Source organism: Sinohyriopsis cumingii, chromosome 13, assembly GCF_028554795.1.
Source record: "Sinohyriopsis cumingii isolate HCF-2022 chromosome 13, ASM2855479v2, whole genome shotgun sequence".
In the NCBI taxonomy this organism is placed as follows: Eukaryota; Metazoa; Mollusca; class Bivalvia; order Unionida; family Unionidae; genus Sinohyriopsis; species Sinohyriopsis cumingii.
The window spans coordinates 40,387,357-40,459,445 of record NC_142973.1 but is presented as its reverse complement, the minus strand read 5'-3'; the positions used below and the strand labels follow the sequence as shown (position 1 = coordinate 40,459,445).

Below are 72,089 nucleotides of genomic sequence, written 5' to 3'. Positions count from 1 at the left end.
GAAGGTAGTTGCCCTTTTAATGGGACTGCAGCAAGGATATACAAAATACATGTGTTTCTTATGCGAGTGGGATAGCCGAGCAAGGGAAATGCACTACATGAGGAAGGAGTGGACTCACAGGCAGAATGTAGCCATTGGAGAGAAGAATATCCAACACCCAGCTCTGGTTGAGGCTCAGAAAATCTTGCTACCACCCCTTCACATCAAACTAGGTTTGATGAAGAACTTCGTGAAAGCCATTGACCGGACTTTGCCAGCATTCCGATACCTGCATGAAAAATTCCCTCGACTCAGCGAAGCAAAGATTAAAGAGGGAGTTTTTGTGGGTCCTCAGATTCGAGAGCTTTTCAAAGATGACCGGTTCAACAACTTGCTGGAAGGTGACGCGAAACAAGCATGGAATGCTTTTCGCCTAGTTTCTACAAACTTCCTCGGAAATGTTAGGGCAGAAAACTATAAGGAACTAGTAGAAGACATGTTGATGAAGTATAAGAAACTTGGCTGCAATATGTCTCTAAAGATTCACTTCCTTCATTCCCATTTGGATTTCTTTCCTAGCAACTGTGGTATTGTTAGTGATGAACACGGCGAACGTTTTCATCAAGATATCGCAACAATGGAACAAAGATACCAGGGAAAATGGTCCACTACAATGCTGGCTGACTACTGCTGGACACTCCTCAGAGATGCTCCCGAACAGCTGTACAAGAGACAGGCGAAGAAATCTAAGATGTAGTCAATGACTTGATTTTTTATAGGTAGGCTATTACAGTTGACCTTTTACTATTGGAATGCATTTCGTTATGTAAACATTAATTTCTTGCAGATTACAAAAAACTAGAGCCAATTTTGCAATTTGACTGTCATATTCGTGTTCAGCACATAAAAATTGATAAGAATTGACTAATTTTATTTCAGTAACATGACTTTTGTAAAAATTTGTTGTCCAGTGCTATCAAATTTACTCATTATGTAACAATAGGGCAAATTATGTTTAATTAAAAAAACATCATATATATATGCCTAAAAACTATTGTGCGTGGAAGATCATGGGAACCAAACAGCAGTGCCAGCGAGCGTGCATAGGTGAGTACTGTTCCTCTCATAATCAAAATTTCAAGCGAGGATCCAACGGCGGAGTTAACTGTGCCGTATGCGACGTTACAGTGCGTGGCAAAACAAAATTGTGTTTAGGATGTGGCGGTAAACGATTTCGTGAGCTCGCCAGGTATTATCTGCGCAAACACAACCGCGTATACACCGAACGCGAGTACATCAATGATCACCCGATACACTATTTAGACAAACAAATGCCATCTAGTATAAGCAAATGGAGTTCAGAAGACACCCAATCTACGATTGCTACGAATCCTCCACAGACGGAACGGTTAGACACTACAGATTGAAAAACCCGGTTGGAAATATTAATAAAAATGGTTACAAACAAATTAGGGTCTATAAATTCAGCGAGGGAAAAAATTATCTTCTTCATAGGTTTGTTTTTGAGTGTCATTACGGTCCGATTCCTACGGGGCTAGTTATCGATCACATTAACCGAGATAAACTAGATAATCGCGTAACGAATCTAAGAGCTGTTACCCAAAGCGAAAACCTCCGTAACACAACAAGAGTTGCTCAAAAGCTTCCTCCGAGACCTGTCGTTGCCGTTATGGACTCGGATGAAATCGAGTTCCCCTCAATGAATTCTGCTGCTAAATATTTCGGAATGCACCGAGGATCAATCCATCGAAATATTAATCTTGTGACGAAGACCGTGTACTCAACCAAATACGACAAACTCATATCCTTTAATGAGCCTGATCAGCCTTAACATTATATTAAAGAAACAAATCCATATAAGGTATAATGGATGAGACAACAGTTGCAACACTTATCGATGAAATCAACGCAGTGAAAAAATATACCACATCAAGTGAGATCTTCAATGCTGACTGGTTGCAGAATCAGTACGATTCTATCTCGGAATCTCGCGCACAAGGCTACAAAACTCAGAAGCGTGAGTACAGAACAGCGAAGATGCTTGATAACGAACTCAGGTACAATATTATCTGCCAGCATCGAGATCAAATCAGCGTCTTCGTACCTGTAGCCCGTGCACTAAAATCGATCCTTGACAACATCGGAAAAATATGTGAGCAGGAAAAAATCTCAAAGGTGCTTTCCGATAAGCTCGATAAATTACTCATCGACGAATAATTATTATCGAAAACAATTACGGAAAATGATCACTGAAAATAATTTTTGATAACAATTATTTTACGCGTATTTGCAGGTTTTTTGACAAAAAAAATTTACAGCGACATTTTTTTTACGCTGTGAAAATCGCGTAATAATTATTACCGCGATAATTTTTATCGCCGTTACAATATGAGGGTTACGCTTGATCCCGAGCAAGTCAAACAAATACAGCTTCAACGCGGAGTGGTTCCGATCGCTGATATCGCCAAACAGTTTCACGTCGGTTATAACAGGATCTATGAGATATGGCGGCAACAAGACCCGACGACGATACGACCAAAGGTCGTAACGAAACCAAACCAAACCGAGATAACCACGTTGACACGGCAGCGAGATTCCGCCGTGGAGCGCTGCAAACAACTTGAAGAAAGCGCAGCCAAGTTAACTACGTCTAATAACCAGCTCGTGATCGACTTGATGAACACCCGAGAGGAATCAACTAGGTTATCGGCGACGATAGCCTCCATGGATGCGAAGTGTCTCGAACTAGGCGTGGCCATGCATCTCACAAAGACGATTCAACAGCTGAAAAAAAATAGGGCCCCAGCTGAACAGGAGTTCACGAAGCAGCAGCAGCGCAACAACGAGCTCAACGAAAAAATTAACAAACTGAAGCAGCGCAACGATGAATTGAAACAACAGCGCAACGAATTAGCTGCAGCGGTGCCTAGCAAAAAAAAGAAACCAAAGAAACCAAAATTCGCCATTGAAACACAGAGTGTTTCCACGCAGTGCGATTCCACGCAGTGCGATTCTCCGCAGCGCGACGACGATTGGGAGCAACAACTGCGTCAAATCGACGAAGTTTTCCGATGAGATATCAACAGCATATCAGCGTTGTCATGATTCGCTCGAGAAATTTGAGCGTGTCGACGATGCCCCGTGGACGCGATTTGGTTTCGCGGTAATCCGAAAACTCCCACGCGCTGCGGTAACTGTCACCGAGGATTATCGCAAACACACATTTTTTTTGTAGTTTTCGTACCCACATAACATCGTGACGTCATCGCGGAATATTTTTTCATGTTTAAATCGGTCAAAGATCGAGTTATATTTTTCTCCGGCGACGATAACAGACAAAAATTCTTCACCGCGGTATCCCCCGTCGAAGTAACAAATTTTCATATTATATTTAACCAAATATATTTGTTTATATGCTATATCAGGGTATATTTTCCCCCGCGAGAACGTCCGTCAACTGCTGCAACGACAAACACGAGTGTGCATAATTCAAAATTTCATCATCGCTGAAGAACACGACGACGTCGCCGTGGTCACGCAACCGCGCCACATCGTCACTGCATAGCAACATGCTATCGGTGCCACCATCAGATATTCGTATTCGAGTGTCTTCAAGCTTGTATGCGATTCCATCATAATTTCGTGCAAATGCAGTCCTGATTGCGTCGGCCAGTTCTCGTCGGTCAAGTATGGTCACGCGGACATGCTGATATGTCATCGCTATGTTAACGTAGTTTATTTAATATAGTTGACTGTCGTTGATTGTTATCCCGGCGTTTCCCACCGGGCTATCATCGGAATCGCTTTCGGAATCACTTTGCGATTCAGACTCAGATTCAGAGTCACTTTGTGTGAAATCGCTCTGCGATTCAAACTCAGATTCGTAACCGGATTCGTAAATAGTTTCCCAATCTGAGTCGCTGTCGCTGCACGAAGACATTATATGTTACGCGGGCGATATCGCTAATTGAAAATTTTTTTAGGATGAAAGTCCTTAAGATTTCACCAGCAGGTTTATGCTTATCGTTTCCCCGCGCAGGTCCAACAGTCGCTGTTGTTGGTCAGTGACTTTAAAATTTATTCTTGTCAGCGTCGGGTTATGGCACCGAAGAAATACTGGATTGATTGGCTCCTGCACAATCAAAAACCCAGGCGGTTGTGTAGGAGTAAACGAATAAAGTATAAACCTCTGCCGGGCTTGATTTGATTCTGCCACGGTTACGCTGTAACTGCCATCGATGACGTCACACACAAGATTGACCGCGACGACGTCGGTGATGTTCACAATTCCCGGAGAGATGTGTCTGCCATCACCCGCCGTGGAGTTGTCGTGTTTTAAGATGTTAGGTTCCGGAAATGATCGCGCGTGCGCGGCAAGAATATCTTCGAAGGATTGATCGATAAGATCAGTAAGGGATTTTTTCATCTCGGATACGTTATATCCGGGAAATTTAAGATCAGGAATATTTTTTACTTCTATCTTATAGTGGTCTGCAAAACGTGTTCTCACCGTTCCTTGAGGAGCGTTTAGTATCATCTGAACAAGCCGGAGGTTTATGTACTCGGCATCACCTACGAGTTGATTTGCTATCTCGATGCGTTTGATGATTTTATCACGTACACGCTGTAGATCAGAAACATGTTCCTGAAAGAGTTGTTGCAGAAGTTTAAGTTGTGTTTTAAATAGTTGGTTAATTTCACTGAAATACCCTTCAACATCCCGTGTGTCTATGCCAAGGGAGGTCTCGTCTTGGAAGGCCTCCCAAGACGATAGGCCCTTTTTACTCCACCACCACGCCCCTCCTAGACCACTACCAATAGCTTCTGGGGGAGCAACTACGCCCTCATAATTTGGATTCTTCATAGTGCTGATTAACTTGTGGTATGACGTTTGAAGGTCATGGTATGATTCCTTGTCGGAAAGATAATCTGATTTCACAGGCTCTGGTAGACGTGGTATCGGCCACCCTAGCACGGTTCTGATTGAGCTGTTATAGATATCAACGGCGTAACCTGGTGTTGAGATTTCGATGATCGTTGACAGCGTTGGCTCGTGTGCTGATATGCTAATCTTTGCTTCGCTGCCAGTGACACGTTTTATTTGACGCTGTATTTCCTTGTTGATTTCTTCTATCTGATAACTCCCAGTTGGTAACGTGATAACGCTCCAATCTGGTGTGCCGTCGTCGCGGTTTTTATGCGAGAACACAAGCGAATTATTCGACAACTGTCCGTGAAATGATGTCGACCTGATGTTGGGCCAACTGTGATATACTCGTAATTGTGCCAACGCGATTTCGGTAACTGGAATTGCAGTTGGAAAATTAATGTTGAACTCGGGTTGCGTCGACGATATTGATATCATTGATGTTCTTGTCGGAGTTGTATTTGCGGCTATGTCGAGCAGCGCTTGTCGTTCCATCGTTATTGTTGGTTTTCAAATGAAAACAATAGTCGTTGTAGCAGCTAGACATCAGTGCGAACTCGGAATCGGATATGTTGTTGTCGTCGACGCTGGATGATATCAACGAAGACAGCCTTGAGTAAGCGCTGCTGGCCGCGTTGGACAGTTGTTGGTTTTCGTGTAATTTTGTCGTCGCGCACGAGGATATTTTTTTTGCGATAATATTAGCGACTCCCGCAATTGTCGTTGAGGCAGAAATCGCGATCGGTATTGCTACGGCGGCGGTTACCGGAGTCAACGCAGATAGTATCACGCCCGCGGATGCAACCACGGCGGATACCGAGTACACTGTTATGTCCAGCACGGTAATACGGCGTCGATATTTTTTTATTTTTGTTGCGTATCTGTCTATGGTGACTTTCAGCGCTGACTGCCATTCGCGTACCTGATTGTATCGATATTGTTGAGCATCTGGTGTCGCTGACATTATTCAATTACGCGGTAACCAATTGAGGAGTTGTTGCGACAAATTCCAAACACCACCAGTAAGATGTTGCGGTTAAACTATCATCTTCGGCTTCAAGCATAAATATTTCCTCGGTTCCGTTGTTTAGTATTACAGTGCAAACCCCGGAATACTTATCATTGGAGTGTCTCCAGGGATATGTTGTGAAGATTTCAAACTTAGCAGCGGAAAACACAGACAGCCTGTACACGCCGGTGGCTGTTGCTGTGTACTTGATAGTGTTATTTTGTCGTGACCATGTTGCGAACCCGGATGATACCGTGAACACGATGTTGGTGATATGCCCGGGAGTAACTGTAACGGGGACTTTGATTAGATTGGTTTTGTTGACGATATCAGGAATACCCGATACGATATCCTGCTGTGTTTGTTTGATCGTGCTGATGTCGGTTTTGATTTCGGAAAGCTTCATATCGACGACTGGAGGATTCCCAAAGAACTTATTCATGGCATCTTGAGTGTTTCTTCGAAATCTTACAAACGCGGTTATGTGAACATCATACTCTGCCCGCAGCGTATTTAGTTTACCGTTGACGATGTCAACGTATTGTTTGTTTGCCGCATCCTGATCGGATTCGGGATTCGCTAACGCGGTTATTTTGTTGCCGCTCATGTGGAGTTCGCCGGTCATTACGTCGCCGGATTTTATTACTCTGTCTCTGACTAGGCCAACAACGAGTTTGTACTGCGCGTCGACGTATTGTTTATTTGCGGCATCTTCGGGACCTATTGGATCCGCTAACACAGTTATTTTGTTGTTGTTCATGCTGAGTTCGCCGGTCATTATATCACCGGATTTTGCTACACGCGTCGCTGCGACCTTTCTCATATCATCTCGGAGAGCTGCAATTGATATCAACGAATCCTTGATTTTGCCGCCGTCAGTGAACACAACAATGTTGTCCTGGGCAGCTCCCAAAACCCTGGTAACTATGTTGCCCAGCTTAACATTACTGGTTTTTAGTTTCCCGTGTGTGTCCTGAAAAATAACAACCTCATCTGGTTCAACTCCGGTCAACGTTAAGAGATTATCAACGTCATCTTTGGTCGCATACTTCGATAAATCGACGTCGCCGTGGCGCTGTTTGGTTCTGCTTGATCTTCCGTAAATGTCAACCATTATCTGTTACCGCCGTTTTCAAATGTGGTGTATTCGTGCACGACTTTGTGAGGAGGCATTGATGGGTTTTTTGATATCGCATCAAGGACGTTTAGCACCTGCTGCCCACAGATGGGCGGATCGGTTAATGTTTGTGTTGGCAGCGTTGACTGCCAGACGGGAATTGGAAATCCTTGGACGTACCTGAAAAACTCAACTGGCGGTGCTAACCCGTACGAATCAAAATAGATGATTCCACGTGGATCGATCGCGTAAGCAACCCAATGAGTCCCAGGACCTTCTCGGTTGTCAAGATTGATAATTCCTGTCTCGACGCGTTTTGGTCGTGCCGGTAACTCGTCTCGCATAAATACACCCCGAAATTTTTTTATACGTAATTGCTTGACAGCGTCAAGTAAATCAAAGTTGGACGCTGGAAGCGTTTTTAAAACTGCTTTGGGTACCATGACGTGGGAGTTCCCGGTAGTCTGAGACCGCGGCCTGTTTTTTTATAACCCGATCCTTGCGACATTGCCCTCGTCAGAGCTTGTAGCACCGTTGCCTTAGCTGGGCTAGTAGTAGCAGCTCTAGTTTGAAGCAGAGATTGTTGAAGCGCTCTAGAAGCAAGCAATGGTCCCATTGCCAACAATGGTGCTATTCGTGATATATTTCCACCTCGTTTGTTATATCCCTGTCCAAGTGCCTTTTTGAGACCGATTCCTGCTGCGGTTCCAACTGGTCCTAGCGCTGCGGCTTTTGCTGCGGCGGCTAACGCTGGCGCTGCTGCTGCGGCAATTATTGGAATGAGTGGAAATATTCCGCCCGATTTAATCATGTCACGGACAGCAGTGGCAGTAAAATCAAGTCTGATTCCGGTTCCTGATGCTCTTGCGCGATTGATTTGATTAAGCTGTGTTTGAGTGACCGATAACTTATTTTGACCACCACTAAGTTGTGCGTGTTTAAGTGTTATTGATGCTCCAGACGCTGATGCTTGCTTGGATTTCAGTTTGCTGATCTGACCAGGAGTCAACGCGACGTTGGCGTGATGATATGACATTTTATTTAACAGGGGTTGGTTTAATTGAAACTTACAAGTTTTCCACTGGCGCATCAATGGCTCTCATTCTGCCGCCAGTACCCTCAAGCAACATTGCTTTATCGGAAAGTATAACCGCGACGGCTCTGTAATTAGCTATAGCTCCTCTATCCACGGTAGCCTTGAAGTGAATATCAACGACAGACTGTCTGGCTAAATCAAGATGCTCCAGCGAGAAATAATAGATTGGATACCGAGATATAAAATCCAACTGTGATATTTGCAAACCAGTATCGATATTTAGATCACGCGCCAGATACTTTGTCAATCGATGATATGCACGTGCAACATGATTGTTAGCGAAATTTAATTGTATATTTTCAGCTGGTTCTTGATGACCGTTTATCCTCAGAGAAACGTCAGTGACACCAAGTTGATCAAATATCATGTGTGATCGTGTTTGTGAGTTTAATCGTGTAATATCCTGAAAAGCAATGAAAATATGCCGCGGCGCTGAAACCCCCTGCTGTGTTGCTATATTCCACGTAAACAAACCACTGACGCTACTTTGAATACTATCTGTGGTTGTTGTGAGCCACTGTATCAGCGTTTTACCGCCCTGATCCATGAAGGAAAGCAGTCGCTGTTCTTGGGCAAGTGCAGGGGACAGCACTGGCATCCACAGCGACAGTTTTGTTATTTCTACGCTACCATTATCACCAGCGTCAGCACCAGCTTGTCGCCATATCGCATCATTGTCGTCGCCTTTTCTAACAAGCACGACTGTATGCTTTGCTCCGAAAATTACCTTTCTGACTCCCCGGCAAAATCCAAAGATATGAGACAGCGGGATTGCACACGAAAAATTTCTGCTGTTACCTGTTAGCGCTAATCTACGCGTCGCAAACCCCAAGTTGTAATCCACGTTGGCGGTAATAATCATATCTTCGACTGCAGCATTACCAGGAGGAGCATCACGATTTTTTGGTTGTCTAACAAGAAACTGATCACTATTGGCACTATCAAAAGTGTCCTTGGCAAACATCATTGATGGGCCAGATGATCTTGTGTAATCGTCGGAATATCTTGCTAAACCAATTATTGTTGTGGCAACATCGACATCCTTCTGAATCGCTTCGATGTTTTTTCCATCAATCATGTAAATAGCGCTATCAAACAGCGCCATAATTCCGTTGTTGACAAAACCGACTTTAAAACCGTCTCCGTAGTCTGTGCCGTCGGCTTTTATAATTTTTCCTTCTACCTCGATAAATACTTCAGCGGGCAGGAAATATCTGCTGGTATCCTGAACCTGAAGTTCAATTCGCCCCCGCCTATTTGGTTCTCTTGCGTCATACGAATAATACTGATAATCACGTACCGACTCGTTCTTGGAGACTGGCGCATCTACGTCGAATGCGGTGTCAGACTCATATTTGTACATTTTATTGTAAAAGTTATCGTCTAAAACGAAGGCCGCTTCCCGCGACCAAACTCGTATTTAGTTGCTCAGGGATTTCGTTGACTAGCGCGGCCAGCCTTTGATTTGCGGCCTCGTTTATTACTTTACTGACACTCGCTGGCATATCTGCAGTGGCTGGTAATGCTACCTTTGGAGGTTTTTTTCTGCGTATCAGTCGTGCTAGTCTGTCCTTGACTGCCGTGAATGCTTTACCGGCGGCGCTACCAACAGCGCTAAGAGCACTATCTTTAACAGCATCAAAAGCTTTCATACCCAATTGTTTTACGAGCGGAATTGCTTTAGGTGCCACTCCAGCAAAGAATTTCGTGACAGTATCACCAAAACCGTCTCCGTAAGTCATCCTGTATACAGGCAGTCGTGAATTTACTACGTGGACCATGACTGGTCTGCGCTCGGAATCGTGTACTAACATTTTATTTATTTATTATTTCTCTAATGGTCGATTAACTCATCAATAAGTTCGCGATAGATGGGCGCGTCCATGACGCCACTACGAAATAGTCGCTGACAGATATCTGCGGCTTCATTAATTATTTCTGGCGAGTTATTTCCGGCACGTTTTCCTCCGATGAGAACTTCCAACCGTGACACATCGTTGATAACGATATCAGGACAAGTAATGTGACCACCAAGACCACTACCTGTAGCTTCAAGGAGGCCAAGATCTTCGAGAACATCAAAATCTTCTGGACGCTTCTCTGGTGGCGGCGAATAAGGAGGCGGAGGTCCTTGTCGTCTACTTTTGCTAAGTTTATTTATTGCATCTACAAGTTTTTGGTATCCCCGATCGACCTTTTTTTTGTCGTAGTATACACGATACGCCCATTTAGCAAAATTTTCATCAGTCGAGGTCTTATGCCCCTCGGCTAAAAAATTTTTTTTGTTGCGCAAACCTTCTAACATCACTTCAGGTAATTTTTCTTCTGGTGTGTTTTTAAGGATTTTAATAAAACCCGGATCAAATCTCGCAGTTAGTTCAACAATTTCCTTTTCTGCTTTGGGTGCAGCAGCTTCAGCGGCAGGCGGAGGTTGAGCTTTAACTATTTCAGCCGGAAGATCTTTTAAAGACTTTTTTGTTTGTTTGGCCCGCTTTGCAATCTTTTCAGTCCGCTCAGCAGTTTGTTTTAGCACTGGAAGAATACCCGGTTTTGTTATATCTGTTGGATCACCAAGTAAAGCTTCCTTGGTGACCGCCGCAGCCCTTTCAGTAGCTGCTGTAACGGGTTTAAATAATTCTTCTGCACCCGTTGCAAATTCAACCTGTGCTAGCTGCCGCGCTTGTAATTTTTCTGACACTATCTCGCACAGGAAGAAATTTTTTTATTGCTTCTAGTCGCTCTCGAGCTAGTTTAGCAGAATGTGATTCTCCGATGTTGGCCATTATTGTTAACCTGAATTTTTAATTCCTTAGTTAACAATTTGTGAGCAGCAACGAGGGCAAATCCACGATGGTTTTCATGGGCAACCGCAGCGCAATAACGTGTCAACCGCGCTGACTACACGGTTAAACCCGTTATTTTAACGCGCAGACATCTCTATTGTCGATGCTGAACGAGGAATGGTTTGTATCCGTAAATGCGGGATACTGTTGTAAACTGATTGGTGGAACTGGTTGTTTTGTCTGGAAACCTTGTCCGATTCGCCCTCCCTGCTGCTACATTTGACAGGTTGATCCTTAATATTTAACAGATTTCCTTAAATGGGTCATAGAAACTATAATATAAAAAAAAAAAAAAACAATAAATGTCTAACAAGCAATAAATTTTTTTCTATACTGATATGGGTTTGGGGCAAGTTTTAATGTCCTATGCATCTATCAGATATGATGTTTTTAATTTGACACGTTGTGACTATAGAATTTCTCATGTCGAAATTTTCAAGAGAAACTGATCTGTAATAAACAAGCATAGTCCGTGTACCCGTCTCAATTAAATATGGCAGATCTGAGCACATGTGTACTGAGCGAAGATGAACTTATTTTAGAACTGTTCAAAGTACAAGCTTTTAAATTCGGCAGTTTTAAATTGAAGAGTGGTATCTTTTCACCAGCCTATTTTGACCTCCGAGTTATTGTGTCCTATCCTGAACTTTTGGTGGGTATTTTAATGTTCTAGATACGGTAGACTAACTGAATGTTGATTCGGACCAAATTAAGCCTACAACATACCAACTACGAGGCAGATTTGGACCATGTGGAATATTATATACTAATTTTACAAAATATAAAATGTGCAACACACATGCATAATTTATTTTAGCAGGTATTCTTTTTTGGTAAACATAATAAGAGAACGTTAAACTTGAAGGTTGGTGAATTTTTCAGGTTTTACAATTACAACCGTGTTAGCCTATTATGCACGTCGGGTAATTCTGCGCAACGATGTTATTTCTGTAAACATTTGATGACGTGTTGTTTTTGGTCGAAAATCCAGTTTGTATCAAGAAAGAACGATCGTCCTTTGATTAAGGAAAGTGATATTCATAAAGTATGCAAAGTTATCCCACATTTCTATTCTAAATATATATGAAAATGTGATTTTTAAATGTCAACATGAAAACCCACTCTTTGACCTTCTTGAATTTGTAAACCAGAAAAACCTATTTAATATTTCTGTTTTAAAATCATAGATAAATTCATTATTTCAGAGATAGAAATCTTTACCTTTCCCTTTGAACAATCCTGCACATTAATCCAAGTTTCTGATTTTGCAAAAAGTTGTCTGACACCTACTTTATCGTCTGCTATCCAACATGTCAACTTGCTGTTTCTCAAGAAATTCCCGGGTTTATAGTTTGCTTCTAAATTATATAGTAAATTTTTTTTCATAAAAAAGATGTAAACATTACGTCCTATTTATTGTTGTTTCTCATCAAAATAATAGCTAATTTTTATCAAATGTTGAACTTTTACAAATATTTTTACTAGATTGGTTTGGTTTGCTTAACATCTGTTGCCATACAGTGGCATTGTTATGTTGAATTTTGTAAAACCAGCTATAAACAGACCTAGTTCCTTTGCTAAAATGCTGATAGAAAGAGTCCAAACTAATGTGTTTCATTTCCATAGCCCAATGCATTAACATTACATCGTTTCAAAGCCATGCACAGAATAGGCCAACAAATCTCGAGTCATGAAAATACAGGGTAGTATCATGTGTGTCCAAAATCAGTATTCTTTTGAACAGAATAGTCTGGTGACAATTGCCACTTTTCAAATGGTAAGCATTGCAGTATTTTATTTTCGTCAAGTGGTCAAATTTGGTATGTGTTTTGTGTCAGTATTGGTGACAGAAACCTTAGATGTGCAGAAAAGCCTGACAGCACTGTACTTTTACCTCAACTTTGAAGATCTATTCGCTCCACAGTATCAGTTTGAGCTGTTTTTCCTATATTCGTAGCCTAATTGAGAACAAATTTGATACGACTCGAGCTGTAGCATTTTTTATATATATATTTTTTTATATCTTTTAAGTGTTTACAGTAATAATAATAATAATAATACTTGATGTATATAGAAGGTAACTCAATTAGTACAATACTATTCACCATTGAGGCTAGTCCTACGGTGTAAGACATCGACCATGATATTTATGTTTTGGGGGTCGGACTACCTTGAGATCTTCTGCTTAAAATGTGGAAAAAGCATATACAATATTCACAGCATAATTTAAAGTGTATGTATAATGACAATATCATATGCTCTTAAACATATAAGAAAAATGCTTTTCTATAAGTAACTTTCTATTGTTGCTTATTTTGATGTTTTTTTTTAACAAATACAGTTCCATATGAAAACACTGTAATATTGCAGAGATGTTTTAAACATTTCTAACTTTGGTTTGGGAAGTTGAAGAAAAAGATTAAAATCCATATTCAGAGGTGTTTGTTACAAATAATTCCTGAAGATATTGCTGGGCAATTTCTTGAAGTGACTTGCACATTAAAATGCTTTTTGTATAATCAGTACAATTTAGATAAATCCATCCATTTCAGTTCATGAAAGAGAAGCTTACTTGGTGCACCAGTTGTTTTTCCAAGTATAATTTGTGTTGGTTGTTGTGGTTGTAAAAGTCTGTCAGTTTTGTGTTTGGACAATTTCTCCAACTATTGATGCAATAATTATAAAGTGGCAAATTATAGGTATTATGACAGAGAATCTTGTTTCCACAGGAAGATATTTCCTTATCTTAAATATGCTACATTCTCAATTTCATGTCATGTTATGGTTAAATTGAAATGTGTTTGGCCTAAAGTTGTTATCATCATACATTGTGTCTTATTTCCAGTTACATACATACCAGTTTTGTGACACCAATCTTTAATTTTGTTTAAGTTATTGCATAAAATTGATTAACATTTATGGAGAATCCAGATAAATAAAGTGTAGAATCATCAGCAAAAGGATCAACATTTGTAATGAAGGATAGGTCTTTTATGAAGACAGGAAATAACAGGTCCAGTGACTAATCCTTGAGAAACACTAGTTTTGATATTTCCTGGTTATGATATTTTATTTCTTATGCACAATTGCAGCATTATCTCTTGTAGATATAAATCTAACCACTTAAATGTGTTGTCATGAAACTGATAGCACTTCAAAAAGATGGAATGACAGTAAGATCAGATGCCTTTTTAAAATCTTTGTAAACAATTCCAGTTTGGTTTTCTTTGCCCATTTTGCTGAGCCGTTCATTTGTAATTTTAGTTAGAAATATTTGACAGGAGTGTGAATGTCAAAATCTTGACTGTGTCTTATCAATAAGTATATTTTAATTTAAAGAAGATGATATAGAATTTGCAACATGTTTTTCTATTACTTTAAAAAAGTGGTTAGCATAGAAATTGGTCTGTAGTTTTCTGGATTGTCCTTGGCACCTTAAAAACAGGCATCACTTTTGCAATTTTAAGCAGATAAATATATTTTTTTGAGACAATAATGATGTTGATAATAGGGTTCTCTTGGATGTGTAAATTGGTGTAAAAGTATGCATTTCAGTTTTGGCAACATGGAAAGGCATCCCAGTCCTCTTTAACCAAGTTTTTTGTTGGTAAAAATTCTCTATTATTTGACTCATTTCTTCAATGCTGCGATCAGTCACATAGTGTGCAAGGTATCAAACAAAGTTCTAGTAATTATGATGGGAGTTGGTGAAGATGTATTGGTTAGATCTTAGCAGACAAGGAGGTTAAGAGACCTGTTAATCAATTGTTTGTAATGCTCATTTTAATCAAAAGACAAATTACACGCATGCATTATTTGACACCACTTTGATAAATATTACTCATGACAGTTTTAATCCATCATATTGTAAATTCTTACAAGGATATATGGAACACTTGCATTTTATTCTGTACAGTGTATGAAAACACAGAGGGCCAAAATTTTTGGGATTGATTTTGTTTGTTGGAGAGTTGGTATGAATCATCATAGAAAAGCTGTTTTTCATTATCGTATTCAAACAGGACAAGGCTGCAGATCAGTGCTTTTCTCATGAGACTGACTGACAGAAATTAGTAGATACATCTAGTTTTGATAAAGAAAACAGAACACAAAAGAGTGTGAGAGATTCATGGAATGAATCATGTAAAAGGGCATTACCATGGTCTGAATAATGAGTAAAACAATGGAACATTGATAGCTTTACAGACATGGTGTCACAACTATGTTAGAAAGAATGCATTGGCAACCCAAGAAACACCAGGTACAGAACATGTTTTAATTTGTTGTTTTTTTTGTGTGTGGCTTTAACACTATTTCTCAGAGCAAGATGGGCTATACATGGTGGCAGGTCCTGAACTTAAAGATTTTGATTCCAAACCATGGAGAAAATTTTTAAACATGTTTAAGAAAAGTGAATGTAGTATGCAGTGTTGCTTAAAGATGTCATGAGAAAGAAATGGAATATGGTAATTTGCTTCTTTTTATAGTGTATTAGAAAATTTATTGACTTGATTTTAAGTTAATTAAATCAATTAACATTGAAAAGAAAGTCGAATCTCTTCATTGATTACTTCAAACTGCACAATAATAAAGAATGGCAAAATAAAGGCTTTGAGATTTGGTATAGTTCTTGCATCACAGACAATTATCATCAGTCACAATCTGCATGGTTATCAACTGCTGTAACTTTTGTTTTGTTATTATAATATTGAGTATTTCACATTGAATTAGGCTCTGATGACATATTGGTGACAATAATACACACATAATGTTCTGAATTATTGCATGGGGAAAAAAATGTATTGTTTTTGGGACTCGTTATAAGTTTTAGGGTTGCGACTTCTTCCTAGAAGGGCTTCCTGGACTGGAACTTTTAAAATCCTATTGAAAACCCAGGATTATATGAGTAATTGACTTGGTTACTACTGATGAGACATTTTAAGTATTCTTGGTCCAGTGGTTACTACAGGTTAAACAATCTATTCATGGTTTGGTCTAATCCTGAAGCCTGTTAGTTTCAATCCTATTTGTATACATTTGATAAATAAAGGTTTCAGAGTCTGTAGTGATACGTGTTGCCTAGGAGATAATTTGTTCTGAATTGTATAGTTCACAAAGATCTTTCCATTTTTGAGTTTGTTTATTTCAGAAAGTCTATGTTCATATCTCTGGAAAGAGTTATTTCAGTATTTTCTTGACCCTCACTACATCATTTTTAAATTATCAATCTGATCTTTTGTTTAGCTCTGCAGGTCATAGGCCAGGAGACCTTGCAGGTTAGTCTTTTTTCATCCGAACATAGTACAGTAATTTTAAATATAGGATCTGCATTTAAACACAAGAAACTTACTGAGGTTAGAAGTTAAAACTATCTTTAGAATGAATTAAAAATGTTTGGGTTTTAAGACAGTACTTGATACTGTGACCATAACACTTGACAAGATACCCTTCCCCCACTATTGCTAAAATACTGTCTTGACCATCAGTTTGCCCTTTTTTTTTCACATGCTGTGGATTCTGCATTCATTTGGCATAAGTAGACATGCTTTTTAAGAACCATTGTAATTTCGGACCAAAACAGGGTCTCAAGGCTGCAAATTCCTTTTCACAAAAGTAGATAAATCCATTGCCTAGCAGCCTGGGACAAGCAAAAGCTAATGTTGGGCAACCATCTTTCCCAGTGTGAAAGCCTGAAAAATATTATTAAAAACTGATTGTATAAAAAAATTATAATGGAATTTTATATATTTTCCAGCAAAACATTTGACTGTTCAGTTGTCCCTCGTGGTACCTACAGTACAGTGTCCTAATTGTCCCCATAAAGAAAATTGTCAGATGATTGTTGTAAGTGGCCACTAATTTACAATTAGTCTATGATTAAGTAATCACAAAAAAAGATTTAGTTACAGTCAGCATGATTTAAAACAAGAATTCAACATATTAAGCTCTTTGGAACATTGACTGACATACTACAAACCCTCAAGGAAAAAACCCTTAAAGAAACATTACTCAAGAATGTCTTTTGTTAACATACCAACAGATGGTAGTGGTTTCTTGCATGCTCAGCTTGGCACACAATGCCTATGATCTAGTACAAGGGTCTCAAACACATGGCTTGTTGGCTGCATGTGGCTTGCCAAATCATATCCTGTGGCCTGCAAAATTATTGGCATCACAAGGTGTCACGAGAGATAACAAAGGTGGTGCAGCCTTGGGCCATCAAAAATGCCCTCCCTCATGGTGGTTTCAGTTTGAGACTCTCACCTAATACATGTATTATGCTTTCTCATAGGTCTGTTGGAATGAGCACTTGCTGAACATCATGTGACAGTTGTATTAGTTGGCTGACTTGAGATATAGCAAGTTTAAATGATCAAACCAGTCACAAATACTGTTGTATACTACAGTGGCTTGGGAGGTTGGGTTGATTTGTTGATCATTTGATCTTTAAAAAAAAGATTAAATATGTGCATAAATTTGTGCAACACTTTCCATTAGTAGGACTGATTGTGAGTTACAAGTATTGCATGCTCTTATTATATATGACAATAGTTCGTGAAAAATGTTGTCAACTTCAAACTATGGACAACTCTGTAAATTACTGGGCTACCCGAAAAAACTGCTGCGTAACCAGACTTATAAAGCTGGTTGTCCAGGGAAACATGGAATTTCAAAAACTTTGTCCCTGCTCAAATGTTTGTACCATTTGATTTATCAAATAATTTCTTACCTTTCTCTGGCATTTTTTTTACACTATCCTTTAAGCTTCTCGCATGCAAGATGATGAGTTCTGTATTTAGTCTTAGTGAGAAACTGTCTCAACACTCCTGTTTGTCTCCAAAAATTAAGACAACTGATGTGAACAGTCGAAGTTTGAGTATTCATTGGACTCACCTGATAATGTTTAGCTGCTTTAATGACCTTTGACCAGTGCTTAGATACCTTAATATTATGACCACCTGCATCATCAGTATAGATGTTATAACTCGGAATGTCCTCCACAAGTTTAGCTATTGATTTAGCTTCCTTCGTACCTACTATAATTGCTTAGTGCGAACCCTTTGCCTTTCCCTGTACATTGAGATCTTGTATGATATATTTTATCCCATTTTACTCGAGGATGAGACTGTTCACTACAACAGTGGCTGTGACAAGAAAAGGTACAGTGAAGGTTGTGTTATCCTAGTCCAATACATCAGCCCTCAAACTGTACCGAAACTGATGGGCCAGCCATCATTATTGGGTACGTGTTTATGGGCTGATTTATTGTTCTAGAACCACTCTTGCCATCAGGATTCTCCCTCTCTCCAAACAGAACAGCTGCTTTAAACCAACCACCAAATGGTATAACTGCCCCATTTGCAGAGAAAACCTTGAGGTCTATTTCTTTGATAGATTTAGGAAACTGAGCAAATAACTTATGAATTAATAAAACCTATGTTCCATTATTCTAAGAACATCTGGATAACTGTTACTCTTAATGAAAATAAAGATGGTTGTTTTCCCCATTGCTGCCGTTTATCATGTACAAGAGTTTTATTATGGTAGACTTCTTTTTAACTTTGTGATCGGTACCACCAAATTGTTATCATGGATTGATTGAAAAAACAAGAGTGTCTGCATTTAAAATATGAAAACAACATCTGGTTGCATGATCATCACAAAAACATTGAGTCATGCACAACTCCAGGAAAGTTGTGGAAAAAATGTGTCATATAGGAGTAAAGGTTACTCTTGACTTGTCATTTTCAAACCCAGCATGTTTTAAACGTCACTAAAGCTTATGTTTGGATTTCTTAGACTTGCTACTTCAATCTTCTCATGCCTTCTCTCTCTCCCTGTTTTCTCTCACACACTCTCTCTCTCTCTCTCTCTCGTGCACACATACTCATGCAAACATTCATTCATGAACACAACACACACTGCTATGTTGAAAGACTTAATAGTTAGTACTGAGTGCCCTTGAACATGATGTGGTAAATTGGCAAAGTGTATCCATTCAGACTTAACAAAGTAAAATATGCTGTGTTAGTTCCCTCAGTTAATATATTGGTATGATTTACTAAGGGTTGTGTGCAAATTTAAATTTTCCATTTTATTGATTTCAGTTATGTACAACATAAGTGTATGTTTTCAGATCACAAACCACAATGACCACCATTTTCTTTTCTGTTCATTTTGATTAGTTGGTTGTATAGACCTCTTGCACAAATCTCTTTTTAGCAGTGAATTCAAACGTATTAACAGCTGATTGGTGTTTTTCATAGATGAAATATTCATGATACATGTAGAACAAGTAAACTTTGGCAGAAAGTATTAACAGCTGATTGGTGTTTTACATTCATGAAATATTCATAATACATGTAGAACAAGTAAACTTTGGCAGAAAGTATTAACAGCTGATTGGTGTTTTTCTTCCATGAAATATTCATAATACATGTAGAACAAGTAAACTTTTGGCAGAAAGTATTAACAGCTGATTGGTGTTTTACATCCATGAAATATTCATAATACATGTAGAACAAGTAAACTTTGAGAGAAAAACAGGCAGAAATTATAGCTCCACAAGGATATTACCAATTTTTTTGGTAAGTCTGTTTGATACATTATCTACAGTAAATTCATCTCTGTTTATTTGGTAAGTCCTTTCGATACATTATCTACAGTAAAGTCATCTCTGTTTATTTGGTAAGTCCATTTGATACATTATCTACAGTAAATTCATCTCTGTTTATTTGGTAAGTCTGTTTGATACATTATCTACAGTAAATTCATCTGTGTTTATTTGGTAAGTCCATTTGATATATTATTTACAGTAAATTCATCTCTGTTTATTTGGTAAGTCCTTTCGATACATTATCTACAGTAAAGTCATCTCTGTTTATTTGGTAAGTCCATTTGATACATTATCTACAGTAAATTCATCTCTGTTTATTTGGTAAGTCTGCTTGATACATTATCTACAGTAAATTCATCTGTGTTTATTTGGTAAGTCCATTTGATACATTATTTACAGTAAATTCATCTATGTTTATTTGGTAAGTCCATTTGATGCAGTATCTACAATAAATTCATCTATGTTTATTTGGTAAGTCCATTTGATACATTATCTACAGTAAATTCATCTGTGTTTATTTGGTAAGTCCATTTGATATATTATTTACAGTAAATTCATCTATGTTTATTTGGTAAGTCCATTTGATGCAGTATCTACAATAAATTCATCTCTGTTTATTTGGTAAGTCCTTTCGATACATTATCTACAGTAAAGTCATCTCTGTTTATTTGGTAAGTCCATTTGATACATTATCTACAGTAAATTCATCTCTGTTTATTTGGTAAGTCTGTTTGATACATTATCTACAGTAAATTCATCTGTGTTTATTTGGTAAGTCCATTTGATACATTATTTACAATAAATTCATCTCTGTTTATTTGGTAAGTCCATTTGATACATTATCTACAGTAAATTCATCTGTGTTTATTTGGTAAGTCCATTTGATACATTATTTACAGTAAATTCATCTATGTTTATTTGGTAAGTCCATTTGATGCAGTATCTACAATAAATTCATCTCTGTTTATTTGGTAAGTCCATTTGATACACTATCTACAGTAAATTCATCTCTGTTTATTTGGTAAGTCTGCTTGATACATTATCTACAGTAAATTCATCTCTGTTTATTTGGTAAGTCCATTTGATACATTATCTACAGTAAATTCATCTGTGTTTATTTGGTAAGTCCATTTGATACATTATTTACAGTAAATTCATCTATGTTTATTTGGTAAGTCCATTTGATGCAGTATCTACAATAAATTCATCTCTGTTTATTTGGTAAGTCCATTTGATACATTATCTACAGTAAATTCATCTCTGTTTATTTGGTAAGTCCATTTGATATATTATTTACAGTAAATTCATCTATGTTTATTTGGTAAGTCCATTTGATGCAGTATCTACAATAAATTCATCTCTGTTTATTTGGTAAGTCCTTTCGATACATTATCTACAGTAAAGTCATCTCTGTTTATTTGGTAAGTCCATTTGATACATTATCTACAGTAAATTCATCTCTGTTTATTTGGTAAGTCTGCTTGATACATTATCTACAGTAAATTCATCTGTGTTTATTTGGTAAGTCTGCTTGATACATTATCTACAGTAAATTCATCTGTGTTTATTTGGTAAGTCCATTTGATACATTATTTATAATAAATTCATCTCTGTTTATTTGGTAAGTCCATTTGATACATTATCTACAGTAAATTCATCTGTGTTTATTTGGTAAGTCCATTTGATACATTATTTACAATAAATTCATCTCTGTTTATTTGGTAAGTCCATTTGATACATTATCTACAGTAAATTCATCTGTGTTTATTTGGTAAGTCCATTTGATACATTATTTACAGTAAATTCATCTATGTTTATTTGGTAAGTCCATTTGATGCAGTATCTACAATAAATTCATCTCTGTTTATTTGGTAAGTCCATTTGATACACTATCTACAGTAAATTCATCTCTGTTTATTTGGTAAGTCTGCTTGATACATTATCTACAGTAAATTCATCTCTGTTTATTTGGTAAGTCCATTTGATACATTATCTACAGTAAATTCATCTGTGTTTATTTGGTAAGTCCATTTGATACATTATTTACAGTAAATTCATCTATGTTTATTTGGTAAGTCCATTTGATGCAGTATCTACAATAAATTCATCTCTGTTTATTTGGTAAGTCCATTTGATACATTATCTACAGTAAATTCATCTCTGTTTATTTGGTAAGTCCATTTGATATATTATTTACAGTAAATTCATCTATGTTTATTTGGTAAGTCCATTTGATGCAGTATCTACAATAAATTCATCTCTGTTTATTTGGTAAGTCCTTTCGATACATTATCTACAGTAAAGTCATCTCTGTTTATTTGGTAAGTCCATTTGATACATTATCTACAGTAAATTCATCTCTGTTTATTTGGTAAGTCTGCTTGATACATTATCTACAGTAAATTCATCTGTGTTTATTTGGTAAGTCCATTTGATACATTATTTACAATAAATTCATCTCTGTTTATTTGGTAAGTCCATTTGATACATTATCTACAGTAAATTCATCTGTGTTTATTTGGTAAGTCCATTTGATACATTATTTACAGTAAATTCATCTATGTTTATTTGGTAAGTCCATTTGATGCAGTATCTACAATAAATTCATCTCTGTTTATTTGGTAAGTCCATTTGATACACTATCTACAGTAAATTCATCTCTGTTTATTTGGTAAGTCTGCTTGATACATTATCTACAGTAAATTCATCTGTGTTTATTTGGTAAGTCCATTTGATACATTATTTACAATAAATTCATCTCTGTTTATTTGGTAAGTCCATTTGATACATTATCTACAGTAAATTCATCTGTGTTTATTTGGTAAGTCCATTTGATACATTATTTACAGTAAATTCATCTATGTTTATTTGGTAAGTCCATTTGATGCAGTATCTACAATAAATTCATCTCTGTTTATTTGGTAAGTCCATTTGATACATTATCTACAGTAAATTCATCTGTGTTTATTTGGTAAGTCCATTTGATATATTATTTACAGTAAATTCATCTATGTTTATTTGGTAAGTCCATTTGATGCATTATCTACAATAAATTCATCTCTGTTTATTTGGCCACTCAACATTGCATGCACATTTTATTCTCAAGTCATTGCATATATGAAGGTGCTGAATCTGAAGCTTGATAATTTTCTACTGAGTTGAATGTAAACGTGTATAAATCATGGTCCAGAATATGGTATGGCCATAGTCCAGTCTAATCAATGTCGCCTCTAGGACTGTTACTAAGCATGAATTTGATCACCATGCTCATGTGGTTCAATCTTTCATGGTTTGCGTTATGGACCAACCATTTAATTATTGTATCTGTATTATTAGTTGGAGAAAAAACAGTTATTTTTTTAGATGAAAGGAAACTTATTCCACAAGTCCTCTTATGTTTTTTAACCCAATTCTTTCTTCTGTTTTTTTTCTCCAGCACATTGTGGCTGGTTATCTGTGGAAGATAGTTGAGGATAAAAATGTCCAGTTTGACTCACTATGTGGAGTACCCTATACAGCCTTACCTCTGGCCACTGTAAGTATGATACAACTTGAAATGACATTTTGGTTTCACCTACAGAGACATAGGTCATTAGTGTTCAATTTTTAAAGTTTGTTTTTGTAATTGTTATCATTGTTGTTATTTGGTTCTCTTGTTAGAGATAGGTTTTTGCATTTAGATTTTTTTCGCAGACAAAATTACATGTACTGTCATGAAATTATTTTGAGGAGTCCGATACATGAATACACAGCTAAACCAACACTTCAATCATTAAGTTTTAAATACATGTTCTAAATCTGTTAAGCCAGAGATTTGAAACTCAAGAAAAATTTTGTTTGGTTATCTGATGCTTTTCATGAACTGGAATACTGCATTATTGAATCACAAAACTTAGATTGTCTGGTGGCTGTTATGAAGGTCACTACAATGAAACAATTTGGAGGATTGCCATGAAACTTTAAACACTTATTCATCTCATGGTCTAATGGGTCCTAAATGAAAATGGTGTTTCTGTCCTATCTAACATGGCCACAACAGCAGCTAACCATACAATCTTGTTATTAGTACTCATTAATGGATGGTTATATCAGAATGAGTATTACCCTAAGAGACTTCTGGTGTCTTGTTGGCCCTATATGATGATGGTGCCAATCAGATGTCAAGTATGATTGACACAGAGGTCATCTTTAAAATCTTGTTATTGCTACATAAAGCAAAATTTGCCATGGGGTTTTCAGTGGAATAGTTCTTATGATGCCTTGTTAAGTCCTGTGCAAAAATGGTGCTAATCTGATATGGTTTAATATGGCTGCTGTAGTGGCCATCTTTAAAATCTCATTATCACTACTCCTGAATGAATAGTCATATCAACATGGGATTTTCACAGAAAGACTTTTTTTTTTGTCTTGTTGGTCTTAAATGAAAATGGTGCTGATCTGACATCCAATATAGTTGCCATAAATAGAAAAGTAATATTGCCATGTGGTTTTCAGCAGAAAAGTTTCTATGGTACATGTATCTAGATGGTCCTAAATGAAAAGGGTGCCACTTTGACATTCAATATGGCCACTAGCATGCTGTCTTAAAAATCTTGTTATTGCCACTCCTTCTGAATTGATGGTTGTATCAGCATGGGATTTTAACTAAATGATTTCTTATGCTGTCTAGTTGGTCCTAAATATAAATTGTGCTGCTTGGTCATCCAATTTATCTACCACACTGGCCATCTTAAAAATCTTGTTATCACTATTCCAGAATGAATTGTCATATCAGCTTGGGGTTTTCACTGAAAGACTTCTTATGATGTCTGTTTGTTTATAAATGATACTGGTGCTGATATGACAAGGCCATCTTGAAGAGCTTGTTGCAGGTAGATCTTCTAAATGGCTTGTCATATCATTATTGTTACTTTCACCAAAAGATTTTATAATGTCTGGTTGCTCCCTAAAAGAAAAATGGTGCCAGTCAGAATTATTGCATGTAAAATATCCACATAAAATGTTAAATTATTTTGAACCTAGCAGAACCATGTTTTGACAATGTTTTACCAGTGTTGCCATAACTTTTTATCCTAACAGTGAATGATGAGAGATAGGCAGGGAATGAAAACAGCAGCAGTCCACTAGCCTGAGGCTAGTCAATTTGTAGTGTGACAAGTAGTTTTCATCATTTCATTAGTTTGATGGCTATTAAAATTTCAGTTATTGGCAGCCATTGTTTTATGGGAGTGACTAGTGAAGATCCAACAGGTCTAGAGCTTTCTGGCTGTCAAGAAATTTATGTTAAATTCTAGGCATGCCTAGGTGTCTTTATTTCCACCACTACTGGCATCAGCAAAGAGATTCTGTGTTAACAATTATTAAAAGTTAAGTATCTTTATACCATTTTATGTATTTTTTATGTCTTGTTGGTCCTTTATGTATTTGACTTAAACTTTTGCCAGAATAGTACTTGTGTACCGGTATTTCCAATACATGCAGAATTTAAATGCCATTCACAAGCAGGTGTGTAATTTCCCACAAAACCCATTTGTAATCCAGGTAAGACACCACATTTTGCAGTCTTGTTCAAATATGCTTTCATGTGGCTGAGTGGGGTCTTGATCATATGAGAGTCTAATAAAACGGTTATTAATCTTTGCTACCAGTAGAGGATGATTTAATCAAACTTGTACAAGCAAAACTACAAAGTAATATTTCAGAATTTATCTTGATCTGTCGCCTGCAATCATTCAAGCCGGAAAGCTATTAAAAGGAAACAATGGACCACTACTTTGCAGTCTGACAATGATTGCATCGTCTTATATCATCATCCAATCAGATCACTTTTCCAAATGTTTTTGAAAGCCTCATTCAGATGTTACAAGGAAAACTTTGTTTGTTTTATTAGATCCTTATTTGGCAGAGGTCTGGTTAACAAGACTGCCCATTTACTAGAACATGTATTTATAGTGTATGCCTTTAATAAGGTACATGGAACCACTACCTATTAATAATTTACAGTTGGTTATGTTGCACATAGCTTCACTAGTAACTTCTTGTAAGTGGAGCTGAAAATGTGCAACATCTACAGTATTGACAAGCTGAAATTTTTTATTTCTGGTTTTCATTTTCTGGTCTATAATGATACACTAAAGTTGTTTTTTTTTTCAAGATACACCACAATAAGAAAAATTAAATTTGAGATCTGATTGATGAGAAAACTAATTTGTGCAAATAAAATTAAACCAAAATTTTTACAGTATTCCTGATTTTTTTAAAAATAAAAAATGCACTGGTCCCCTGTTTGGGAAAAATGTCAGTTTGAATCAATGCATGACAATACATCACTGCCATAGTGAATTAAAGATGTGATGGTAATTTTGCTTTATGATGCATTTTACATTTTTTAATTTGATGTCGATTCTTTTTATATAGGTTTTGTCAGTGAGTCACAAGAAACCCATGCTGATCAGAAGGAAAGAGAGTAAGGATTATGGCACTAAGAAAATTATTGAGGGGACATTTAAACCAGGGGACACGTGTCTTGTTATAGAGGATGTAGTTACCAGTGGATCCAGTATCCTGGAAACAGTTGAGGTAGGATTCATTGTTGTTTAGTTGTGTTTCTTATCCTGCACTGTGAAAAAAGCGTGTAGATATTGTGTAATGTCCTTAAATGTGTCTAATGTCCTTAAACCATAAAGCTAGACAAGAAATTCGGGACAATAATGCATTGTGGGTGTAAATTATGTGAATAGTTTAGGAATTTTGATCATCTCAATTTTGGTACTGCTGGGTGGTGGGAATTTGAGATAAATTTCATATATAACTCATGATTTGTATGTCTCACATGTCTGTTAATTCTCAAATGTGATTAGTGACCTGGGTCATACCATAGATATAGATACATTATATATATATATATATATATATATATATATATATATATATATATATATATATATATATACGTACATGCATGCAACTGGAACTGACTGTAGGGGGTCTAGCCTTACTCCTCAGGGTCATGGCTTGAAAACTACTGAAATTCCTGCCCTATAACCATGTACATTTCTACAAGACAAATGTACATACCCAGATGACATTTGCCTCTGGGGTGGTCCGGTAAGGACTGAGAGTAACTCAGGGACCTATCCAAGAAGCTCAAATTTTAAGATGAAGATCTGCATAGAGATCTGTGTTTTACAAGCACAGTAGTCCTGTTTTGATGTTTGTCCCAAAATAGCTTTAAAACACAGTGTACTTGGTTATGATAAAATTCATGGTGGAGTCTGGAATTTTAAGCTGATGGTTATTTGCCAGTGATGTATTGATGCATCAGTTTTGCCTGTTTAAACAAAATTGCCTCCCACTTTGTGTTATAACATGCTGTTATAACTTATAACTACATAAATAAGTATATTACATATATATAGAATTCTCTTGCAGGAATTGAAGAAGGAGGGTTTGGTGGTGACACATGCAGTAGTTCTACTTGACAGAGGACAAGGAGGTCACAGGAGGCTGAGGGATCAGGGAATAACTCTTCATCAGTAAGTCAGAAAGAGTCAGTTGAGATTATGTTGCTCAAAATTTTTGTCAAGCAGATAATTATGCTGACTACAATTTCAGAATAGTGAGCTTAGGAATCACTTTTCATTTGGCATAAGCTTTGTCCACAATGTTGAGATTAGATGTTAAAGTTCTTTTTAAAATCATAAACCTCTCCTTTGATAACTTGAAAAAATTGGGGTCCAAAAACAGTGCAGCATGAATGAGGGCATGAGTTACTAAGGTACAGCTGAAAAATTAAGGGATTGACTGTTACATGGGGTGGTGTCTTAAATGGTTGAATACATGTTTTATAATAGTATTGGAAAAAATTGTCAATAAATAGCCATTTTCAGATGAAGTTGTTTACTTTTCTGCATAAATTACCATTATTTTCAAGATAACAACTTTTTGAAAGATGGTTGAAAATGATAATCCAGGAGGTTTCAGTGCACATCTCATGTGTAACAATGGAAGCATTGTGTATTATGTCACTATTTTTTGCATATACATGTGGATACATTCTAGGGTTATCCTTGATTCAAAACAAAACTAATCTTTTTGTTGCTTCAGATAGTTGGACATTTATTTTCAGAAAACATTGGTGACACTCAGCTTTTTTTTTGGGAGTAAAATATTAATGCTGTGATTTCTTCGCTTGTAATTAAAAAATTTCAGGTTATCCTCGAGGAAACCTCTCTACAGACTTTGGATATCATTCTGCATAATGAACCCTGTTATGTTTTTCATGCACCAAGTATGCTTGTCATTTTGGTTCCCTTGTTATTGTTCACGTTCGAAAAGATCTGAGTAAAGCACTGAAGATGTTAGATTCTTTGAAGATGTTGCGTACATAATGATATTTAAAGTAGTGTTTGATTGATCAACTGAAATGAGTTGACAAAAGACCATGACCAATACCTCTTATGCAGGTAGGATTGGCATGCCTTTTAACTTTTTTTTATCTTATCCCCCATTGCTAGATTAGTGGCACACAAAATGTAATAAGTATAATAGAGATCAGATCTACTTTAAGCTAATTGTAACAGTGCAACAAACACTTTTACAAGTCACAGTTGGCACTTAACTTTTGTTTTGAGACAAGTATTGCTCCTAGGTTATGCCTTACACTTTCAGGGGCCCATCCAATAGGTCATAAGTCTGAAACTTCTTAGATTCCCACCTTGTAACCAAATGTACATTTTCTTTGCATTTGTTGTAAAGGCCAGCTCATTTATGCAACCAGTACTGGACCGTGGTCTCTTCCTAGTTCATCCGGACTGGCACCAGTTAGGTTATAACTCGTTAATTGTTCATAATTCTAACTGTCAAGTGTGTGCACATGTGTGTGCATATATATAAATATATGAATGCACACACACTTACTGGGTATGACAAGAGGAAATTAATTTATGTGGTCAACAGTGGTTCCTGAGTGGCCTTTCCCATTCTCTCGGTGATAACCTGCAAACCATTGAGATCTCTACCTTCTAACTTAACCTATAAAAATGGATGCCATGGCTTGTGGCAGCTACTTCATATTTTTGTGCAGTTTTTCACGATGATTTTCTCCTTCATATCCTTTACCTCAAACAATAAGTATCAGCAATGCCAACATTAACGTTACACAAGCAGTACAAAATCTAGGTGTCACTCGCAACAGTATGCTTTTATTACATGAACATACAGAAGGCTACATATGTGGAGATGAAACACACGTCAGCTCCATTTGCAGTTTTCTTTTGGTTGATTCATCTAAAACACTTGTGTGTTCCTTAGTACTTTCAAGACTAGATTATTGTAATTCACTTCTGTCTGGTATGTACTATGGAAACGCAAAAAAGTTTAAAACACGGCTGCTTGGATTAACATTAGAGTATGATCACACTTCTCCAATGCTCAGCAACCTTCACTGGATACCCATTCAATCCAGAATCAAACACGAAATCTGTTCACTATGTTACATTTCATGGACTGGATTCATAGAAAAAATTGCCCATATACCTTGGACACAAGGACACTGATCTCATTAAGAGTGCTTTTAAAACTCACCTATTTCAACAGGCATAAAGACTTAACAATGTTTACTTCTTTAATTATTGTCAGCATGTTTTTGTTTTATAATTTCATGGTGTTTGTTTTTGTAATCTTGTTCTAATGCTTTTATGTGTTATCTAAGATTTTAAAGCACTTAATGGCTTCTAACGATTAGGCAATGGTACTAAGTCCACATTGGTATATTCATCATGTATGGTCCAGCATTGACTCAGTCTCTTCCATATCCATCTGAGAACTATCTTTTGGCTCATGACTTAACAACTATTCAGAACTCCACCATACAGTTAGATTTACACTTACTTGGCTTGAATAAAGGAATTCATTCCATAGTAATGAACATAAAGGTTGTAGAATGAGGCAAACAAAGGGAAGAAGTAGTGTTCCATAAACCCTTGTTAGGCTGGGTATCAAAACCAGAAATCTGGATATGCTAAATGAGTGTGATGGAAAATGAAACTTGAAAGACGTTAATTACACTTTTCCCTCTGTTATGGTACAGATTAGGAGGGAAGAATAAGATCTAAAGAAAGACATATGTTACATGTTAAATGAATTGTATAAAAATATAGTTAGAATTTTATGTGGCATTTTTGTAATCGTTATTTCAGTGTGTTCACCCTTCAGCAAGTTGTAGACGTTCTACATAAACATGATAAACTGGAAGCAGAAATGGTTGAGAGGTTACGTTTATTTATCCAGGAGAATCGCTTTGACGCTGAAGAGATATCTTCTTCTGATGGTGCTGGAAGTTTTGGTCTACCTCCACAAAAGAAGCCTAGAAAGGTTAGTTGACATGATGTATGTAAAACTCTTCCTCATTATAGCACAGTTGGGGATCATAACCACCAACAGTTATGTACCAAACTGTGATATATTGAGATTAGTGTAATATAAAATTAACCATGATATGTTGAGAATAGCATAATATAAAATGAACCATGATGTGTTGATAATAGCATAATATAAAATGAACCATGATATGTTGAAAATAGCATAATATAAAATGAACCGTGATATGTTGAAAATAGCATAATATAAAATGAACCGTGATATGTTGACAATAGCATAATATGAACCATGATAGTTTGAGAATAGCATAATATAAAATGAACCATGATATATTGAGAATAGTGTAATATAATAAATCGCAGTATTGCAGGACTGATAAAGATTTTGTTAAGTAACAGTGATTTTAAATGGAGATGAAAATAAAACACTAAGCTTCATGTTGTTATGATGCTGATGATGGCATCAGTAGTGGTACCATATTGTATGAGGTACATTTTAATGAGGGAAAGCTGTACCCAGAATGTTCCAGGCCCCTAAATTCCTTGTGAAGAGTTCATTTGGAATCTTAACTGTTGTTTCTTCCAGTTTTGGATGTGTTTAAATGGAGCAGATCTAACGTTAAGTTTGCTTTAATTGTGATGACCTTCTATTTATTTTATTCTGGCTCCATTGATTATGCTAGTCCTCAAAGCAAGATTTGTTTTAACAGGCAGGTTGCAAATTGGGATGGCATTGATTTTTTTGATCACTTGATAAAGATTGGTGCAGTACATATATTGTGATTATCATCTTTAATGTATTAGTCAAGTCTTGTTACCAGCCTGTATTTCAGCCACTTAAGTCTTGTTACCAGCCAGTATTTCACTTAGTCAAGTCTTGTTACCAGCATGTATTTCAGCCACTTAGTCAAGACTTGTTGCCAGCCTGTAGTACAGCCATTTAGTCAAATCCTGTTACCAGTCTATATTTCAGCCATTTAGTCAAATCCTGTTACCAGTCTATATTTCAGCCACTTCATCTAGTCTTTTTAACTGCCTGTATTTCAGCCACTTAGTTAAGACTTGTTATCAGCCTGTATTTCAGCCACTTAGTCAAGTCTTGTTACCAGACTGTCAGCCACTTAGTAAAGTCTTTTTACCAGCCTGTATTTCGGCCACATGGTCTAGTATTTTTAACTGCCTTTATTTCAGCCACTTAAACAAGTCATATTACCAGTCTGTATTTCAACCACTTATTCAATTCTTGTTATAATAATAATTATAATGAGGACTTTGTATAGCGCCTAATCTTTAGAAGCTCTTAGCGCTTTACAACATTAGACAACACCTATAAGATAAAATATAATGATATGATTACAAAAACAAACACCATGAAATTAGAAAACATAAAAAAACATGCTGAGAATAATTAAGGTAGGAAACATTATGTCTTTAAGTTTGTTCTTGGAGTCGAAATATTGAATGGTGTCACTGTGTCTTTGTGACTAAGTTCAGTGGGCAATTCATTCCACGTTGCTGGGCCCTGGTATGCAAAAAGAACGCTGTCCATATGACTTTGTTTTCATAGTGGAAATAATAAGTATACGATTGTCGGAAGAGGAGCCTAAGTATCATGCTGGTGTGTACGCATGGGTGAAGTCGGATAGGTATGTTGGACTAGAGTCCATCAATGAAACGTAGCACAGAGAACAAATTTTGTGTTTGATTCTGGATCGAATGGATAGCCAGTGTAGGGTACAGAGCAGCGGGGAGGTGTGCTCTGATCGTGGTACTCTAAGTATGATCTGAGCAGCTGTGTTTTGAAGTTCTGGAGTAGATATTGAGATGAACCAGACAGAATTGAGTTACAATAGTCCAGTCTTGAAAGTACTAATGAACACAAGTGTTTTAGTGGCATCAACTGAAAGATATTTTTAATGGAGCTGATGCGTCTCAGCTCAAGATATGCAGCCTTGCATATGTTCATGAATGTTGGTGCAGTGTGAGAATACTGTCCAGAGTAACACCTAGGTTTCGTACTGATTGTGTGAATTTAATGTTGGTGTTGCTGATAGTTATTGTTTGAGGTAAAGGATGTGAATGAGAAAGTCTTTATGTTGTGATCAGAATGGCCTCAGTTTTATCATCATTCATCTGCAGCTTATTACATGTCATCCATGATTTCACATCAGAAATGCACCTCTCTACACCTTGGATGGTAGCATCAACATCAGTTGGGTGGCTAGATTTGTATATTTGCGTGTCATCAGCGTACAATTGGTGAGACACTGGATGATGATCTGTGACACTTGCGAGCAGCGGAGCATATAGAATGAAGAGAACAGGTCCAAGAACAGATCCCTGTGGAACATCACAACATAGATCAACTGGGCTGGAGTGTATTCCATTTGCAGACACAATTTGTGTCCTGTTGACCAAGTAGGACTTGAACCACAGTAAGGCTCTGTCATGAATGCCAAATACATGCTGGAGATGGTGAAGTAATATATCATGGTCTATTGTATCAAATGTTGAGGACAAATCAAGGAGGGTGAGGACTGTAATCTTTCCACTATCCAAAGCAGAGAGAATGTCATTAACTACTTTTAGTAACTGTTATCAGCCTGTATTTCAGCCACTTAGAGTCAATTCTTGTTACCAGCCTGTATTTCAGCCACTTACTCAAGTCATGTTACTGGCCTGTATTTCAGCCACTTGTTAAACAAGGATATGTAGTGGTCACCTCTTTATAGCAGCGCTTTTATAACTGTTTAGTTTAGAACGTCCCTTTAATTTATGATATATACCTGCATATGAATTACATGTATATAAAGGCCAGTCTAAGCAGGTTGTAGTGTCTGGTCCAGGACATGTGATTATAGGATTCTCACTGATTTCTCAAAGATCATACTGAAAAATCAACTGAATGTAATACAGCCATGCATAATATTTTTGAACACTATCTTTATATCTTCAATAGATTTCTTCTTTATTTAGTAAATTCCCTCAACATTTTAGTTCTGTCATAGACCTTGGCCTTCAAATAAACAAGACACGAAGATGGATATTCCATGTATATGGCTTCAGGAAGGTTGGGGTGGGGTGGGATAAGTTCTACTTATACAATTTTATATACTTTAAATTTGTTAATACTTACACCATAGTTCTACTTTTTAAATATTAATATACCTGACCTTTTTTAAAACTTTAAATGTGACCTCCTTAAAGCTTTGTACTCAATATACATAATTCTTTTGCCATTTCAGATAATCAGTTACTCAGAGCGGGCTAGACTTTGTTCCCATCCTGTTACCAGAAAACTTTTTACTTTGATGGAAGAGAAGAGAACCAATCTAACAGTGTCAGTTGATTTGACCAAGGCTGCAGAAGTTATCAGTGTCAGTTATACCATAACATTCCTTGGTGTATTTTTTATACCTCTTAAATGCAGTTATTGAATTACCAATTTTCATCCATCAGCCATCAGCTGTGAAACAGTTATTACATACTGTGCAACCTCTTATGACCCAAAACCCCTTGGGACCAAACTAAAATTTGGGTTTTGAGAGGTTTTTAGTTTACTGAGTTCATTTTATTTTAAAGTCAGCACTATACTAATTGATTTCCTTCATTTTCTACACTTAATAATGAAATCCATATTTATTATTTATAAGTACTGACATACCATGATAATCTCACTTGTATGACACTAACTTGGACACAATATGTAAAAATAAAAATCAACAAAGGGTGTTACATTTTGGATATACGGTAGTCCTCCTCTTATAAGGCCACCCCTACTGCAGCAGGGAAGTGGCCTTTCTAGAGGGAGATGACACATGTGAATAGTAAATACATATGAAGAAAGTCACAAGTACATTTAATTTTAAAACATTTAATATTTTCATTAAAATATCACATGCATGTTGTGAAATAAATGAAAAACAAACTGTTTCATCATTTTCAAAAGAATGTTATGAATAGCCATTGGTATAGTTTTAAAACTGTCTGTTGGTAACAGTCTAAAAAAACGCCAGTCTCGTCACAATTAAAAATATCCTTGCGATCATATCACTTGCATATATCATTTAGTCTTTTGTTCCAATCTTTGACAACTTCATTATTAACATCAGCTGATTCTCCACTAAGGACAGAACACTTGAAATTGTGTCGCACTTGAAATCTGTGCAACCATCCGTTACTTGCGATAAAGTCGTCATATCCAATTCAACTGACAAAATTGTTACTTTTTCTTGTCATTCAAATCAGGATACAAACATCTCCTGGATCAAACAATCTTCCTTTCTCTGTCCATTTCACCTTCCCACTTCTACAGAATTGTTTCCTTATCTTTCACGATATTGTTTATCTGAGTCTTTCCGACATTAGTTTTCTGCAAGGATCCTCGACCCCACCCCCTCCGAATCTCTCGGTCAGTTAAATTGCTTTCACTTTCTCTTCTAAACTGATAATTTTTCTTTTCCGCGATGACATGTTGATCTTTTTGCAGTAAGTTATTCATGTTGCCAACTACAATACTGATAAAACAATTTTGTATGCATCTAAACAAATTGCCATGTGTTTTTAAAGGAAGTGATCTTGTCACGTGATTCGTTAGTCGCAGTCTGGTACCCTATTGTTTTTATACATTTCTTTACACTAAGTGAGTGAAGCCAAACGGCTTCGATATGTACCATTTAACATCACGCAGATTTGACATTGTGGCCGTTAGAATTTGTAATTTTGACAATTATTGTCAGTAGTATTAGCTACTAATTATCAAAGCGAACATCTTACTAAGGGAAGCCATAAAGACTCAAACCATTTTCCTGCTGATAGCAGTAATGCTAATTGGATTACATGTACTTACCCTTTTGTGTGGATTAAAATTTGAGTCTTTCTTGGCTTTATGGAATAAATGTGGCTTTTCGTGAGGTGTAAATTATATAATATTAACCTTATTGGTACATGTACTTTAGTCAACACTTATTTCATTAATGAAAACCTGACATCGGGAAACAGAAATTGGATTACTTAACACACGTTATGAATAAAATACTGGTTCTGGATACATATCAAAATATAATGCGGCCGCTTGTGAGGGGTACATTTTATATTATTGCACTAACATGCTGGTTGCATTAGCCGGGTGGCCTTTCGTGAGGGGTACTTTTGAACACAAACTCGTCGGTGCCAACGGATTCTGGCTGTAAGGAACAGGTGGCCGCCTTTCAGGGGGGGGCATTCAAGAGGGGGACTACTATACTTACTTTTTTTTTGTGCACTTGTCCTTTCTGGAATGAGTTAAATCACACGACTCAGTAAAAATTGTAGTTTCTGTTTAAGCTTTAATGCTGGATTGTATTGATTACAAGTAGAATTCTTCACTGCTCAGCAGGTTTCCAGGAAAAAAATCGGTGAAATAATATTTAAACGATTTTTGGGATGCAGTAACATCTTATTGGCTCCATTTTGTAGTGATACTTTTAAAAAGGCCAGAAACTACTTCACCTTCAGGGGGATTTCGGTTTTCTGGAGTTTCAATCTTGGGAAGTGAAGCTGTATTTATGGCTGAATCTTGATATAATCATACAAGGCCATCTTGTGATGAATGACAATGTATGCTTTAACTTAAAAATCTGCGACATCAAATTTAAATCATAAATCATTTAATTGAGAATTTTAATATGTTTAAAATATCCCACATCAATAAATTCTCATATCTTTAGTCTCCATTTGGGTGCCCATGCTATCTGAAACTCTGATGAAGGTTCCAATTTTGTGTAATTTTCCTCAAATTTTGTGTAATTTTCCTATTTTTCCCCGTACAAATTGCTACATTTTTTAAATATTGGCCAAAATTGCAAGAACTTAATGAAATATGAAATGTTACCTTCATGTGATTTACTGCATTTTACATTATATTAAAGAGAACTTGTAAAAAAGTGCTTATGAAGGGTCTCACCCATCCCACACCTCCACCCCACACCCCAATCCCTTTCAGCTAGCAGGTCTTTGTTCACTCCACCTTTTTACTTGCCAGCAATGGGACTGTCATGACAAGAGTGCAAGGACTCAGTTAATGAGACAGCACCTGTGAAGCAAGGGTAGACGTTTATATGTTTTCACTATTCATTTTAAGTACAGATTTAAATAATCATAACTTTACTCCTCTCATCAAATTTTCATGAAATGTTACCTGTAAACCATGTAGGCATAGTTACCTTAGTCCTGGTTATGCTGTTTTGGTTTATGGAGCTATCAGTATCTACCAGGGCAGGAGTAGTGTAATTACAAAACTTACAGCAGAGATATTTGACCCACCCACATCGCCACACTCATTGTGTTACACAGAATAGACTACCCTATCTACCCTGAGATGTATAATGAAACCTTTCTACCACAGATATATAGTTTTGCATAAAAAGTTGTGGATGATGACAGTTTAGCCGGCATGGACTGTAACTTGTATGCATGTTTAGTTTTGGACAATTTCATGTTGTAATAAATAAAAAAATTTTTTATAAATGTTTAGCTGTACTGTTCATAGACCAAAAATAGTCTTGGGGACAATCTGTTGATCACCATCCATTGTCGTTTGTCCATTTATTAGCACAAGTTAGAAGTGGCTACTTCTCCTAAACTGCTTGCCACTAAACTTTGCACACACATTCATTTCAATGTTTAGGTGGTTCTGAACGAAAATGGAGCTGTTCATACATCTGACATGCCTGCAACAGCAGCCATCTTGTTTTCTTTTCGCTAACTTTCTTGAATGGATGGTCATGTGAGCATGCAAAAGAAGACTTTATATATTTAGTTGGGTCAGAATGAAAGTTGTTCCATTTGGACCTTCAGAATGACCTCGACAGCATCCATCTGAAAATCTTGTTGCTACTCCTTATGATTGGATGGTTATATCAACACAGGATCATATCTAGTTGGTCCTTAACACATTAACCCCTGTAGCTTTTTGTCATTTTTGCCTGAAAATCGAGTAGGAAACACATTTTGAAAGCTATTGCTAAAGGGAGCCATTATTTTTGTATCGAGACCACTCTTTATTCCAAATGCCCATCTTATCCTACTTTTTGCGAAGGCTCATCTGTCTGTTTGCAGTTCATACCGGTTTGCCTTAGATCTGAGACCGAAAAGTCTAAAATCTGGACAAAAATCGGATTCCGACCACTAGCAAATTTTGGGTAAAAAAAAGTCGGGTCCAAAAAAATGAGGTTTTTCTGTATTTTGTAGTGCAACTAGATATTCCAGATTATTTGGTATCATTGTAGAACTACATCTGTCTACCTTTCTATAATACCACCCACTTTAGTGTATCGTGCATGACCATGACGCTACAGAGCTCGGCAGTAGGCTGCTACCTCCTGCCTCGTAAAGTCGTCGCTAGGGGTTAATGTGTTTAATGAAATGGGCCTGATCTGATGTTCAGTGTGGTTGCCAGCTTGCAAATCCTTATATCATTTCTCTTCCTGAATAGAAATTCATATTGACATTTTTTTCAATGGAAGACATTTTATGATGTCAAGTTGGTCCTAAATGAAAATGGTGCTACCTTAAAGTCAAGTCTAGCCACCACACTGACCATCTTGAAAGTCTTGTTATCCACACTCCACCTGAATGGATGGTAATATCAGCAGGTGGTTTTCACACAAAAACATCGTATGATGTCAAGTTGGTCCTAAATGAAAATGGTGCATTGACATTTAATATGGCCACCACGGTGACCATCTTGAAAATGTTGTTACCCATACTGCACCTGAATGGATGGTCATATTAGTAGGTGATTTTCACAAAAACTTGATATGATGTCAAGATTGTCTTTAATGAAAATGATGTTGATCTGATATCCAATATGGCCACAAGAGCAGCCGTTTTAAAAATCTTGTTAATTGCTACTCCTCCTAAACAGAAACTCATACCAGTGTGGGATTTTCACTATATGACTTCTTATTATTTCCAATTGGTGGTGATCTGATACCCAATGTAGCTGCCACACTAGCCATCTTGAAAATCTGGTCACTACTGGGCCTAGATGGAAAGTCATGTCAGCATTGGATTTTCACTAGATGACTTATTATGATGTCTAGTTTGTTCTAAATGAAAATGCTGCCATTTGAAGTTCGGTAGGGCCACTATTGCAGCCATCTTGAAAATCTTGTTTTTCCTTTTCCTTCTGACTGGAAGGTCACATTGACCTGGGGTTTTCACTTGAACACTACTTCTAAAATCTAGTTGGTCCTGAATGAAAATGGTGCTGATCTAATATCAGATAAGGCTGCCACAATGAACAGATTGAAAATCTTGTCACTAATTCTCCTGAATGGAAAGGTCATATCAACATGGATTTTCACCAGAAGTTATTTAATAGTGTCTGGTTTATCTTGAATGAAAATTGTGCAACTCTTGCATCAAATATGGCTGTCATAGTAACTTATTTAAAAATGTTGTCCACTCAATACTTAGCAGTTAAAAAGAAGAAATGGTCTTATCGTGAATTCCTGGAGATTCTTTTTGGAGAGTAGAGGATCAGTCCCTTCAAGGGACAGTTGTTAATTGTAGGGGCTACTTCCCCCAAACTCCTACTTGCATAGTTAAAATATCAAATGTGACAGAGGGGTACCCATTTAGGTATAGTCTAGCCAAAATTGTACTTGATATGGAGAAAAGAAATATTCTGTGTAGATGACAGTATTTTGAGAGGATTATCTCCAATTTTTCAGTGTAAATATTGCTAGCATGATTATGCAAAAACAGATTAACCAATTAAATGTATCCACAAATCACAAAAACAGATTAACCAATTAAATGTGTCCACAAATTACAAAAACAGATTAGCCAGTTAAATGTGTCCACAAATTACAAAAAGAGAAATTAATTTTCTGATTATTTACAGATGGTTGACAAAGTTGGACCATATGTTTGTATGATAAAGACACATGTAGACATTATAGAAGACTTCAGCCAGGACTTTATAAGCAAGCTAACAGATTTGGCTGTGAAACACAACTTTATTATATTTGAAGACCGGTAAGTTGCCCAGTTTTATTTGATATGCAGTATTTTTGGCTTTAGTGGATTTCAATCCTGCCCTGCTTATGGCATAGTTTCCATTGTTTTGTTTACCAAATATAGTTTGTATTAATACAGACTAATAATAGTAACAAACTGTATGGTGTTACTGAATATAGATTCACTGGCCTTTTTGGGTGAATTTTATTAGTCAAGGACCTTCTAGTAGTTATCTCCATTGGATTTTGTTCCACCGTTGGTAATACTTGAAACTATTGTTGAAAATGAAATCAGTGCAACAATTCCTCAAGTAATGTTTTCTAATCTTGTAATAGCCAGTAATAAAACATGCATATAAAATTTCAAGTAGTGATTGTGGTGGCAGGAGTGTTAAGTTTTAGTATTCCAGTTTTGGAAAGTTACATGTATCATAACTCTTAATACTGAATAAATTTTTTAAAATAAAAATTAGGTTGGATTGTTTTGGGATGTTTTTCAGCATAGCAATACAGCTAGTTATTTAAAGGAGACCAGAAACCAATGGAAATATAGAATAATAATAAAAGTACTATAGCAGAAAACCTTATTCTGAAGTATCATCTGCGACCGTAATGCCAATATTTAAATATTGGCCTATCTTCTAGGAGCTGAATTTCCGTGACCTCGTATGCAAAATTTCCGCGCCTATTCGGTTACTTTCGGGATGTGACGTCATAGTAGCGACTCCAGCAGCCCAAGTGGGTGTTGCCAGAGTAAAAGACAATACCGTTTTGCGTTACTTACGGGTGTAATAGAACATTAAGAAAAGCCTGTGGACATAAAAAAAATTTCTTTTCCGAAAGATAAAGGCATAATGAAAGAATGGGTACATTATTACAAACGAGTTAATTTCAAAGCAACACCATACAGCACTATGTGCTCGTTACATTTCTCAAAGGAATGTTACGAGAGGGATCATGAAAAAATGGCAGCTCAAAGATACGCAAATGCTAGGCCTAGACTAAAAGTTGGCGCTGTTCCAGAAATACCTTTGGGCATTTTAAATCCTGGGAAAAGTGTTAAACGTGTGAGTTACGAAAATAGGCAGAAGGACGAGTAAGTGACCACGAAATGCAACAATCAATCCACATATCTTTTATCTACACCAGCAGTGCTAAAAACAAATCTGATAGCCCGACACCCTGGGCCCCTTCTGGTTTTAGTTCCGGCCCATCCTGTATTCAAAGTGAGGTGCCCGTCAGGCTTGTCGAAACAAAAATTGTTTGCCTGAGAAAACTTTTGATCGCGCTGGTGAAATGAGTAAATGTATTTTCAAGATGTTGACATACATGCCTTAACACGGCACAATCTAAATCAAATCACCACTGTCCTAGGTGAAATTTAGATTTGATTTTAATCAAATGGAAGCTTTGCTAAAAATAAGATTCTAAACCTGTCGTGTTTCGAGAAAACACAATTTTCAGTAATCTTATAAAAATTAAAAATTTAATTAAAAAAATGCATTGTATACATGTAGTATGCATAAACGGTAATCTGTAATAACTGGAACTGATATAAGACTATATAAAGAGGTCAAAGTTTCACATTAACTGTCTGACAATAGAACGGGGGGGGGGACTATTGACTCCCCCCCCCCTTGCCCCAATGTGCGACCGCCCATTTGACGTGCCTTTTCTCCCCGTGATACGCCTTATTATTCCCCCACGACAAGCCCCTTTTGCATATTCTGGTCAGTTCTGGTTAAATTGCAAAATAGCTAAAGTTTTGATTTAAGGATGCAAACAATAAAGCCGGTGTGACTAATGAACATAATCCTTATCCTTGCATTGATCTTGTGAAAAGGACTGCCCTTCGGACATAATTCAAAGAAACCATGTTCGACAGTGTGTGTATGTGTAAGCACCAGCAATTGATTACCAAATAAACGATGCCTATTTTGTTGTTACTTACGATGTCATGGACTTCATTTTAACAGTTCAAATCTGCAGTCACAAGTTACCGTACATGTAGCAACTGTTTTTCTCAAGTTTTATGCCCCACCTTATTTCCTTAGGTTTAAGTCTTAATGCATGTAACACTGTTTGCTGAATAAAATATTTATTCAGAATTAGTTCTTTAGAGCCACATATACTGCATGGTATATTTTGTTTTATTCCTTGTAATTTAATCATGGTAATTAAACTTTTCATATACGGTAGAGGAATGTCAGGTGTTAACTGGCCGAGTTTCTTTGGCGGAAATGGAGATGCGATTTTCTTTGCAGAGAAAATTTCAAAGTGATCATTCATTTAAGCTAATTGGTGACAATTTTATTCATTTATATTTTTTTTTACGTTAGTACTGTTGTAGTTGTTTAAAAATATCTGAAATTTACTTGAATAATGTTTAATCTTCACGTTCTATTATCTGAAGAAGAAAAAAAGACGAAAAAAAGTGTTGTATATTAATTCTTTCGTCCAGTGCCGGATTTAGACGTGTGTGCGTGTGATTTGAATTTTTAACGTCGCTTTAACAATTTTTCAGTCATATCGCTAATATGTCTGCAGTCTGGCAGTTTAGACTGTGGATTGCATACGTTATATTTATAAATGGTTTGGGGTTGGGTTTTTTTCTTCTGACAAATGAAAATTGACAGACATAATGTAATAATCGGGACTTCGCTGCGCAAAATTGAGAGATATTACGAGATCGGGAGGTAGATGAGGAAATACCCTCAAAATCGGGAGGTTTTTCTCCCGGCTTGAGAGTTGACAGGTATGAACTGTCCCGGCTTGTGGGATTTCATTCAGGACTTTTAGTTTATTTAAGTCACCAGCCCGGGACCTGTGCCTAACAAATTTCTTTTAGCACTTACCAGTACAGTACATAAACTATTATATCAACTGCAGATTCAACTTTTGAATGTGCAACCCAAATGTGGTCTCCTCTCTGCCTTGCTCGCCAATGTTTATGTTTGTATTCGAGGACTGGCTAGTATAGCGTCACGGTACCACGTGATCTGTCGTCTCATCAAAACTCGGAAAAACTCGGCAATTTACGGAATCGTGTTATCTTCCACGCAATATAATCACTACCCGCTTACGATATTTAATTTATAAACATTGCAGTCGAATTAAAATCTGTAGATAATTACATATGTAAAAGGAAAATTTTGATTTCTAGTCTCCTTTAATACTGAGGCAAACTGAGCGAAATGCCTTGTCCAAGGACACACCATGATGGCAAACCCAGACTGATGTGATGGGTTTCAAACCCATACCATTTTGGTTACAAGTCCTGCATGCTAATCACTGAGTCACCTCCATTAGTTGCCTCCTATGGCATGCAGGAGAGTGTATTGGCTCTATCCTGTATCCCCAAGAACTCAGAGGGTTAATGAAGAATCACTATAGCTGTTACATAACACTTTATTTCCTGATTATCATGATTGTGTTAATAGTGACTTTTAAACAGAAATATTTTGTAATGAAGTTAAAAAATTAGAGCAAGAGGTTTTCAAGTCATTCACTGCAGGGACTTTCATGCTAGTTTCAGCAAACTGACATGTTGGGGTCAACTGGGTTTGAGTCATCACAGTTGCATGATTTTTCTGTATTCAGCTGCAAATAGATACTGTATTTCCTTGCATATGCATTGAGTCCAATTGCAAACAGCATAGACATGATCATATATAATATGCTAGCAGTTCCAGGTCTATGCTGTTTGTTCTACTGATTAACTCCCACAAATTGCATCAACCCAGATCTTCCAGTGCATTGTGTGATGGCAGATCTGGGTCTGTGCAGTTTACTTGTAAGCTGATATAAGTGGCAGTCACTGGGTTACCTTGAGATATTTATACCCCCACAGGCTGCTGCATTGTAGTTTGGTCATGACCATATACATTTCTGTATGCCATTCCATCCATTCTGAGATGTTTGTGAGTAAGATTACACTAAGTTGGTGTAATCAAGTGAGATTTAGTATGCATATTTTTATTCATATGTAGATGATCTGATTAAATTTTAAGACCATCCTTAAATATTTGTCATGGTCCAATTAAATTTGACAGACATGTTGGTAGGTATAGGATGATGGGCTTTTTTGACCACTAAAGCAATTGTTTACATTGTATGAATTTCAGAAGTTTTGTACTTCTTTGCTGAGGACCTTGTACTTTTTGGTTGAGAACCTTGTTAGCATGATTGCACAACAAGCACATGACATGAATATTATAATTAAGAATTTTTGTATGCATATTTAGATGGCATGTTATATTTTCATTTTGTCATGGTTTTGACTCTCACCAGTTTCGACATTTTTGGATAGAGTAGGGGTATATGTTTTTTAAAAATCAAATCTATTTCATTGTACTTTCACAAGGTTATAGAGTTTATCACTATAAAATATTTAAATATTTTGATCATATGAATCTTGAGAGTACTGGATATTCATGAATCTTGAGAGTATACTGGATATTAATGAATCTTGAGAGTACTGGATACTCATGGATCTTGAGAGTGTACTGGATATTAATGAATCTTGAGAATACTGGATATTCATGAATCTTGAGAGTATACTGGATATTAATGAATCTTGAGAGTACTGGATATTCATGAATCTTGAGAGTATACTGGATATTCATGAATCTTGAGAGTATACTGGATATTAATGAATCTTGAGAGTACTGGATATTCATGAATCTTGAGAGTATACTGGATATTCATGAATCTTGAGAGTATACTGTATATTCATGATTCTTGAGAGTATTCTTGATATTTATGAATCTTGAGAGTATACTTGATATTCATGAATCTTGAGCATATACTGGATATTCATGAATCTTAGGAGTATACTGGATATTCACAAATCTTGAGAGTATAGTATACAGGATATTCACGAATCTTGAGAGTATGCTTGATATTAATGAATCATGAGAGTGTACTGGATATTAATTAATCTTTAGAGTATACTGGATATTCATGAATCTTGAGAGTATACTGATATTAATGAATCTTGAGAGTGTACTTGATATTGATGAATCTTTAGAGTATACTGGATATTCATGAATCTTGAGAGTACTGGATATTCATGAATTGTGAGTGTACTGGATATTAATGAATTTTTAGAGTATACTGGATATTTATGAATCTTAGGAGTATATTGGATATTCATGAATCTTGAGAGTATACTGGATATTCGCAAATCTTTAGAGTATACTTGATATTAATGAATCATGAGAGTGTACTGGATATTAATGAATCTTTAGAATATACTGGATATTCTTGAATCTTGAGAGTATACTGGATATTCATGATCTTGAGAGTGTACTGGATATTAATGAATCATGAGAGTGTACTGAATATTAATGAATCTTTAGAGTATACTGGATATTCATGAATCTTGAGAATATACTGGATATTCACAAATCTTGAGAGTATAGTATACAGGATATTCACAAATCTTGAGAGTATAGTATACAGGATATTCACAAATCTTGAGAGTGTAGTATACAGGATATTCACAAATCTTGAGAATATACTAGATATTCATGAATTTTGAGAGTATATTGGATATTCATGAATCTTGAGAGTATGGGGGCCATCCATTTAGTATGTACACATGGAGGGGGAGTTTTTTAAAACCCAAATGCATATGCTTGCGTATGGGGGGGGGTCTACTGATAATGTACATATGCATAGGAAATTGGGGGGTTGAAGCCTCGATAATAATTTGTCTAATACATAACCTGTTTGACTGGGTTCAGTTGGCGTTTGAATTTTAGCGGACACTAGACAAACTTTTTAAAGTTACGTAGCTTATTTCTTTGATACAGCCAGACATTCAGCATCAGTGGACTGTTTGGTTTATTAAACACATTAATATTATTAATCCTTGATCGTTTCTGTGTGGATTAGATATAGACTATTCTGTAGAATTGGTTGGGGTTTTTTAAAGTATGCATGTGTACAGGGGAGGAGGGGTCAAGCTTAGCCGGATTTTTGCATACATACTAAATGGATGTCCCCATACTAGACATTCATTCGTTTGCAGGAAATTTGCAGACATAGGGCACACGGTCATGCAGCAGTATAGTGGCGGTATGTACAGGATAGCTGACTGGGCGAACATCACTAATGCCCATGCTCTACCAGGATCAGGGGTCATTCAGGGGCTTAAACAGGTAAAACTTCAACAATAATAATAACATGGTGAGTATTGTGGAGTGTAAATAAGATAGCACACTGTAAATAAGATAGCACAATGGAGATGCGCATTACCAGGTTCTGAGATCATTCTGAGTCAAGCGGTTAATAATACATCATCAACAGAAACAACGTTATTGTGGTGGGGAGACTTGGAGTAGATATCTAACAACTGTACTCTGCCAGAACCTGCAACCACAAATAAGTTTCACAGTTTGGATAAAATTATTTGTTGCACATAAGTTTCATAAATGTTCAAGGACTTCAAATGCTTTTCTGAAAATGGAGTCTCACGTCAGAGATCAACTGTTACAGGCCTGTCATAAGGCAGAATAAATTAGAGCTAATTATGTTATGTTGTTTATTTGACGATCTGCATCCAGCCAGCAGTATGTAACCAGTTTTTGTTTCTGTACAATAACTTCAGTTTTCATCCATCTACAGCTACCAAACCTTGTGGATTTATTTGCATTTGGGTTAGGGAAGAACCCTGTTGATGTTGGGTGTGAAAAGGTTGAAGTTCAGAGTTACTGACTGAAAGAGGAAAATGGATTCCACAAAATACTAGTTCTCTGCCATCTTCACTTACCAAACTTTGTGGATATCTATAACTTGGGGTAAGGATGAACCTTATTGATTTCAGGGTTTTAAGGTCATAAGTCAAGGTCACTGTGACTAAAGAAGAGGAAATGATTTCCCAAAAATAACTTGGCCTCTCCAGTATTTGCAGTTACCAAACTTATTGATGGCTTGCATTAGGAGCAAATAAGAAACCTATCAATTTTGGGGTCAGAGGCCAAAGTCATTGGCTGAAGACAGAAACATGGTTTATGCATAGTATCAATTTTTCTGCATCATATACCTGGACCAAACTTTGTGGATGGCTTGTGCCTGGGATTGGGATGAAATCTGTTGATTAGGGGTTTGAAAATGTCAAAGGTCAAGCTCACTGGCTAACAGAGAAATGCTTTCTCCACAAGAACATTAATTCTTACCCCCAGTCTTGGATAAAATTTTGTTGATTGCTTGCACTTTGGGAATGGAAGAAGCCTTTCACCTTTGGGGTCAGAAGGCAAAAGGTGAAGGTCACTGACTGAAAGAAGAAAAATGGTTTCTGCACACATATTTCATTTACTAATCATGTGCCTTCACCATAGTTTGTGGATGACTGAGTAAAAAAAGAAAAACCTGTTGATTTGGGGGTCCAAAGGTCAAGGTCATTGTGACTGAAAGAATCTTTTTTCTCTGTGGAGTAAATAGATTAAAGGTCATGGTTATTAAAGCTCAAAGAAAAATGAGTTTTGAAGAAGGACATTTGTCCTTGAGTAAGCTCATTTACCAGTCTTTGTAGATGGCTTGCGCTTATTGTAATAAAGATTATAGACTCTAGGGACTGAAGTTTGGAGTTCAAAGTCATTGCAAGTCGATAAAAAATATAAAGGTTTATATACATTAAATTTGGTTTGGGACAATTCACCTTGGCCAAAGGTTGGGCTGTTGAGCCTCAGCGATTAATGATTTCCAGAGTCAAACAACTAATGCAAATATGCTGAATACCATTAAACACAGATCAGGCATATAATTGTCATTCATGGTACTTTTGTTGTACTCATTTGTATGCAGTATCAGAAAAAATAGTGACAGAGGAGCTCAAACAACCAGAAGAACAACAACATTATTGTACAGTCCAACCTGTTAAGAGACTGTCAGTTGGAAGTTTGCAGATGTGATATTTGAAGACAGATGGTCTCTTAAAATAGACAGGGGATTTTCTTTTAATTATTTTGTTTTGATACCTTTACATATAATTGAGACATATATATATATATATATATATATATAGCTAAATTTATCAGCACTTTGGTAAAATTGTCATCATTATTTTGAAGTTCTATTCTTTATGATAAAATTTATATGGTTTATAAATCCCTAATAAAAATTTTAAAAATCATATGCATGATATGGAATATAAAGATAAAAGTAATATATTATTGCATCCAGACCTACAGCAATTATGATCACAGATCACACCTGTTTCTCAGTTCAGTAGTATAATTATTAGTCCTGTTACTGCAATAGCAAATACATCATTGACTATATTAACTAGGAGAAGTAACCTAGCTTTATTTTTGACCAACCTTGTACTTGATTCTTTTGATTTTTTTGGCTTTGAGGGTTGTCAGTCCCTCCATGCCAGTGGTAGCGTCCATTCTCTTTTGCCAAATATAGTTTGAATTGCTAATTATAGTAATATACTAAAATTAGTAAAGAAGTATAGATCCACTGGCCTTTCATGTCAATTTTAGACTGAGGTAAGCAACTCAAAATTAGGTAAATGATTATGTTCTGTTCCTCACTTTCAGTTTTTTGCAAAGGATTAAAAATTGAAAGAAAAAGTATCCCCTTGATTTTCTCCACTGGCAGTCAATGTTATGAAAAGAGAAATATGTATATACTAAGGTTGATTTAAAGAACCTACAGTTATCTTTATTTTGGCATTAAAGAGTTGACGTGCATTTTGAGATTACACAGCTTGACCTTACTTCTGATGTGCATCTCATAGTAAAATGCTAGGTTTTATGGCTGTTTTGATTTCATGAACATTGTGTTACGTATATCTGATTTAATTCATATTTATTTTAATTTAATTGTTTGTCAGCTTTAAATTTTTTATTCTATTATATGCTATTATAATGTAAATTTATTCACTGGAGATGATATTTTTCCAGAAAATCAATTGACCTGAATCATTCTTTCGTAAACACCAGGTGTTGACCTAGATCCTGACCTTGATTAAAAATTAGTAGCAACCACATAAATAAGTTCTATTTTTATTTTAAAATGATTGGTTGTTGTCTAGGTCATGATATAAGATGTAAACAATTTTTTAAAACTTTTATTCTCAGAGTAAAATCATTAGTATCAAGGCCCTATTCTGTGTACGTGATTTTTTTAAGGTAAACACGGTCACGTGGCCCTGCGTTTTGCAATTCCAGTTTTTCCATTACTGCGCATCTGTTAGTTTTAATAGAGATGAGTAGAGAGAGAGATTTCTCAGTTTTGGGCTTTTTACACTGAAAAGTTATTTTGTTGTAGCCAGATTTTGAGTTATAATTTTCTTCAGATCAGTTGGGTTTCAAAAGGATTAATTCTTTTCTCTCTGGAAATATTTTGAGGAGTGCTCACACAGAAATTTTGGAAAGACATTGCTTACAAATTTAATTGAAATTTCCAACACTGGAGTAGTGTCATTTTTTTATTTCTACAAGGAACTGTAGACTTCAACACTACAGATTATAGCATACGTCATCGTCTTCCATCTTGGATTCTTCATCAAGATTTGAACATGAAATCATTAGAACATTTTGTTATTAGGACTACTAAAATTTTATTCTCTATTTTTGGATCCTTTTTGGATTTGATTCTATAAAACCGTAAGTTCATGGGTTTTTTTCATTGTCACAGAATTTTTCCAGGGATATAAATTTTTGTATTCGTTAAATTTTTAAAAGCTTGTTGTTTTCAGTCTTTCCTGTGTTACTGTTTATTCTATAAATTTTGGCATTAGTGTACAAAAAAGTTCCCCTTTATATTTATTCAAATTTTTTTTAGAACATTCACACTAGGTTTTCATTACAAATATTGGATTCAGACAACAGTTTTGACTGCAATGGACTGTTATGAAAACCAGAAAAGGACAGTGAGCAGTCATTATGCTTATTTATATCAAGAGCGTCCATTTGCTTTAAAACACAGGTAGCTGATGCAAGCTTAAGGTTAAAAAAAAAAGCAGTAGCCTGAAGGGAAAAAAATCATTAAGTTACAGAATTATCTTGGATTACTCCTATGACCCATTCAGACACTGGACCCTGTCTCTGAACTGGTCAAAGGAGTAATCTGAGATAATTTTGTCACTCTGTATGATTTTTTTCCTTCTGGTTATTGCTTTGTTCAACATTAAGTTTGTGTTGGCTACTTGTGCTTTTAAATGCCAACAAGTTGTCAGTATTATTGGAACCCTGGCAACAAATTATAAATTGATGAATTAAATTACACACTGTATGCATTCTATATATCCTTGATGCTTTTCATTTTTAAAATCAATAGGGGAGTACAAACAAACAGAAAGGTGTTTGAATACTCTATGTGGTTTGTTATTGGCAAATGCAGATAGGTTTTACTTGTTGTAGCCATAATATTGTTTGTGTTATTAGTGTGTAAGTACCACTTGGTCTTACTCCCTCTTCCCCCATTATGCAAACTTCAATCCCCCTCCTTCAGTACATGCATACTAAATGTACGGCCCCTGAAAGTCAAATATCAGCCTTACCACCACTTGTTGGATTGGTTGTTGATCAGTTAAAAAGAAGAGGCCTGTAGGTGTTGACAGTTATTGGTTGCATCTTCTTGAAAACTCTTTTCTTTTGTCTTTTACTGCATTAGGAAATATTTCCAGAACACGGAATGAAGTTCAGTCTTGTATTGTTATCAGCACGATGTTGTTGTTTGGGTTTAATGCAATTTCTCAGCACAAGATAGGTTACACATGGATTTTTTTTATTTCTTTACCCAGTGAACTCCACCCAACCCCCCGTCACTCTTACTCTCTCCACACATGCACATGAATAATGTGTACAGATTTTCAGGAAAGAATTATCTCTTGGTTGGTGTGGTAAATTTGAAAGATTTAAGCATCTGCACTTAGTGCACTTGATTTTGCTAAACTTCCCTGGTGTACTTATTCAACATAATTCAATCTGTCCATTCTCCTGATTCAGGCTTGATATTATTTCTTATTGAAGGGAGCTAGCATGCTTGGATTCTTTGTTTATTTACATTTAGAATATGTTACCAAAAAAATGAATTAACATGTTAGAATCTCCAACTACATGTTTTTCTTAATGTTGATTCCAGTTGCCTGGTGATACTAATTTATCTTTGGTGCAAAAAAGTAGTTTATTGAACTGTTTATTCAGAAATATTAACTAATCATGGTCACATACTGACATTTTGACTAATGAAATTTCCTATTCCATGAAATATTCATATTGATTGCAATTATGTAATGTAAATTGTACTGTGATATCATCCAGAATTTTAAAACAATTTTATATGCCCATCTGAAGTTGGGCCTATTATGTTACGGTATTATCCATCCATTTATCTGTTAACATTTGCTTGTTCAGATTATACCTTTCTAAGAGTTGGATTTTGATGAAACTTTTCCCAGATATATATCATGACTAGACGACACACTTCCCACCTCAAGGGAAAAATGTATTTCCATGATTTGAACTTTTGAACCAGTTTGTGTTATTGTAATGAAACTCTGCCCAAGTTTATCTTGTTAATAGACAGTGTGTCACTCCCCATAGCCACTCTCTCCTGGCCTTGGTGTCAAGGTCATGGCAACCACTTAAGACATTATAATAAAACCAACCAATAATATATCATGTATAAATAATGTGTATCATACCATAGACAGGACCCTTTACTCAAAGTGAAGGTTGCAGGAAAGGAAATTGTAACTGACATGTGTCATTGTCTGGAGAATAACTTTTAAACCTCTTTAGATATTTTGTTTTATGAAACTTGAACCAGTATCATGACAAGCTGGTCTAATCACTATGGCCATGCCACCTACTTTGTCTATCATATTCATGGTCCTGTGGTCTTAAGGTCAAAGTCACAACAAGAGATCATAAGCCAGCTTTTAACTCCTACATATGTTTTCATGAAACTTTACCCATGTCCACACCTTATCATACAGTAGTCAAGTCACTACTCAGAGGTCAAGATTAATGATAGAGATACAGTCACATGTGCCATTTATAAAACTCTTGTTGTAATTAGATTGGCTTGCCAAAAGAAAGAGGCTGCCTCCTGATAGCAGAGATGAGCTCAAGCGGAAACCTGTGTTCTGGAGACTATACAAAAGGTAAGTTAGTCCATATTCGTATCTTTACCTATCAACTAGTTTAACTGACTCAAAAAGGAAGGCAGCATTAATATTGGGGTCATATTTTGGCCAGTCAGGAAAACGAATTCAGTATTGAAATAATTAGATTCCAAAGGATTAATGTTAAACCAGTACAGGACAGTGAATCTTCGAATTTAAATTGATGCTAGACTGTTATCATCCAGTCAGAAGTTCAGGGTCTTTTCAGAAGAAAAGGTGACCTTTATTGATGATTTTTTTTTTTCTGTTTTAAGGTAAAATGTATTGTCCATCATCTTATACCTAAAAAGACAGTGTACTCCTTATTCAGACCTCAATCTTCCATATTATTAATTTATCAGTTTGCTTGTGTCAGACATGAACATGTCTAAGCTTATGTGTGACCTTAATAGAAGGCTCAGTTTAGACTCTTGTTGGCAAGTGTAACAAAGTAATGGAATTGAAATCACTTTGATTAAAAACATCAGTAATCATTACAGAAATAAAGGTTTGTACCCAGAGTTGAGACAAATTGCTGTTGCAAAGGGGGCTTGTGGGTCAATTAGCTAACCAGATATTTTGCAACAATAACTTAAATACTTCCAATCTGCTCTCAACATGAGGATAATGGGCTAAGGACGTTTGGGCACAATTATGTATCAGATGAGAAGCATGGAAGCTGTTTTTCTGACAGCAGTGCCCTTAACAGGTTTATGTTAACATTTTGGACAAAGTTTTTCATTTGCTTACAATTTTTAAAAAAATATTGATTCTGTTAATATTTGAGATGATGAAACAGAGGTTAGAACAATTTGTTTTTTGACACGATCTCTTGCTCCATGGAACTTGGTGTCAAGTTCAGTCTTGGATATATTTCTTCAACAGTTATAGTTCAAGTTTCTTCATGTACCTATGTTTCCCAAACCACTCACTAGATTCAATTCATGTGTTGATTGAATCATAACAAGGCATTTCATTCTCCAACATGATCATTTTCTCACCCCTTTGAGCTTGAACTGTCAGATATAGAAAATTCACATGAAGATTTTGGTAAAGTATTTGATTTGCTTATTCTGTGGTTTTACCATATTGCATGTGGTACTGATTGCTTATACTGTGGTTTTACCATATTGCATGTGGTACTGATTGCTTATACTGTGGTTTTACTATTGCATGTGGTACTGATTGCTTATACTGTGGTTTTACCATATTGTATGTGGTGCTGATTGCTTATATTGTGGTTTTACCATATTGCATATGGTACTGCTTGCTTATACTTTGGTTTTACCATATTGCATATGGTACTGATTGCTTATACTGCATTTTTACAAAAGCATGTGGTACTGCTTGCTTATACTGTGGTTTTACCATATTCCATATGGTACTGATTGCTTATACTGTGGTTTTACTATTGCATGTGGTACTGATTGTTTATACTGTGGTTTTACTATTGCATGTGGTACTGATTGCAAATACTCTGGTTTTACCATATTGCATGTGGTACCAATTTTCCAGGATGTAATGCTTACTCCAAATGTCTAGAATAGGACACAATGAAAATTGAGTCATGTTTGGTGCAGAAAGCCACCCCATTAACCACTGTTTTCTTACTGATACGTTCCTAGTGGTCAGCAAAACCGAGCTGTCTGATAATTCAACTTTATTACTGTAATAAAATATTATCTTTTACATGCAGTTGTTTTAGTTGAACCATTTTTTTCAAAACAAAAGAATTATAACTCAGTTTATATTAATGCATTGCACATGTATATATACAGTATCCAATAACTCTCTTGTCTATTCAATTCGATATGTGTGTTGAGATCAGTAGTGATAGAAAGAAAGTAAGAAGAGTATGAAGTATTTTAAAGAATTATATTATTGACCAAATAATTAATGAAATGCTGTGCAACAGTTAGATTTAATATTTATTTAAATCAATTCTTCATTCAAATGAAATAACAAAAATACTGCATAGACAGTAATGACAAAATTGCTCTTTATTTTATATAATTATCTGTAACTTAACATTTAACCACAGTGGTGATCTACTTTAATGAATAATGTGTTTAAAGCTCAGATAAATATTAAAACTCTTGAATGATGCATGCTAATTAGACACTATGAATACATGCTAATTAGACACTGTGAATGCATGCTAATTAGACACTATGAATACATGCTAATTAGACACTATGAATACATGCTAATTAGACACTATGAATACATGCTAATTAGACACTATGAATGCATGCTAATTAGACACTATGAATACATGCTAATTAGACACTATGAATGCATGCTAATTAGACACTATAAATGCATGCTAATTAGACACTATGAATACATGCTAATTAGACACTATGAATACATGCTAATTAGACACTATGAATACATGCTAGTTACAGCACAGTGCTAATTAGACATTTTGTATAAATGCTAATTACTGCACAATGCTAATTAGGCTGTACCATAATGACTAAGTCTTGGGACACAAATTTTTTTTCTTTGTGTCCCAAGATTTATTTGCATTTAAAAAATAAAGTATTTTCAGTGTCCCAACACTTACTGATGTAAACAAAAAAAAGTCTAGACAAAATTGACAAGATCGCCATGTTCAGTTCTTGTTCATTCATTTACTACATCAAGAAACAGCTATAAACTGCTATGATTGTATTTATAATATTTTGCATGTGCATATTTTCCGATTTTTCCAACTTGAAAGAAAATTAAAGTAAATAAAAACTTTGATTATTCACAGGGTGCTGAGAGTTTACTGGCCGACTGATACTATAATATAGTGTACATACCAGTACTTACACAGTGCAAATTGTATATCCTTGTTTATTCCCAATAATAATTGATGCAGATTTTTGTTTTATTCATCATTTTTACCAAATCTCATTCTTCCCAATCACATTTTTTTTAAAAAATTGATATTTTATTTATTTTGACCCACGCTCTCAAGAGTTACCGTTTTTCTGAGATATAAGTGATCCAACAACATGATCATATAAAATGACACACATCTTTAATTATGCAAGCTGCATAACCAGAATACAGTATATTCACTTAACTGATCATCATTGATACATATTAGTTTTGTGTTTCAGCTTACCGTAACTGAACTCACACTTCATTGACTTTAGAACAAACTCAGTCAATAAACATCATGTCAGTCAAGTATTCTAGCATATATAAAGGTTTTATCATAAATAATTCAGAAATGGCAAAATTATACAAGTCTAGATTTCTCAAAGCCACAGAAAATTTGGACTGATTCCTTGTACATTTTTTTCCTGAGCTGCTTTCCTTTCAGAAATTGCCACAACCCTTGACTGCATTGAGCAAGGGGCAGTTACTTGTTGGGTTCATATATGGATTGGTGACATTATCTTCATAACACTGTTGTTTGGATAAGACAGCTTCGTTTGATGTTGAGCATTTGGACGAAAACATGATATTAGGATTGACCTTGATAGGTGTTTGACTTGCGTTCATACTGGCAGTGTTAAACCGTTCAAGCCACTACTGTTTGTTGTTGGCATATTTTTGATCTTTTGTATTGTTTATTTGGGGTATTTGTACAAGTTAATCCATGAAATATAATGCCTACAAATATACCATCTATGACAGAGGCAGAAATGCATGATTTTAAGTATCAATACAAATATCCTTTTTTATTTACTTATTTTGCTTACAAAACTGATAGAACCAAAAGGAAATGAAAATGCATCATTCCCATAATGGCATGACAAATTCTTTTGATACACAAGATACCTCATTTCAAAGCAAAGACCCTTTTATGCAACAAATGAACTCTTAGGGTTTTGATTAAAGTATTTTCATTCATGTATACTTCCATAACCTTCTGATGGATTCTGTCAGTAGTTAGAGTGGCTCATTATGAAAGCAAGACAATTCATTCTGTCAGTAGCTAGATTGGCTCATTATGAAAGCAAGACAATTCATTCTGTCAGTAGTTAGATTGGCTCATTATAAAAGCAAGACAGTTCATTCTGTCAGTAGTTAGATTGGCTCATTATGAAAGCAAGACAGTTCATTCTGTCAGTAGTTAGATTGGCTCATTATGAAAGCAAGACAGTTCATTCTGTCAGTAGTTAGATTGGCTCATTATGAAAGCAAGACAGTTCATTCTGTCAGTAGTTAGATTGGCTCATTATGAAAGCAAGACAGTTCATTCTGTCAGTAGTTAGATTGGCTCATTATGAAAGCAAGACAATTCATTCTGTCAGTAGTTAGATTGGCTCATTATGAAAGCAAGACAATTCATTCTGTCAGTAGTTAGATTGGCTCATTATGAAAGCAAGACAATTCATTCTGTGACCCACATGGCTTACTTTGGACCATAATGTTACAGTTGTAAAAAGCTTTCCTTAGGGTTTTGGCTAAAGTTCCATTTTTTATTTTTATAAATCTTTACCTGTAATGGATTATGTCAGGACTTAAAATGGCTCATTATGAAAGCAAAATAATTCATTATGTGACACCTGTCTTAATTCTTGACCATTGGTCAAGATAACAAGATGGACAGCAATGTTTTGACTCAACATGTAGGCCCTGGCCTTCATGTTTTGATGTAAAAATTATTGTGTTTATTTTCAGAGACTCTAAAGATTGCAGAAGGCAACAAAGACTTTGTAATAGGATTTGTTTGTCAGTCTGCCATTTCAGATGACCCAGAATTCCTGCACATCACACCAGGCAAGTTTTGTGACAAGACATTCTTGTTTGATCACTTTCTCCTACCTTGTGTTTCATATTGGAAATAGGATTCTTTTCTTTTTTTCTTTCCACAAATGTTTTGTGTTCCTTCATTGACTTTGTAATGGTAGATGTGAGATCAAATTAACATCACCTGTTTAGCTCACCTGACCATTAAGCCAGGTAAGCTTATTTTTGATGGCCCTGCACCTGTTGTACATCATCCGTCATGTCATCTTTTGTTCATTTGTCAACAATTGCTTGTTACCACTCATATTTTTGATCCAATTTCAATCAAACCTGGAAAATGGGCTTATGTTATTAAAATCTTGAACGAGTTTAATAATTTTTTAGTTCCATTTATATTAATGACGTGATCTTGGATCTTATTGGCTGTCCCTTTTACTGTTCTGGAGGTCATACTTCTGATCACGTTCTGAAACAAAATATTTTTGGAATATATAATTATATCATTAAGATCTCATATCAGTTCATAATTGAGGGAGATACATGCATATTAATGAGGTGATCTTGGATCTTATTGGCTGTCCCTTTTACTACTCTGGAGGTCATACTTCTGATCACAGTGTGAAACAAAATTATTTGGGAATATATAATTATATCATTAAGATCTCATATCAGTTCGTTAATGAGGGAGATACATGCATACTAATGAGTTGATCTTGCATCTGATTGGTTGAACTTGATACCTCTCTGGTGTCCATATTTAATATGAACTTTTCATTGAAGGTATATATCATTAGGAACCCACAACAGATTTTTTGATCTGTTTACTGTAATTAGGGCCTCTCATCAAGATCCATAGACAATGGGTAATTTCAGATATTTGTTTAGTGAGTAGTGATACCTACAAGGAGACTCGGAAGAGGATAATGCTGACCATAGTTTTCTATGGCACAATTTGGCAGCATTTTTTGGTAAAAGAAACAAGGCTGGTGATTTGGCTCATTTACATAGTTAGAACAATCATCGAAATAATTGAATTGTAGTGTTAAGGTAACTGGAAACATTTTTGAAGAAAAATATAGATTATTTTTCACATTTTCAGAGGCAAGAACCATGAATGACATTTTGTTGCTGTGTTCTGTTGTCAAATACAGTCTTTATATGATGTGAAACATTTTGATTTTCTTATGTCACTTGAAAGAGAGAGGGAGAATGTAATTATGAGAGAACGTCTGTCTGAATATAAAGTGCCAAAAACAAGAGAAAGTGTTTTTATTTTTTTATTTAATGAAAAGTTCCATATATCAAGAAACATTTAAGGAATGAGATACTTTTATAACTTTATTAAAAAGTCCACTTAAGTTATGAATGATAATGCATAATGCTTGAATACTCATTATAATTCATATTGTTCACATTTCAAGTATTGGGAGCACTGTCCATATTTTCTCTTGCATATTTGTTTAACTACTATGACTTGTGGTAATGACTCCAGTTCTTATGTTGTAGCCAAATAACACTCATCCTTAGCATTCACATAAGGTTATGTCATTTCACTGCATTATGGCTCAGAACATACATTTCTCATGATCATATTCATCACTTTCATTGTTGGCCTGATGCTTTCATGCATCTGTGAAACAGATTAACTCCTCATTCATTAGAATTATCCTCAACATGACCATCATTGTCAAAATTATATCGGCATCTGAGGTCAATGTCCAGTCATAATTTAAAAACATTGCCACATAAGATCTTTTTTTTTTCTTCAGATCTGCAGGCATTGTTAAAACAATGCTTGTTTGCATCACTGTTATTTTAAAGTGTAGAATTCTCTTGGACCCCGTAACAAGCATTCTGTCATAGTTTGAACCATGCATCAAGGAAGTTCAAAAAATATGTGCTTATAATACAGGCTATCTAGAAGACCCAAAATGGCTGATTCCCTGTGTGATTCATCTGTTGATGATGATCTCATTTTGCAAATACTGACTGATCATAGTGATTCTGGCAATTTACTTTTAAAGTTATGAAATATATCACATTATTGGAGCTGGGAAAGTGCTAATGGAGATACCAGTGAATGATTTTGAACCCGAAAATGGTGTTAAATACAAATCCAGTGTATATGCTGCATGGATAAAAACAGACATGATGGTCAACCCCTCGTTTCAGCAGCATTTCAGAATTATATGTAGAAAATGCAGACAATTTAAAAGAATGCACTTTTAGTTTCTTTTCTTGTCATAGCTTAGCCCAGTGGGATCGTTTTCTTCAAAAGAATATCATAAAGGTTACAATAAATCTAATAAATAATAATCTAAAAATGAAATTAAGAAGTAAAGATATTATTTGGTCAAAATACCTGTTTGAGCAAGTTGACTATTGCACTAATGGACTTAAAATCCTAATACAACATTATGAAAACATAAATCTGACATAGTAGTAAGTTGAGTACTAATTCAAGAAAGTTAAACCATGGCAAAGCTTATGTTGATGAAAAATCTTATTTTGGAGCACAAGTATCCAAAAGATGATATCTGTGAGCTGTGGAAAGTTCTACACAACAACCATAAAGAGCAGTTTTCAAACTTGTTCCAGCTGGCTAAGCTAGCTATGTATATGCCCCTCAAGACAGCAGGCTGTGAAAGGGGGTTCTCAGTACAGAACAATAATCAAAGACAAATAAAGAACAGATTAAGCTCAGAAGCAATGAACAGATTATTGCTTATACAACTAGAGGGAATATATTTTGAAGATTTTGATTTCAGTTGGGGTCATTCAGAGTGGAGCAGGAAGAAAGAGAGATGGATATTGCAGTGTTTTGTAAATATTGAACTGTGGTGGTTTCCTCCTCCACCTCATTTTTGTTCTACTTCACTCTAATATTTGTGGCAAGGGGAAAATCTCCACTTATGATAAAATAATGGGAGCTTCTCTGCAGATAGAGAGATATATGGATAATTCTCAAGAAGAGTAACTTAACAATATCAGAGTAGGTCACTGTGATGTAATCTTCTGGTTTTGAGTGACTGGCATTTTCTTCATATGTTATGGACCACTCCAAAATGTGCTCATGTTGGTGGGAAGAATTCATGTTTACAGGTAAACACTTTGTACTATTATTAGCAAATAATCAAGCTGGTTATTTACCCTGTGAAAAAGATGAGGTCTTGTAACAATGTACAAACAATGAATATTTCTGTGAAGTAAACAGGCAAGAACAATCTCTTTTCTGTTTTAGGTGTCCAGCTTAGCAGTGGACAAGACCAAATGGGCCAGAATTATGTCACCCCAAGGGAGGTCATTCTAAACCACAAATCAGATGTTATCATTGTAGGCCGTGGCATTATCAAAGCTGAAGACCCTGTGGTAGCAGCTAAGGCTTACATGGAGGCAGGATACAGTGCTTATATCGAGAGAATGTCTTAGTTTGCCCAAATTCACATTGGGAGTTTAAAAAAATGTCAGCTGTGGGTAGGAATTATTTACAATGTGTTCATGATTTGAATAGAATTATGTTCATTATCTGAATGAAATGTTCATTTTTTGCATAAAACTGTTTATTGTCTGCATATATATGTTCATTATCTGATAAATTGTTCATTGACTGCATAAAATATCCATTATCTGCATAAAATGTCCATTATCTGCATAAAATATCCATTATCTGCATAAAATATCCATTATCTGCATAAATTGCTCCTTATCTGGTTCATCAGCTGCATAAAACTGTTTATTGTCTGCATATATATATTCATGATCTGATAAAATGTTCATTATCTGTATAAAACTGTCCATTATTTGCATAAAATGTTCATTATCTGCATGAAATTTATCATTATCTGCATAAAATGTTCATTATCTGCATAAAATGTCCATTATCTGCATGAAATATTCATTATCTGCATAAAACTGTTCATTATTTGCATAAAATGTTCATTATTTGCATAAAATGTTCATTATTTGCATAAAATGTCCATTATCTGCATAAAATATCCATTATCTGCGTAAAGGTCCATTATCTGCACACAATGCCCATTATCTGTATAAAATATCCATTATCTGCATAAAATATCATCTGCATAAAATGTTCCTTATCTACATAAAATATTCATTATCTGCATAAAATGCCCAATATCTGCATAAAATATCCATTATCTGCATAAAATATTCATTATCTGCATAAAATGTCCATTATATGCATAAAATATCCATTATCTGCATAAAATGTCTATTATTTGCATAAAATATCCATTATCTGCATAAAATGTCCATTATCTGCATAAAATATTCAGAATCTGCATAAAATATCCATTATCTGCATAAAATGTCCGTTATCTGCATAAAATGTTCCTTATCTGCATAAAATTTATTCATTATCTGCATAAAATGTCCATTATCTGCATAAAATGCCCATTATCTGCATAAAACTGTTTATTGTCTTCATATATATGTTCATGATCTGATAAAATGTTCATTATCTGCATAAAAAGTTCTCATCTGTATAAAACTGTCCGTTATTTGCATAAAGTGTTCATTACATAAAATGTTCATTATCTGCATGAAACTTATCATTATCTGCATAAAATGTTCATTATCTGCATAAAATATCCATCATCTGCATAAAATGCCCATTATCTGCATAAAACTGTTCATTGTCTGCATAAAATATCCATTATCTCAGGGGTGGGCAAACTGCGGGCCGTATGCAGCCCGCCAAGGGTTTTCATGCGGCCTAGGAACAAGTGATCATTCGCACTGACTCTGTTTATGTTATTTTGTTTATCAGATAAATGTGCTTCTTTTGAAGTTTAAGTTTAAGTTTTCAAATATTAACAACTGAAAATTAATTAGATGTTATTTAGAGAAACCTTTTGTTTTTTGCTATTTCAAATATTAATTATTTCACTAATGAACTATGCGGCCCGCAACAAGGTGTAAATTTGTGTATGCGGCACTTGCACTGGAAACTTTGTCCACCTCTGCATTATCTGCATAAAATATCCATTATCTGCATAAAATGCCCATTATCTGCATAAAACTGTGCATTGTCTGCATAAAATATTCATTATCTGCATAAAAAAATGTTCATTATCTGCATAAAATATCCATTATCTGCATTTTATACACAACAAAACATAGATCCAGTTAAGTTTTTTTTAAATAATTATACTGTTTGCCAAGGGGGACTGTCTGCTGCTATTTATGAAACTGTTTTGTTCATTCTGTCAGTGAGTGATTCAGCGGCTACTGAATGGCACAACGTGGTTATATAGAGGTCACAGCTGGTCTGTGGAACTCCCTGACAGAATGTTATGGATAACTTTTAGGTAAAGTTTCTTCAGCGGAGCCCAGTAAAAACTAGACTGGCCAACGAAGGTTGGGATGACAACAGCAATATTGAACAAAGTTCTGATCTGGATGATTAAGGATTTCATACTGCAATCTGTTAATATCAATGGGGGTAGAAGCATGTGGCGAGAAAGTAGGTCAGATTTGTTGCATCTTACCTGGCACTGATTTGTGAGGGGTATTGACATTGCGTGTACCAGTGCTGTAAAAACTTTTTAATGGATTGTTTGGGCAGGCAGCTGCCCCATGCGTTTTGGCCCTGCACTGATTGCAGGTATGTAAGAACTGGCAAGTAGTTCGGTGGATACCGCATATGGAGTTAAAATTTTTACAAAGTTCTTTTCCATCCATCTGTCTATGCTGGCTGTACTTGTCAGTATCCATTTTTGTTCTGTTGGCTATGTTCACAACAGGCGCTGCTGTGCACGTTTTTTGTGGGCAAAAGTCGGTTGGGTGAGCAACAGAATTGCAGATGTTGCATGTCATTTTTCGGCTTCCAATCATTAGCTGAAGAGCTGCCTGATCCCTCAGAGCCCAGTTTACTTTGAGTTTGTAGTCATGCAGTGCAATAGCAGCTTGACTGGAGTAGACATTATGGTAGTTATAGAAAATGTCCCCATAGGCATTGGCAATTTTTATAATGTCGGCCTCATACGTGTCCAATTCATGGTGTTTGTTAGCATAAACTGAACAGATGATTTATTTAAATTTTCTGAAAGCCGTTATGAACTCACTTAGACTGAGATGATTAAGTGATCAGGATTATTATTCCCAGCCTTGTCATCATGATTTGATAGATCCGATTCATAGTGTGGTAGCAAAAGAGTGGCAAGATTGACGTGCTTACCCTCGAGTATCTGCTTCCACTGGCTTTCGGATACCATGTCAATTACTGGTAGTATTTCCGCCAAAACTCCATGGGACTGCATCAGCTGATCGAGTGACATCACAGGCTGGGCTACTGTCATTGATGAGAGATGTGTTGAGCTGCCTAAGTATAACTCGGGAGAAGACGCCTGTTGTCATGCCATGATGTTAGTAATGGAATTATTGACGTCAGCGATAGAACGCTGAATGGAGTGGATTGAGGTCATTATGTTGGATAGAGACCATGTGTTTTCAGCAATGGTGGCCATGTTGGAAGTAGTCTGATGTTAGTAATGGAATTATTGACGTCAGCGATAGAACGCTGAATGGAGTGGATTGAGGTCATTATGTTGGATAGAGACATGTGTTTTCAGCAATGGTGGCCATGTTGGAAGTAGTCTGATGTTAGTAATGGAATTATTGACGTCAGCGATAGAACGCTGAATGGAGTGGATTGAGGTCATTATGTTGGATAGAGACCATGTGTTTTCAGCAATGGTGGCCATGTTGGAAGTAGTCTGATGTTAGTAATGGAATTATTGACGTCAGCGATAGAACGCTGAATGGAGTGGATTGAGGTCATTATGTTGGATAGAGACATGTGTTTTCAGCAATGGTGGCCATGTTGGAAGTAGTCTCTACTTCTGAAATATTACATTGCATTGTAAGCGGTCTGTCACATTTTCTTGACCTACATCTGCCATCTTAATTGATTGAACTATCTGGAAGTGAATTGCACCAAGATGCTCTCTGGTATTTTCAAGGGGAGATACTAACCGTGAAACCCCATATTGCCACAGTGACCATTTTACTCCATAGACTTCTTGAAATATAAGCACACAAAAAATATGCATAAAATGTCCATTATCTGCTTAAAACTGTTCATTATCTGCATACAATTGTGTTCATTATCTGCATAAAATGTCCAGTCTGCATACAATTGTGTTCATTATCTGCATAAAATGTCAACTGTCTGCATACAACTGTGTTCATTATCTGCATAAAATGTGCACTGTCTGCATACAATTGTGTTCATTATCTGCATAAAATGTCCACTGTCTGCATACAATTGTGTTCATTATCTGTGTTCATTATCTGCATAAAATGTCCACTGTCTGCATACAATTGTGTTCATTCTCTGCATAAAATGTCCACTGTCTGCATACAGTTGTGTTCATTATCTGCATAAAATGTCCACTGTCTGCATACAGTTGTGTTCATTATCTGCATAAAATGTCCACTGTCTGCATACAGTTGTGTTCATTATCTGCATAAAATGTCCACTGTCTGCATACAGTTGTGTTCATTATCTGCATAAAATGTCCACTGTCTGCATACAATTGTGTTCATTATCTGCATAAAATGTCCACTGTCTGCATACAATTGTGTTCATTATCTGCATAAAATGTCCACTGTCTGCCTACAGTTGTGTTCATTATCTGCATAAAATGTCCACTGTCTGCATACAATTGTGTTCATTATCTGCATAAAATGTCCACTGTCTGCATACAATTGTGTTCATTATCTGTATACATTTATATTGGAAATATTCTTGTTGGGACAGTTCAAAAATCTGATTCAAGTTTTACTTTTCTTCAGAAAAATTATTTACTTCAGCTCATCTGGCTGTAAAGTCAAGTGAACTTATTAGTATGACCCTGTGTCCATCATTCATTGATCAATTTAAGTTTATGTTTAATAAAATGTAATGCATGTTTTGTATGAAGAAAAGACTTTGTGAATAAACAGTTATAAAAATCCTAATCAAAACATTTTGCTTACATTATGTACGGGTGTGGGGGCCTGATTTATCTGCTGCATGATCTTTATTTTTTTTTTGTTTCATTCTCTTGTGGACATGAATATTAACATAAAAACATCATTTGTCCCAGAAATTTTCCACGAAGTGTTCTTCCAGACACAGAAAAGAAGTGAGTTTCAGTACTGTATGTACTCGTTCAGATCCAGTTGGGGGGCCCCGTGTGTCCTAGTGGTATAAAGCGCTCACCGTTACGGATCACTGCCATCTTACCTCTGTCTGCGTGAGTTTGAGTCTCAGATTCGGCTAATGTGGTTATGTGAGACAGCTTGCCAGTAGCTTGCCCCGTGTGTCCTAGTGGTATAAAGTGCTCACCGTTATGGATTGCTGCCATTTTACCTCTGTCTGCGTGAGTTTGAGTCTTGGATTCGGCTAATGTGGTTATGTGAGACAGCTTGCCAGTAGCTTGCCCCATGTGTCATAGTGGTATAAAGCGCTCACCGTTACGGATCACTGCCATCTTACCTCTGTCTGCGTGAGTTTGAGTCTTGGATTCGGCTAATGTGGTTATGTGAGACAGCTTGCCAGTAGCTTCTTGTGGGTCGGTGTTTTTTTCCAAGAGTTTCCCAGGTTCTTCCTCCACCATTTTTACTGGCCGCCATGTATAGCCTATCTTGTGCTGAAAAATGGCATTAAACCCTACAACAACAACAACAACAAAAACAACAGATTCAATTGCAAACTGCATAGACTCAGATCTACTGTTGCATATTGTGCTGGTAGATCTGGGTCTGTGCCATTTGCTGCTCGTAACCAGTAGAACAAACAGCATAGACTGTTATGCAATAGCAGGTAAGGGTATATGTTGTTTGCAGTTGGACCCAACTTATAACTGAGTACATGTTATATAAGTCCATTTTATATAAGTCCATTTTATAAGTCTGTTGATCTGAACCACTGGTCTGGATGGAATGTAAATTTCAGTCATGTAAGCAGTGATGAAGCAGTTGATGCTGTTTGTAAGCTGCAAAAAATGCTGAAAAGATGTACTTTCATTTTTAAAGCACTAATTAGAATATCGTACTTACATGGAAATACATGTATTAAAATTTCTGTCAAGTGAATTTTTCAGTCACTGCTCTAAGGAAAGTAATACTTCTAATCACATATTCTTTTTCATTTTATTCTTGTGATCATTCTGCAGATTGTTTGACTGACAAGACTGAATTTTTTTTTTTTTTTTAATACCTTGGTTGGGTATAAAGGAATCTTGGTACCTGTCTTTCCAAGCAGCACCAATCTTGTTAATTTATTTGTCTTACAGCTTTTGGAGGCCTCTAATGTATATTTTGCCATGTTTCAGATTTTATAATTGAATTGCATTGTACATATTAGTTTCATCAGGGGCTAGTAATTTGATAATGAAATAACTAACCATATTGAGCATCATTTTTATCTTTGTTATGAGCGCATCAAACTCCAACAGTGTAGTGCCAGATCTAATATCCCATAATGCAATATTAGATCTAGGTGTATGCAGTTTAGAGTCTTTCTGTGAAAACATATTTGAGGGAGTGGTGGAAGGCACCTATACACTGCACCCCTCTTGAACAGCCTGACTGGCTGGCCACCTGCTTCACACAACCAGAATCCCTTGGCACCAACAAGGTACCCCTTCATAACATCCACGTATCCAACATGGCCAGTGACCGGCATATTAGTGCAGAAAGTTCAGTTTACCTCTCACAAGCAGCCACATAATTGGTTTTACAGATAGAACTCTCACTAATATTTTTTTCTTTCTTCAAACTTCAGTTCATTGACATTTGTTTTAACATGTTGATAAAGTACATTACTCTAACCCACACAGAGAGATCCAGTTATCCTTACTACTGTGTGTTCCTTAGATGTCAGGTTTTATCACTTTGATAATTAATGGCTGTTATGATAATTACTGGCTGTTATTGCCACTGATAATCTTGAAATGACAAACGCTAAGAAGTGAGAAGCACAGCATTGTTCAGCTCAGTTACTGTAAAGCCATCATGGCTTATCTCCCCTAGTTTATGAAATTTATTTGAAATTCTAATATACTAAAACAAGTACAAACTGTAGATCATGTGATAAACTCACATTGTAAAAATAACAATTTCTTTCTGATAACTATTAATTGCCAATGAAGGAACAAATTGTTGTATAACGTGTGGATGCATATGTAAGGTGCAACTCAATCTACTACTATACTATTTTCGATGAGAATTGATTTCTGTGGGATTTGATTGGGGTGACTTTAGATGTTCATAACAACTTTTAATTTTTTTAACCACCCATCAGATGTGGAGTTAGGGTGACTAGTGATATGTAAGAATACAGGAGGATGGGGGAGAATGCCAATTTGCTGCAGACTTGTATTATTGTATTATTGTCATGCTCAACACATGATTAACAATTAGGATTTAGACTCTTCAAGAAATACTCATGTAATAGTGCTTCATTCTTATGCATGGAATGCAAACAAATGTTGACTTATTTCTATGCATGCTTAAAGACATTCAAACCATACAGCATTTCATTATTCTTGTACATTTTTTCAGTAACTTGTCAGTTTTTCTCTAAATAAGGAAAGGCCCTTTACAATTAAAAAATTTCCCCCAGAGTATCAATTTTGCCCATGCATAACTTTCCTATAGGCTCAGGTAGCTTTACATCATCAGACATGTTGAAAATAATACGCCTGAAGGCCTGGCTGTATGTATTGTACCAGGCAGGCTTTCTTTAGAACATGCCTTCTGTATCACCACCACAATCATCTTAATAATAATCAACATTTTTAGCAAATCAAACATCATTTATTCTTCCAGCTGAATATTTAGCTCTATTGGTCATAGACGGCAAGAGCTCATGCATCATCTGTCTAGCATTCATTAGGAATTGTTTATTGCTTCTGTTCCTAAACTTTTCAAATGAGTGCAATTAAACTTTAGAAAAATAATCATCCCAAAGGCTAATTGAAAATGGTGACTAAGTGTGGACACTATCATGGCAGCAATCTTGAAAATCTTTTTATTACTGAACACAACAGAGCAAACCTTTATTTTGTATTTAAATATCAGGCCACACAGGTTAGTATGAAAAATATCTATGCGATTAGGAGTTTTCTTTCCTAGTTCAGATGATATGCCAACAAATCACATTGTTTTCATATTTCAAAGCCAACACCCATCCACATAGATAGAAATATTCAAGACCAGTGCAAAATCTTTGTCGTAAAAAACAAATAGCCTACCATACATGAGAAACAAATTTTGCTAGAACTTTCTTTCTCAAATGACATGCTAACAAGTACCCTTATTTTTATTTTTCAAACACCAACACCCTACATGTTGCCCTTTTGAGACAAAAATAATTTCTCACATGTGAATACAATACCATACACAATCATTTTTTTAGATCATATGCATTTTTAGATCGATAAAAATATTTTCATGTATCAAACAATATCGTTACCACCAGCCCTATATAGAGAAAAAATGAATTAATAATGATGAGCCTAAAGCCACTACCTAGTCTTTTTCTAAAATTATTTCAAAAACCAACAGTTAAATTTTATGTGTCCAAACTAAGCTATCAAAGAATTGTAAAATGCTTAAAATGAACCTAAACATTTAGAAGACGTGATTGACGGACAATGCCAACTCTGAGGTTATAACACTTATTACATAAATTCCCAAGTTGTACCAACATCCATGCGTCCTGAGTGTAAGCAAGCAGGGCACATTCATATACTCCTTAGGTTTTTCACCAATGCTAGAATACTAATGTATTCAGTTATTGTCTTCCAGTTAATATTTTATATTTTCTGAAATGGAGTGCACATAAATATGGCATAGTGAGCTGATAAATGAATCGTGAAATAAGATCAATGCAGGTGGACCGGAAAGTAGCAAGATCAATGCAGGTAAACTTAAAAATAGGTACAACATAGCTAGTGATAGCAAATGAGTCATTAGCATTTACAACAGAATTTCCTAAATTTCATAAAATTCCCAACTGAGATAATTAAATTATGTGTGTTTAATGTCATAAATATTTTTTTTAAAATGACTAACAGATATTTTCCTAACTAAAGTGTAATTTTGGGCATTATTATCTTCATTAAGACAAGTTGTCAGTAGAATTCATTAAAAATCTGACAATACTTTCATAAATCTACAGATGTCCCACATTTGAACCTTACAATTCTATTCTAAGTATGTAGGTAGTTTGAATTATGTTCGTCTAGAGCCTTTGTAATTGATAATGACATACCGCTTTTAACTCTTTTACAGTAAATTTAGACAGCAGCAGTTATGTAACTGAAGAAATTTTGCAACACCATCCTGTAGAAAATGGCACAGAATCTAAACAGCATGGTATACATGTAGAGTTGTTGTTGTTGTTGTTCTGGGGTTTAAAACCATTTTTCAGCACACACTAGGCTATGTATGGTGGCCAGTATTAATGGGGGAGGAAGAACCTGGGAAGAACCACCGACCCATGAGAAGCTACTGGCAAGCTTTCTCACATACCCACATTGGCCGAATCCTAGACTCGAACCCACGCAGACAGAGATGAGATGGCAGTGATCCGTTACAGGACAGCGCTTTAGACCACTAGGCCACTCGGGGCCCCTACATGTAGAGTGGGTTTAGCATTTGGCATTTCAAGTACTAGAATTTAAAGTTATAAATGTCATTATAGCAGGGAGACTAAATACAGTATTTTTGTGTATTGTGGTTTGTAAAATGAACTACTTCTGAATTTTGCACGATGTGTTGAGCTTTTAAAAGCTTTATTGTGTTTATTGGCTTCACCCTTTGCAGACTTTTTCTTTTATAACTTGAAAACTGCATGTGGTGCCCAGCCTAAATTGTATGGGCAATATGGCAAGTGTGGCCAGTAAAAGTCCTTCTTAGGGTTAACTAATGGCTCATTCCAGGACCACCCATGTTTCTAGAAACAAAAATACAGCTCCCTGTTGCCACCATCAAAATTATATTTAGGTATGTATGTATTGGTTTGTCTTCCATTAAATAAATAACTTTAAACATTTCTTGTTAAACATATATTTTTATATATTTTTTACTTACTAATATTTCTGTTTTCTTAGAGAACATTTTTAAAAAATTAAACTTTTTAAAACAGACTTAAAATGTTAATATTTTTAGTGCAATTTTTAAATTTGTAATTTACTAAATTGTTATTGTTTATTTTTAACGTTATTTGTTATTTTTAATTTTTTAAGTTTAACAAATTTTTTAACAATATTTTTCACATCATTTTTGGTTTTGGATAAATATGTTAATCGAATTTGAAAATTACTTTTATTCTTGTCCATTTAATAAAATATTCCAATTTAATTTTAGTATTGGCTACATTCTGTGTCAGTTTCAGAATTTTATTTTTATGTGTTCCATAATTGCTGCTATTTATAACATCAGTACAATAATTACAAATTTATCTATAGTGCCAAAATAATTCAAGTTTCAGATAATGCTTTTATATAAGTCTAGGATATAATGTGTGTAGCCACTTGGCAGCATTTTGTCTTTAAATTTGTGATATTAGATGCGTCAAGTCTGGTAGGATTGTGAGATGGCCTGTTTGGTTTGGATAACGGTGAACGTTGTTGGTGATTGATTGTGATGGTCTAAAATGTGGTATTGGTCTTCAGTATTTACCCCAATACTTTACATATCGCCTATACACGTTTTGCGGTGAGTGTCGTTCAGTAAGAATGGGTGTGGGTCAGTTCAGGTGGGTGTTGGTTAACAGGACTATGGACCAGTAGGTGTGAGTGTTGGTCAGTAAGATGGTATCAACGGATTTTGGTGTTAGCTGGTGTGGGTTTTGGTCAGTAGGCATGCATGATAGACAAGAAGAATATTGGTAAGTAGGTGAAATGCTTGTAACCCGATTGACCCACGGTGTGGTGGATGTGGGAACAAATCACCTTATGCATTTATACGAAATGAGTAAACATAACCTTACGCCGTGAACGCTATCCAATACTCACCATTGACGAACTGCTTTAGTATTTTAATCCAAGTAGGATTTTAAGTAAAGTCGATGTAAAATGGGCAGACCATCAAACAGAACATTCACCAGAATCAAGGGACATAATTACTTTCATAACTCGTAAAGGACTCTGCCGCTATGACAGATTAATGTTCCGAATCAGGTGTGCAACAGAGATGTACCAAACGTTACAGAGAAATTTGACGATTTTGTTAGCAAGATGCATGCATAAAAAAGTTGTGTTAATAATTAAGATGTCTGGAAATGATGGTACTGCAAATTAAATTTTAAGATAACTTATTACAGTTGCTTTTTTTTTTCATGTGGCCACATAAGTAATTAGCTGTTTTCTTGTGAACTAGTTTATATACTTGGGTGTCAAATATCTTAATCCATTATGATTTGTTGTTCTCAAATGGCTAGTTTTGATAATAACACGTTTTTATTCCAAGATAAAATTACTTTTATTTTCTTACAATGAGTCATATGACCACGGTTTATCCATTCTCTGGCTTTATGATAGTGAACAGGTATGTTCAGTCGTCTGTGTTCATATTGCCGCGGAATTTTATTAGTTTGTGCAGAGACACGTATAGTATAGTGATTTTCAACTAGGCAATATCTGTTGTTCAAGCTAGTGACTGCCATTCATCAGCGAATGACGTTTTTGAAAGAAGAAAGTCCAGGTAAGTATATGTCTAATCTTGTCAAGTCAAGTCTTGTAATGTTTATTTCAAGTCAGTGCATATTCTTAAAACGTACAGCGCAAGAGCTTTTACTTTAAAATGTTTTTTAAAACTTATACGTACGTTTTTTTTAAACTTGAGAAACGTATTTGGAATAAATGCAGTAGATACGTAGTATATACACAAACACGTGATACTAAATACTTAATGCATACATATATTAAAAAACAAGGAAATAAACGGAGATCAAATGACACATTGTCTAGGGAAAGGTAGGAATTTGCACACCTGTGTGTAAAAGCCTGCCGGGATCGGCAGATCGTCTACCTGGTATGATGTCTCTGTGTAGACGTAAATTTTATATTTATTTGAATGTAGAACTGTGGTTTTCGATATGGTAATAATTCTAGAATAAGTATAATAAATATTACTATTCTAATAAATATCACATTAAAATTAACACAAGCCAGAAATCTATCGTCCTGTTTTCTAAATCCATATTTTACACAAATGCGTCACATTAAACAACCCATGCCTTTTTCGTAATACTTTGGCTAATGCACGATTTTCTACAAGTTACTTGTATCTAATTAAAATTATGAAAATGACAAATTTTAAATGTGCGAAATCAACATTATTCATAATAAATTTGCCAAAAGATGTAGCATTGCCAAAGGGTTATCCTTCTTTCAAAATAATTTGTATTTACTGGTCCGACTTTAAATGTGTCTATGCCTTGTTCAAAATGTTCTTAGCTGTCCATGACTTTCGTCATTTCTGCAAAAATGTATGTACAGAATATTTAATTTTTTGAATCCGTCTGCTGTCAACATAGAAAGGAACGTGAGAAACTTACAGATGTCATGAAGAAACAATATAAATTAATACATGAATTTTTTAAAAAGTTGAAACAAATAAGAAATGAAAAATATCGCACCCCTACACGAGAACATTTCTAGATCGCCCATATTTTTGGGAACAAATACAACCACAGATCTGAAGACCGTAGTGATACTTTTGAGCTCTATTTATAATGGATGAAAGTATATTGGTGTGTATGCCAGTGTCTTGCTGAAATTATTATTATACTTATTTTTAAATATATTAACATTACGTTATATAGGCAATTAATTATTAACTCAATCCTTATGTGTACTAAATGTTGCTAACAGGGTGTTGCAAGTACTTTTTCGGGCATGAAGATGCATGCATTTTCTGTTACTTATTCTGATTTAAAGAACCATTTCATTAAAATGAAGGGAGAAAGCTGACATGTCATACCAGAAGGAACAAAAATACTACATCCTTTACAGGAACAGCTTTGAACATATGTCAACTGTGCCATGAACATCCTGTTTAGTAACATTTTGTTTACCTTTTAGTTGCCCCTGACGGCCGAATGGTCTAAGGCGCTCGTCTTTACCGGTCACTGACATCCCACCTGTGTCTCGGGTTCGACTAAGGCGGGTACGTGAGAAAGCTTGAAAGTAGCTTCGAGTCTTTGGGTTGTTCTTTCCGTATTCTTCATTCACCAGATATGCTGGCCGCTATGTATA

At 35.8% G+C, this 72,089-nt stretch overlaps 1 protein-coding gene across 3 annotated transcripts; it reads left to right on the top strand.

The window, feature by feature from the left end:
• The first annotated feature begins 11,476 nt into the window (after positions 1–11,476).
• LOC149785264 (uridine 5'-monophosphate synthase-like) lies at positions 11,477–64,903 on the top strand. 3 transcript variants are annotated; one of them, XM_089979128.1, is made up of 11 exons: positions 11,477–11,644; positions 23,046–23,144; positions 26,027–26,188; positions 27,041–27,144; positions 29,809–29,983; positions 33,234–33,365; positions 38,879–39,012; positions 45,028–45,157; positions 51,033–51,117; positions 55,744–55,842; positions 59,054–64,903. In XM_089979128.1, exons 1-11 carry the CDS (start codon positions 11,486–11,488, stop codon positions 59,239–59,241), a joined length of 1,467 nt encoding a protein of 488 aa, XP_089835254.1. In that variant the 5' UTR covers positions 11,477–11,485; the 3' UTR covers positions 59,242–64,903. The 3 variants fall into 3 exon arrangements, with proteins under 3 accessions (XP_089835254.1, XP_089835255.1, XP_089835256.1); XM_089979129.1 differs by lacking the exon at positions 11,477–11,644 and adding an exon at positions 11,939–12,037; XM_089979130.1 differs by lacking the exon at positions 11,477–11,644 and adding an exon at positions 16,758–16,836.
• The last annotated feature ends 7,186 nt before the right edge of the window (positions 64,904–72,089 follow it).

Excerpts from the sequence above, each read along its gene's own strand:
- LOC149785264 (XM_089979128.1), top strand. The coding sequence starts at position 11,486 with ATGGCAGATCTGAGCACATGTGTACTGAGCGAAGATGAACTTATTTTA. Across the intron at positions 11,645-23,045 it reads TGTCCTATCCTGAACTTTTG|CACATTGTGGCTGGTTATCT; the intron begins GTGGGTATTTTA and ends TTTTTTCTCCAG. Across the intron at positions 51,118-55,743 it reads TTCTGGAGACTATACAAAAG|AGACTCTAAAGATTGCAGAA; the intron begins GTAAGTTAGTCC and ends GTTTATTTTCAG.